This window comes from Prionailurus bengalensis, chromosome B3, assembly GCF_016509475.1.
Source record: "Prionailurus bengalensis isolate Pbe53 chromosome B3, Fcat_Pben_1.1_paternal_pri, whole genome shotgun sequence".
Classification (NCBI taxonomy): Eukaryota; Metazoa; Chordata; class Mammalia; order Carnivora; family Felidae; genus Prionailurus; species Prionailurus bengalensis.
The window spans coordinates 148,277,466-148,349,554 of NC_057355.1; the positions used below are offsets into that span (position 1 = coordinate 148,277,466).

Here is a 72,089-nt window from a genome sequence, read left to right on the forward strand (position 1 = left end):
CAGGAAGGGTATCCCTCATGTCTCATATATTTTCCTCAAGCACAGCTAGTATCCTTATGATACATTTTTGAAAATCCTGTTTCATTATGAGAGTTTTTAGAAATTCTGTTTGAGGCAATTTAGTTTATGTGTTTTAATTATATCCCTCACAATGAGCTTTTATCATTTTTTCTTTTAGTATGAATTCGTCCATCATGTTGTTGTCTATGTCTCTGCCTTCTTAAATGTTTTAGAAAATCCTGTTACCTTTTCTGCTTCTAGAGTAGAATCTTTATTGATAAGTGTTCACATACTGTCCAGCGCCTGACACTTCATGAAGCATTTGTTTTATGTTCCGTGGCACTGTGCTGTCGTGTTTTGGCTGCTCTGTCCCTCAGGAGAGTCCTCTGCAGAGTTTCTCCTTGCCTCCAGTGGGGAGTGTTGGACATTGTGCCCAGTGTTGTGAGTTTTAAGTAGGTGAGTTTGGTCTGCTTGTTAAAAGAGGCTAATTCCTATCTCCCCTAGAGGTGAGGATATGCCTCACTGTAATCAGCTGACTTGGCTCGTGTGGGGGTTTATGGTGGTCTTTGGAGGAAGGGGTGCAGTGGTGGTCTGGTTGCCAGGCACTCTTTCCTAGTAAGCAAGCACTTGATGGGGGCTGGAGTAGGTGGAGCTTGGTGTTAGTGGCTCAGCTTCCACTGGGGATGCTGTGCTGCTGAGTGAAACCTGTCCATCCTGATTGGTGGGAGGAAATATTGGCATCAGCTCCCTCTCTAGTCCCAGGAGTTGGAGTTCCCAGCCTCCCCTGTTCCGGAAGCCATCACACAGAGAGAACACTTGTGGGTCCCAGGCTTCCGTCAGAATTGCTTTCACCCTGTCTGCGTCCAAGCCATTGGCCCATCTGGTGGCACAGGGCTCTTATGTTTTATCTCAGGAGCTCTAGCTGGGTTTGAAAACTCCAAATTGTATGAACATACAGGGACACCACTGATCCTCTGGGAGAGGGTCTTGATGTGCTGTGCCTGGAGCTGGTTTACCCCGGATGGGCAGTTGCATGAACACTAGGGGCTTGGAGTACATGGTGAAGAACAACCAGAAGGCAGTGTCCAGCTAGCTGCTCTCAGAAGAGGCTCCTGTGCTAATGATCAGGGAATTTTAATGGTGCCTGTTAGCTCTCCTGTCCTATGAGAGGCAATACTCCTTCTCCCAAATGCACTCCACGAAGGGAATTGTCTCTGCCCATGCGACCCAGGGGATACTCAGACCACAGTTCCCCTTATGGGCCTCTGCCCTCCTCCACAGGAGCACTGCTGTGCCCACCAGGCTCCACCCCAATGATGGGATCGACTTTTAAATCTTCAGTCTTTGAGCTCCACGTTTACAGGAGGTTGACTTGTCATGATTAACTTCATAGGTTATCTTGACTGCGTCATGGGTGCCCAGATTCACCACGGTTTCTGTGGACGTCTGTGATGTGTTCCAGAAGAGATTGGCATTTCCATCCATGGTTTCTTTCTGCCTGGGCACCACCCATTCCATTAAGTTTGTGAATAGAATCTGATGCAGATGGGGGACGAATTCCCTCATTTTTACTTCCCATGTGCTTGTTTGAACTGGAATATTGGTCTCCTCTGGCCCTTTTTCTGAGAGTTACATCATCATCTCTCCACGTTCTGAGACTAGACACTAGTTCAGAATCAGACAAAAGTTACATCACTGGTTTTCCTGGGTCTTTAGCTTGTGACAGTAGATGATGGGACTTCTCAACATATTTAGTTATGGAAACCAATGACATTTGGGTTGTGTTCCTCAGGGGAGTCTTGACTAATACATGGAGATTGTTTGTCTCTCTTTTAGAGTAATTGAATAAAGCTGTAGCTCATTTAAAGTCCTGAGTAGCAAAGGGCTATGAAGAAAGTGTCAGGTTGGTTGACTGGGACAAGGGCTGGATGAGGATGAGGAGGAGCTGTGGGATCCTGAGGTCCTGGCTGCACAGGGAGTGCATCTGGGAATCCTGTAAATGTGCAGCTGTTGTGCCTCAGGAAATCTGTAATTCACTCATGTTGAGGGACTGGAGTAAGCAAGTGCAAACAACTGTGTCTTTGTGCACATTAGTCTAGTTTCCCTATGACAACCCAGTTGCTAATTCAGAAAGTTAATAGGTAAACACAGAATCATATAACCAGGGAGGCTCCCTGGGGAAACTGCTGTGTGGAGAGGAAGCCCCAGACCCTGACAGGAAACCTGCCTGTAACCTCCATCTGCACCTGCGCCTGGGAACACAAAGGATAATTGTGCATAGTGTGCGCCCCCTGGTGGTGCTGGTCCCCTCCTGCAGGGAGGTTTGTGTCTGGGTTCGCAGTGACGTCCCCTCACTGTGTCTTTCGCACAGTAATATGTGGCCGTGTCCTCGGTCTTCAGGCTGTTCATCTGCAGATACAGCGTGTTCTTGGCGTTGTCTCTGGAGATGGTGAATCGGCCCTTCACGGAGTCTGCGTAGTATGTGCTACCTCCATTATAACTAATTGCTGAGACCCACTGCAGCCCCTTCCCTGGAGCCTGGCGGACCCAGCTCATTCCATAGCTACTGAAGGTGAATCCAGAGGCCACACAGGTGAGTCTCAGGGACCCCCCAGGCTTCACCAGGTCTCCCCCAGACTCCACCAGCTGCACGTCACACTGGACACCTGCAGACACAAGACATGTTGGTCAGGAAACTGTCACACATCCACTGTTTCACTCATATCCATTCACAGACTCAGTGTCCCTCGTTCATCATGAATTACCTTTTAAAAGAGCAACCAGGAACACCCAGCCCAGCACAATCTCCATGGTGAGGTGTGTGTGTTCTGTGCTGATCACAGAATGGGAACACCTGGGACTCCTGGGGCTGGGGCTCGTCTCCCAGCTGCACGGTCGGGCTGGGTTGGTTTTATCGGCACAGAGAAGGCTTCATTTGCATGTCCTCTGACATATATATCAAGCTTCAGACTTAGATTTGATTCTGTAAAAGTGAATGACAGGGTAGGGACGCACTTCAATATTAGTTTGTGTGGATGGCAGTGTGACAATTAGAAGAATTCTTTTTTTTTTCAGTTTTGGATTTTTACCTTTATTAATGGAGGCTTTGGCATAATCTTTAAGAAATATTTACCTCAACAGCATGATTGCACATTATTTTCTCTTACAATATTTTAATTTTTTAATTTTAAATTAGTATTTATTTTTAGTTTTAAAAATTAACATCCAAATTCGTTAGCATATAGTGCAACAATGATTTTAGGAGTAGATTCCTTAGTGCCCCTTACCAGTTTAGCCCATCCCCCTTCCACAACCCCTCCAGTAGCCCTCTGTTTGTTCTCCATATCTATGAGTCTCTTATGCTCTGTCCCCTCCATGTTTTCATGTTATTTTTGTTTGCCTTCCCTTATGTTCATCTGTTTTGTCTCTTAAAGTCCTCATATGAGTGAAGTCATATGAGTTTTGTTTTCTCTGACTGACTCATTTCACTTAGCATAATACCCTGTAGTTCCATCCACATAGTTGCAAATGGCAAGATTTCACTCTTTTTGATTGCCGAGTAATACTCCATTGTATATATTTACCACTTCTTTATCCATTCATCCATCGATGGACATTTGGCTCTTTCCATACTTTGGCTATTTTTTCATGTGTCGGTTGGCCATCTGGATGTCTTCTTTGGAGAAGTGTCTATTCATGTCTTTTGCCCATTTCATCACTGGATTGTGTTTTGGGTGTTGAGTTTGATAAATTCTTATAGATTTTGGATACTAACTCTTTATCTGAGATGTCATTTGCAAATATCTTCTCCCATTCTGTCAGTTGAATTTTAGTTTTGCTGATTGTTGCCTTCACTATGCAGAAACTTTTGATTTTGATGAGGTCCCAGGAGTTCATTTTTGCTTTTTTTTCCCTTGCCTCCTGGGACGTGTTGAGTAGGAAGTTGGTGTGGCCAAGACCAAAGAATTTTTTGCCTGCTTTCTGCTCGAGGATTTTGATGGCCTCCTGACTTAAATTGAGGTCTTTCATCCATTTTGAGTTTATTTTTGTGTATGGTGTAAGAAAGTGGTCCAGGTTCATTCTTCTGCATGTCGCTGTCCAGTTTTCCCAGCACCACTTGCTTAAGACACTGTCTTTATTCCATTGGATAGTCTTCCCTGCTTTGTCAAAGATTAGTTGGCCATACATTTGTGGGTCCATTGCTGAATTTTGTATTCTGTTCCATTGATCTGAGTGTCTGTTCTTGTTTTTTTTTTTTTAATTTTTTTGGCATTTATTTATTAGTTTTCAGAGACAGAGACAGAGCATTAGTGGGGGAGAGTCAGAGAGAGAGGAAGACACAGAATTCCAAGCAGGCTTCAGGCTCTGAGCTGTCAGCACACAGCGTGATGTGGGACTCTAACTCACGAACTGCCAGATCGTGACCTGAATCAAAGTCGGATGCTTAACAGACTGATCCACTCAGATGCCCCTGAGTGTCTGTTCTTGTGCCAGTACCATACTGTCTTGATGATTACAGCTTTGAAGTATGCCTTGAAGTCTGGGATTGTGATGCCTCCTGCTTTGGATTTCTTTTTCAAGATTTCTTTGGCTATTCGGTGGCTTTTCTGGTTCCATACAAATTTTGGGATTATTTTTTCTAGCTCTGTGAAGAATGCTGGTGTCACTTTGATCGGGATTGAATATGTAGATTGCTTTTGGTACTATTGGCATTTTAACAATATTTGTTCTTCCTATTCAGGACTATGGAATCTTTTTCCATATTTTGTCTTCTTCATTTCTTTTATAAGATTTCTATAGATTTCAGTGTAAATATTTTTCACCTCTTTGGTTAGATTTATTCCTGGGTGTTTTATGGTTTTTGGTGCTACTGTAAATGGGATAGATTCCTTGATTTCTCTTTCTGTTGCTTCATTGTTGGTGTAGGAATGCAACTGATTTCTCTGCGTTGATTTTATATCCTGCCACTTGGCTGAATTCATGAATCAATTCTAGCAGTTTTTTGGTGGGGTCTTCTGGGTTTTCCATATAGAGTATCATGTCATCTGTGAAGAGTGAAAGTTTGACCGCCTCCTGGCCGATTTGGATGCCTTTTATTTCTTTGTGTTGTCTGATTGCAGTGGCGAAGACTTCCAATACTATGTTGAATAACAGTGGCGAGAGTGGACATCCCTGTCTTGTTCCTGACCTTAGGGAGAAAGCTCTCAGTTTTTCCCCATTGAAGATGATATTAGCATTGGGTCGTTCATAGATGGCTTTTATGATCTCGAGGTATGGTCCTTCTATCCCTACTTTCTTGAGGGTTTTTATCAAGAAAGGATGTTGTATTTTGTCAAATGCTTTCTCTGCATCTATGGAGAGGATCATCTGGTTCCTGTCCTTTCTTTTACTGATGCGATGAATCACGTTAATTGTTTTACAGATATTGAGCCAGCCCTGCATCCCAGGTATAAATCCCACTTGGTCATGGTGAATAATTTTTTTTTAAACGTTTATTTATTTTTGAGACAGAGAGAGACAGAGCATGAACAGGGGAGGGGCAGAGAGAGAGGGAGAACCAGAATCTGAAACAGCTCCGGGCTCTGAGCAGTCAGCACAGAGCCCGACGCGGGGCTCGAACTCACAGACTGTGAGATCATGACCTGAGCCGAAGTCGGACGCTTAACCGACCAAGCCACACAGGCGCCCCGTGGTGAATAATTTTTTAATGTGTTATTGTTTCTGACTGCGTCATGGATGTCCAGATTCACGACTGTTTCTGTGTATGTCTGTGATGAGTTTCCAGAAGAGATTGGCATTTCCATCCATGGTTTCTTTATGCCTGGGCATCACCCATTCCATCATAGTTCTGAGTAGAATCCGATGCAGAGGGAGGAAGAATTCCCTCATTTTTACTTCCCATGTGCTTGTTTGAACTGGAACATTGGTGTCCTCCTGCCCTTGTTCTTAGAGTTACATCATAGGCTCTGCAGGTTCTGAGACTAGACACTAGTTCAGAATCAGGCGAGAATTATACCACTGGTTTTCCTGGCTCCCCAACTTGTGACAGTAGATCATGGGACTTCTCAACATATTTTGTCATGGAAACCAGTGTGCTTTGGGTTTTGTTGCTTGAGGGAATCCTGACCAATACATGCAGATGATTTATCTCTTGTTTAGAGGAATTGAATAAAGCTGTAGCTCATTTAAAGTCCTGAATGCAAAGTGCCATGAAGGAAGTGTCACGTTGTTTGATTGGGACAAGGGCTGGGTGAAGATAATGGGGAGCTGTGGGAGCTTGTGGTCCTGGCTGCACAGGGAGTGCATCTGGGACTCATGTAAATGTTCAGCTATTGTGCCTCAGGAAATCTGCAATTCACTCATACTGAGTGACAGGAGTAAGCAATGCAAACAACTGTGTCTTTGTGCATGTTAGGGTAATTTTCCTATGACAACACAGTTGCTAATTCAGAGAGTTAATAGATAAACACAGAATCCTGTGACCAGAGAGGCTCCCTGGAGAAACTGCTGTGTGGACAGGAAGCCCCGGACCCTGAGAGGAAACCTGCCTGTAACCTCCATCTGCACCTGCTCCTGGCAACACAAAGCAGAATTGTGCATAGTGTGCGCCCCCTGGCGGTGCTGATCCCCTCCTGCAGGGAGGTTTGTGTCTGGGCTCCCAGCGAGGTCCCCTCACCCTGTCTCTTGCACAGTAATATGTGGCCTTGTCCTCGGCCCGCAGGTTGTTCATCTGCAGATACAGCGTGTTCTTGGCGTTGTCTCTGGAGATGGTGAATCGGCCCTTCATGGAGTCTGCGTAGTATGTGCTACCTCCACTACTAATTTCTGAGACCCACTGCAGCCCCTTTCCTGGAGCCTGGCAAACCCAGCTCATTCCATAGCTACTGAAGGTGAATCCAGAGGCTACACAGGTGAGTCTCAGGGACCCCCCCAGGCTGCACCAGGTCTCCCCCAGACTCCACCAGCTGCACGTCCCACTGGACACCTGCAGACATAAGACATCTTGGTCAGGAAACTGTCACACATCTACTGGTCTCACTCATATCCACTCACATACTCGGCGTCTCTCGTTCACCATGAATTACGTTTTAAAAGAGCAACCAGGAACACCCAGCCAAACACAAACTCCATGGTGAGGTGTCTGTTCTGTCCTGATCAGAGAATGGGAACACCTGGGACTCCCGGGGTTGGGGCTCCTCTCCCTGCTGCAGGGTCTGGGATGGGCTGGTTGTATCACCATAGAGAGCACCCCATTTGCATGTGCTCTGACATATATATGAAGCTCCAGTCTTAGATTTGATTCTTTAAAAGTGAACAACAGGGTTAGGGACGCACTTGTAGTTTAGTTTGTGTAAATGGTGCTGTGACAATTTGAATGATTGTATTCAGTAAGTACAAGTGTATTTGCAGTCCTGTGTGCATTTTTACAGGTCTTTCATCCACATCGATCATTTTCACTCTACAAGTATTTTGCATACTTTTTGAAGTTTAACCCAAAATACTTTATTCTGTGCCATTTTCACTTGTATAATTTTGTTATTTTTTTTGCATGTATTTTCATGCTGGTGTGTAGAATCACAGGTGGTTTATTTTTATTTATTTTCTTTGTTCATTTTGCATCCTGCTCTTTTCCTCATTTCAAAAAACTGGTTCTAATATTTTTTGTGGTATCTCTAGGGTTTTGTTATGTTTGAGATCAATGTCACCTGCAAACAAGTAATTTTCCTTCCTCCTTACTGATTTAAATGTCTTTTATTTTTTTTATTCCCTATTTTTTTCTGGTTACGTCTTGCAGTTGTAGGAGAAGAAAGCTTTTCCCTTCTTTTCTTCTGGGATTTAGCCAGTGTAAGGATTCAATTGACATAAGACATATCTACAGGAGAGAATCAATTTCATTTTGTAAGTGCATGGCCTTCCTAATGATATGACACCGAGAGAAAGGACAAAGCAGGTGGCACTTGTGATTTTCAGACAACAAAACATTGGATTTGGCAAGAGTTAAGTTTGGAGTATTATGTTAGTCACCAAGTAAGTAGGTTTGTTTGCATAGCCTTCTTGTCCCTGTGTTTCTTATTCTGGTGCTAACGATGGTTCTTCCCTCTTGGTACACGGGAGGGAGATTTATATCCTTTGTCAAGGGACAATGGAGAGTCTGAGTGTACTTGGACTATTTCTCAAGTGACTTTCATCCAAATAAGCAGTGTGACAAGATGACATAGTTTGAGGTGGCATATGTATTCTTCACATTACCATGGGGAATGCTTATGTTAGGGGTGACCATCATTGCCTGGCTCCTGATTTGACAGGAAAGCCTTCAGCATTTTACCGTTCAATATGCTGTCAGGTGTGGGCTTTTCATAGTGGCCATGATCAATGGAGGTAGTTTCCTTCAGTTCCTTTTTAATTGGGTTCTTTTTAATGATGAACATGTGTTGAATTTTGTCTAATGTTTTTTTGAATCAATTAATAATGGCTTTGATTCAATCATTCCCTCGGGTAATGGAGGACATCACATTTATGCATCTGTGTATGTTGAAGGATCCTTGCATCATCCCTGGAGTGAATCACCCGGGATTATGTTGTATGATCCTCTCAGTGTTCTGTTGAATTCAGTATGCTCAGATTTTGTGAAGGAATTTTGCATGTATGTTCATTTGAGATAGTGACCTGTATTTTCCCTTCTTCTGGTGTCCCTCTTTGGTTTGGTGTGAGAGCAATGCTGTCCTCACAAAATGCATTTGGGAGTGCTGTTTTTTATAAGTGTTTTGTAACAGTTTCGAGAAATATTGGCATTAATTCCTCTTTAAATACTTAGTAGAAGTTTTAATAAAGCCATGAACTCCTATGCAGATTTCTTGGAGGGTGAGGTTTTAGATAGAGAAATCTTACTAATTTTTCTTTTGTTCATTTTGTATTTTTCCATGAAACAGTCTTGGTGGACTACATTATGGCATAAAATGTGTAATTTCTTCTTGGTGATCTAATTGTTGGCCTATAAATACCTAAGTTTTTCTTTAATGATCCTTTTCATGTCTTTAGTTCAGTTATGTCTCCTCTTTCAATTCTGATTGCATTTGTTTGAGTCTTCCCTATTTCCCCAGGCTACCTATTTGTTTCAAATTTAGTTACTTTTCCAAATACAAATTTTTATGTAATTGATTTGTTTTCTGTATTTGTGATAGTCTCTATTTTCTGTCTGCTTTATCTTTTTATGTTATTTTTATGTTTATCTTTTTATGTCAATAAAAATGCCAATGAGTTTTTTAAGGAATCTGAAAAAGATACTAATTCATATGAAAGCACACAACACATGGAAGCAACAAAACAATCATGACGTCGAAAGAACCTGGAGACATCACACTTCTCTCTTTATAAAGATATTGCAGAGGTACATTAACCACAACAGTGTGCTGCTGGCATCAAATGAGACATTTAGGCCAGTGGAGCTCATTGCGGAGCCCAGAAGTAGAAGTTTGCAGATGCAGTCAGTGAATCCTCCACGAGATTTCCAACAATGCACAGTGGGCGTAGGATAGTGTCTCTTAAACATGGTGTTGACTAGGGGCACCTGTGTGGCTCGTTAAGTTAAGCATCCCACTTCCACTCAGGTCATGATCTCATGGTTGGTGGGTTCCAGCCTCACATCAGGCTCCTGCTGACAGCTCAGGGCCTGGATTCTGTTTCTGCCTCTATCTCTGTGCCTCCCTACTCATGATCTGTGTCTCTCCCTCAAAAACAAAGTAAAAATTAAAAAATAGTACTGATATATACATGCAAAATAATAACATTTGGCCATAATCTTGCTTCATACATATACGTCGACACAAAAAAAATCTCAAAATGGATGAAGGATTAAGAAGAACACTTGAACCTAAATGCCTTCAAAGAAAACATGAAAGATAAACGTGATGACATTCACTTGAGAATGATTGATTTGATATAAAAGCAAAGTCACAGAGAACAAAGCAGGCAAGGGGGACTACACCATACTAGAAAAGGGGCAAGCAAATATTTGCAGAGCTGGAAGGCAGTCTATGGGAGGGTAGACATTACAATAAAAAATATTGAAAAGGAGTTAATATCCAAAATGCAGGAGGGACAATAAGGTGTTCTCATTTCCCTGCCATCAGACCACACCTCAAGCTTCCCCCTTTCCCTAATGGAGACCCACCTCCATTCAAAGTGCTCCTCAGAGGATGAGTCTTAAAGATGTGCCCACTAGTGTCTGGGCCTCACATGCACAAGAGGATGGATTGCCCCCAGTGCAGAGCCTGTGCTCAGGGGGCCTGAGAAAGGAACTGCCCCCACCCATCAGTATCCAGATGCCCTGTCTTGCTGCAGAGGGAGGACCTGACCCTGTGATAGACTCTGTTACCGCAGGATGTTCTTGCTTTACCTCCTCACCGTGTAACACCCCGATCTTGTGAGTAAAGAAAGAATAGAATTTGATTCAGAAGGCAAAGCTACTGATTTGTACAATGTAGGAACCATAAAGTCTTTTGTCATCTATTACACCCCACCCCCCGCCCATCTTTTGTCCCTAACTGGGCTTTTGCTCATGCCTCAATTCCTGGTGATGAAGATGCATTACTGGAATGAACATCTCGACTTTCTTGTCAATGCCATTGCACTCTGATTCACAAGTTCTCTTTTCATGTATGCTTGGGGGAGGCAACTAAGTTGGGCTCAATATTACTCCAAGTTCTTGAAGCCAACTTACATTCTGTGCCTTCACCCAAGGCTGCACTCTTGTTTCGTATGTCCGTGACTTGTCACTCTATTACCAAAGGACTCAGGGAGCCCTTGCAGACTCCCCCACCCTCTTAAAGCACCAGCCAGACAGGGCCATACACCCTCCTGTCTTCTTAATGTCCACGGTTGCAAACTGCTACTGCCAACGAGGACTATGTCACAGTCCTTCAAAATTCCCCACAAAGTGTCTTGTCATTTTTTCACATCCCTCTCACTGGTACAAAAATGCAGTTGCATAAGCTTCTAAGGAAACCTGGCTACTGCTTCCCAAGGACCCCTAACTTCAATGCTTTGCTCTGTCTCTGTGAGCCCCTCACCCCTACCTGATGCTGCCACAGATTTCTTTTCGTGGCTTTCAGAGTCATTAACCTACTTTAAAGTGTTAATATTAGCTCTGTGCACACCCCGAACTCTCATCTGTCTGAATATCAATAACATGTTTCACCTCTCATTCCATGGAAATGGAGTGGCTACAGGTATCCTGCGACAACCTGTGCCTCTCGGATATGTCCTATAACTTTCTTCCCATGAAAATTAGACCTTGGGCCATCAGGCCCCACTGCATGCTTGCACCCCCACAACTGCTGTCTGGATACATTAGGATCCCCACTCACCTCTGTATTCCTCTCTGACAAGTTTGTAATTTCCAGGCCCACCACCTACCAACAGGACACTGACCAACCCGCCCATCATCTTGTGTCATGTTAACAGTTTAAATTGGGTTATTCCACTCCCCTCCCTAAAAAGGGAGACCTGGGGTACTGGGTGGCTCAGTTGGTGGGCGTCCTACTTCAGCTCAGGTCATGATTTCGCTGGTTGTGAGTTTGAGCCCTGCATCGGGCTCTGTGCTGTCAGCTCAGAGCCTGGAGCCTGCTTCAGATTCTGTGTCCCCCTCTCTCTCCGCTCCTCCCCCACTCACACTCTTTCTCTCAAAAATAAATAAACATTAAAAAAATTTGAAAGGGGAGACCCTACTTCATTCCACACGATTGCCCTCAGCTACAGGAATGGTTTCTGGGATATCTGGTGGTCAACCTGAGTTCTATTTAAAAAAAATTTTTTTTAACATTTATTTCTTATTGAAAGACACAGGGCGTGAGCGGGGGGGGGGGGTTAGAGAGAGGGAGAGACCTAGAATCTGAAGTAGGCTCCAGGCTCTGAGCTGTCAGTACAGAGCCCGATGTGGGGCTTGAACTCACAAACTGCGAGATCATGACCTGAGCTGAGGTCCATAGCTTAACCAACTGAGCCACCCAGGTGCCCCACCCTGACTTGTATTTTGTGACAGCTTCTGTATGTGGGGAAACATAGGAACCACTCAGGCCAGTGTCCCTACTAGAAGTACTCCAGGCGTCCTCTCTGCCTGCTGTAAAATCAGTCTAAGCCACTGGGCTCCCAGGTTTTCCCAAGCTTGCACATCTGCAAAGGGAAAGACCGCCACTGTTCACAGGCATTCCAGACGTACGCTGGAGTCTTCAGGGCTGTTGGCACCCTCTGGAAATCCCACAGGTCCTAACCGCCATGAGTACCAGAGGACAGAGGACATTTTTCCAGCCTGCCTATAATTGCTGCCCTATTATACGCAACTGATCTTTCTGCTAAAATTGCTAACAGTCACTCTCCAGCCCAAACCGTGAGGAGACTGCCACTGTGTCTCCAGCGACTGACAGAGCTCACAAGGCTGTCAAATACACAGCCAAGATCAGAGGCCCCTGTCCTTTCCTTCACTTTAGAAGCCTGCCTTTTTCCCTGACTTGGACTATTGTTTATCATGTAAGTTCCTCACAATGGGAAAAGACAGGTGGACAGATAATGATCAGATGGGGTGTACATTGGGGTTGAGTGGGCCTCCTGAGGCCCCTTTCTTCTCTCCTTTGGTCTTGCACCAACCCCATCAGATGGGATAATTAAGAAACTGAGAGACAGCGAGTTCTTCCCAGGCATCCACTAAACCTCTGACTAAATTATTTCCCAGGGCACTACTTGTAAATCTCTCCAAGTTTTGTATAATATCTATCAGCAGGCCCCAGGGAGTCCCTCTAGCCCCTCCCTGCCCACTGGGGCTCTCCAGATGGATTTGACAAATTGGCTTCCTCTTTGGTTAATGGCCGCATGTTTGGTGGATGGACTGATGCTGTCTGACTGGACATGCCAATGCCACAACTGTGGTAAAGAATGTAATGCCTGAGATGGTTCCTGGATTTGCCATTCCATTATGGATTTAGCCAGACCAAGGAACTCACTTCAGCACATAGACAAACTACGTACTTGCAAAGACTTGGGGGTGATAATTAGAATTTCATACCCCACATCATCCTTAATCATCACAGAAGAGGACTATGAGGATATGTGGATTAGGGGAACAGATATGGAACATGAAAAACTAGACACAAAATTCCTTCAGGAAAAATCCGCCTGGAAACTGGCCTGGAACATCCAGAATCATTGTCCTTGGCCCTTAATGAGATTTGGAATGCTCCAAATAGCAGGCAGGGACTGACCCCCTTTGCAACAGTATTTTAGAAAGGAATCCTTAACCCTTTCTTTACTGATTGAGTGAACTTCATGATAACTTATATGACCAAGTTGATGCCATGTATAGCCATGTCCAAGAACTAACTAACTAACTACACTGCCATCAGAATTAGGGAAAGATTCCTCTGGATTCACGCAAGCTGCACAAAATAGTTCCAGAGCGCCATTGTCAAGACCGTGGATGACCATCCCCATGACGACCATTGGTAAGGATTCCCAGAGCCAATTCCCAGGCTCCGGAAGCACATGTCATCACATAGTAGGTCACGGATCAAAAAACTGCATTTCCACCTAGTTTCATTTTCCGGCTCTTTCCTGTCAGGAAAAAAAAAAAAAAAACTTTTTTTTTTTTTTCATTTTTTTTTTCAACGTTTTTATTTATTTTTGGGACAGAGAGAGGCAGATCATGAACGGGGGAGGGGCAGAGAGAGAGGGAGACACAGAATTGGAAACAGGCTCCAGGCTCTGAGCCATCAGCCCAGAGCCCGACGCGGGGCTCGAACTCACACACCACGAGATCGTGACCTGGCTGAAGTCGGACGCTTAACCGACTGCGCCACCCAGGCGCCCCCAAAAAAACCTTTTTAAAATAGAGCCTACCCTTTCTCCCACTATTAAAAGACTGACTACATTTCCTGCTCTCCCTCTGAACCTCTATGACTGTCTATCTTCAGACTGCATCTGCCCCATTCACCTGTGTAGTTATCTCAGCAGGTCAGACACAGACCCCTACACAGGTTTTCCAAGTCCTGTCTACAGTAAATAATCAGTCTGATTGTCAATTGTTTTGACATCAGGATAGCAAGTAAGCCCCCAAAGTAGTGTTATTTCCTGCCAATGCAAGCAGGTGAATGCACCATGTGGATGGACAAATGGAAGGGTGTGGTATCCACAACCAGCACGACAATGTCACTCTGCCTTTCCTTCCACTGCATTGATTGGGACCACAACTTTGATGGAAGCTTCAGGATGGTCCTTTGCTCAGGTGAAGTATTGGGAGAGAATATTTCCCTTTGTATGAAGACAGTCATGGTTATGGGTTCTCTCTCTCGGTGACATAGCAAGGCAATCTGGTGCCAGATGGTCACTAGGTGCTCCAGCATAACCCCCATGGCACAAACACTTTCCAGTTCCCAAAATGTTTCATTGGCACTCAGACTACCTGTGCATCAACTGGCATAGCTCAGCCACTTCCAGGTAAGGCTGCCTAACAACACAAGTCATATGAGAGTAGACTGAAAATCTGGAGTAGCTCAGTCAGGTGACAAAACCCACCTTATAGCTGCTGAAGGACTGCAGGCCTCCCATGTCTCACAAACTTTCAGGAATGCATGATAATTGACCAGTGACAGTGACCCTCAATTGCCCAGACCAGTGGGAACTCATGACAGGCTCTACATGAGCTGGTCAGGCTAACATCTTGGCACTGTTTGGACTGTTAGGAATTCCCAAGGCAGCAGGGTAGAGATGTACAGGTTGAGAGCAGACTGTGGCTGGGACTCCTTGGTCATCGATGCTGAATGGGACATACTGGCTAGCTCAGTCATGACAGAGTCTCCCCTGTGGCCCTTTAGATACCCTCAACTGCCTAGACAGTCTTGGGAATGTGAGCCATCTTATGGACAGCTGGGCATTTACATTTCAGTAGTCAACTGTAAAGTGCCACCTGTTAGGAGGGGGCTTTAATGCCCATCAAGTGGGCAGACTGAAAGGAGAAATGGTGTGTTTAATGTCCCCCCTCCTTCAGTAAATCTTGAATTATGGGGTGCAATTACTCAGTCCTCTATTGCACACAATATTGATGTACATATACTGTCTTAATTGAGGGTGTAATTTGCAGTCCTACAGATTCCTGATATGTAGCTCCCCCCAGGAAAGCCAGGCACAGGGTTTGTTCCCACTGGCCTTGATGGCATGTGAGGGCATCCACATCATTAACCAGACAATGCAGGGTCAAAGGGGCCACCGTTGCTAAAAGAGATTCAGTAAAGATTCTTCCAATAGTGACATCAAAGGGATGTTGAGACCCTTCTACTATCCCTCTCTTTATACCTAGTAAGCTAAGGAGCACCACACTTATATTTGGAGGGGTTCCTGGGAAGCACTGTACCTTGGCTTCAGGGTCAATGAGAGAAATAAAGTGTTGTCTGTGTCTGTGTCCTACAGGGTAATTACAGAAGTGTAGAGGCAGTTGTCCCAGGAGGAAGGACATACTCCACAAACCTCCGGGTCCCTAGGCAGGGGCCTTGGCATCTCCCCACCCACTGGGATCCCAGCTCCCCACTACCAGGGCTGTCATGTCCAGAGAAGTGATGGCACCCACCTGAAGGGTAGGAACAGCATTCTCTTGAAGATCCCAAAGAGTCTGATCAAAGTTTCTGACTTGTGTTTGGTCTGTCCTGAGATTAAGTCACTAGGGACCCCTCTTCTCAGAGCTGTGCATAAAGAGAAGTGTGGGAATCATCTCTAGAGCAAGAGATCTGGGTTGAAGTTCCACCCCTTGAATGGGGCACTGCTGGGACCCTCCTGTGGGCTCCTATCTATGGAGGTGGTGATCCCATCAGCATTTGCAGCAAAGAAGTCTTGGGCTTCTTGAAAATTCTCCTTTTCACATCTGACTATGGCATGCATGCTAATGCCTGCTACACTAAAGCTGGTATTTCCATGAATTGTATTGGCACAAGGCTTAAGATCAGAGTGGTCCTTCAAGAAGAACTCCTTAGATTCTGTTGTCAAGTGCCTCTCCTCCAGGTGGAAATGGACAAGGGCTCATGGGCGCATGACATAAGGCAAAAAAAAAAAAAAAAACCAAACCCAAAAACCCAAAACCCAGACCCATTGAATTGTCCCCATTCTATCTTAGAGTTGGATTGCATCACCTGGGCTTGACCTCTCCCAGTGGGCCTGTGCTGTCGTGCCATAAAAATCCAAGTCTGGAGAATCAGAGCTTCTTTCTTCCTATCTCTGTGGGCTCTGGGGCCCTGGGGAACCTCTTCCTCAGAGCCTTCCCCTTTTTATTTGGTCTGTGTCTCCTGCTTGATGCGTCAGTGTGATTGTGATAGCCTTTTGATACAGTGAAAAGACTGGAAGCTCCGTAGGTTGTCTCTAAGTAAACAGGCCGTTGATACCTTGAGCTTTTCAGTGATTTATGAATCTGGGGCACTTGGACCAATCCAGACAGCTGTAGTATGTCAAGCGCTTAAAGCAACAGCTTGGAGCCAATTGTGAAGACCCACTAGAGCCAATCAATGTCCTTGTCTCCCTCCCTTTGGACAAATGATTCCAGGAAACCTTGCATTTTCATGATGGTGTAGTGCCTGTCACCATTTCTCTCTTTCACACTGGTCCGTGGATATGTTGGTGTAGTGGTCTTGACAGGGAGGACCTGGGATAGAAGTTAGCTCTTCCCAGACAAGTGTGCTGAGGCCTCCCACACTGAGGTGTCCCTGACCACACATGTTAAATAGGGAGCCATTGTCAGCAGCAGTGAGGAATACAGCCAGTAGGGGGAGGTTGCCTTGGTCATGTCCTCTGCCCAGGGAGACATGATGCTCCTGGTAGAGTTGCCTCTGTCACTAGGTAGGCATGGCTAAGCAAACACAACACCAGGATACTGGTTGCAACACAGTGGACCCAGCAGCTGGCGTCTTCTTCGACACTAATCTAGGGATATGGTCTTCGGTGTCCAGCAATATCTCACTTGGAGATGAGTAGGAAATACACACCTCTGGAACCCCAGGATGGTGCCTGATTGTTGGTCTCTGCAGGGAGTCTGACCTTTTATGGCATTGGTAACTTAGGGTGGGGGTTTCTGGCAACACCTGGCATCAGCCCAAAGCAAAGCTACAGACCACCAGCAAGCTCCAGCTCCTTCCCAGAGCAGCTGAGATGTGGGGGTGAGGAACGAGTGAGCCATTCTCAGTGCTAACACATTGTTGGAGGGCACCACCTAGACCCCCAATCCCATCCCTGGGGACAAATGTGTTGGGGACCCCAGCTGTTGTACAAAATTAAGAACATGTAGACTGTATCCTGCTGAAGGAATAGGCAAGAGCCATTGCTCAGGGCGTGGACAGGCGGCTCCCTAGGCATCTGAGCTCTGGCTTTGGATACATGAGATGCATGGGGCCCTCCTGACTCAAGGTGGCGTTTCAGTGCACCCCCAACAAAGGAAATGGAGGCACAGGATTTATGACTCACAGGGCCCAGAAGCAAGGGTACACAAGGACCTTGGGAAGGGCAGGCCTCCTTTCCACAGTCCCAGTGATCAGGACATAGAAAACAGGGTAGCAAGTACCTGATTACTTGAGAATGGATGGGGCTGAAGTCCCTAACTTTTCACAGGCTCACCTCTGTGTGGTTATTCGAGAAGGCTCTCAGAAAACCAAAGTGGGAATCCTAGGCAGATCCTTATCTAAGGTTAAACTCACTGAAAGGTAGGCAAGAGAAAGAGAGCAGGGATTCACATTCATCGGGCTCCAACTGGATGCCAGAGTCATCCATAGGCACTTGTGCCTGCCTTTCTGATTCATTTCATTTGGTGCTCCTTTAAACCTCATGGTCTCAGTCTCCCACATTTGGAAATTTTGTCTCCAGAGAGGCACAGCTTGTGCTAGGTGGAACCTAATGCCAGTCCCCTTCCCTCACAGCCCACAGACACCCCAGTGTGGAACAGGCAGTGTGGGTGGGTGGGAGCCCTCCATTATCCTGAACCCACATTGGGACTGGGGGAAAACAGATTACCTGGAGAATGAGAAAATGTTCAGTGTGCAACTGCACAGTTTTGGAGACAACTCATGAATTTGTTCCTGAAAGAGCTTGTGTGAACGTCTCTTAATTCTGGAAGCATATACCTCAGTTCAAGACCCAGATGCTGACTCAGGTCCTCTTCACATAATCTCGGGCTCAGTTTGGGCTCTTGGAAGCTTAGATATATACGTAGAGGCCACAAGCATGCAGTTTTTAAGTTTTATTTCAGCGTTCTGGTCAGTGAGCCATGAGAGATGTGTGTCAGAGCCTGATGTGCCTGTGGACCCCTGTGTCTCCTGCAGACCCCCAAAACGTGGATGTCAGCTCTTCAGCCTCATTACTGTATTTTCACACATGTGCCAGTTGGATTGTCTATAGTTGTTCAGCAGTCAGGAGGCTAATTATGGATTGTCGTCAGCAACAATCAGTCCCTTAACTTTCTCGGGGTTGATAATTTGACATTTGTGGCGACACCACAAGGAATGCAGCTATTATGGCTTAAATGGGACTGCTCTGAGATATAACAGGGATTCATGAGTTTGCCTGACTGGCCCCATTCTTCTTGGAGGGGTCCACTGTCTGTGCTCCCACCAGTGCCTCATCCAGTGCACCATGGAGGATCCCAGCTTATGTGGCAATGGCAGTTCCTGTTATTGTCACACGACCCTCTGTGACTGCATTTCTCCGGGATACAGTCATAGTTCAGCTGAGCCACACTGTGACTGCAGTAGGTATCCTGACAGATGTTTCCAGGAGCACATGACATACCAGTTTTCACATGACCAATATCGGTTGTGCTATGACATGAATCCAGCCGCAAACACCAGAACCCTGAGATCTCAGACGGATGGAATCCAACATGCTCTTGCAGCTGAGGGAGATGTGTGACATTCCTACACTGCAGCCTTCCACACGGCACGTCTGTATGGGAACAGGTTCAGCATTGAATTCCCCGGGGTCTTCTGCAGTGTCCATGTCGGCTGCTTTTTTGATTTATGGTCTAGCAGACATCTTCACCTTTCCAGAATTTTTGCCAAAGATTTCTTGACAGTGCATAGTGCGGTCAGTGCAGTTCCCATGATAGCAGCAGCCCTCTTCAGTGCACGTGGTTCCATCTTGCATATGGAAGTCATCAGGGCATGACAAGGACACCCCACGGTAGGACTCTGGAAGATCACATATATTTTGGATTGGCCTGCCAAGTGTCCCAGCATCGAAATCGGTGCAGTTTGTATAGCATCTGCCTGTATTACATTTGTCCCCAGGGGTTAAAATACAATCACTCATACAGCATAGATTGCTATAGCACTGCTCTAAGGAGCTGCAGTCACAATGCTTGCCTGGGTCAGCTAAGTAGTTTCCGAAATGATTGTGGGTCAGGCTTTTATTTCAATGCACCATTTAGATGTTGAAGAGGCACTTGCCTAATCTGCCACTGATTATGTAGTGCGTATGAATGAAGGAACACTTACTGAAAGCTTCAGGTATACAAGGGAATTGGGTCCTAATGCAGTTGGACCTTTTCTGGCAAGCATATTCATCAGTGTCAACCCACAAACCAATATATTTTGCAATCTGATGTGTTGCTATGACAGACAAGAGTAAATAATATCTGCCTAAATAACCCATCATGATAGGGCTTTGTGGATGGCATATACTACATACAACTGGACTGAAATTAACTTCATGGGATCCATCTCAAATCGCAACTAAGGATGAATGTGGTTTAAGAATTCGAAAACCCTTGGACTCATAGTATCGAAAAAAAAGGACTCTGATGCAACACATATTTGCCGATGTTAGCTGGATCTCTCTCATTATAAATTATCATGAAACCAATATAGTAACTTACATGAATCCCATGAAACAATGAGTCAATTAAGCTAACTAGTCTTATTAGGATTTGGGCACATTTTGACCCGTGGTTGAACACACTATATATTGTTTTGGAACTGAGAGCGAAATTCCGTGATGGGATGACTACAACTTACTAGAGATCCTGAGGACTGCACTGGCATTTGCTTGAGGAACAGGGGTCCCTATCCTCCTTATATCCCAGGTTATAAGTAGGTCCCGTTGCATTGGTGTCTGCCACTCTCTGAGAAACAATGTGTTCAAATGTTGGGAATCGCTGATGCGTCTGATTTCATAGGCAAGGTCATCCAACTTCATGATACCTTCAAGGCCCTGATAGCACATGTCCATGGTGACCATGGAAAGAGGAATCTCCTCCAGGTAGCCGAGGTAGTAACAGTCTGGAGGCATGGAGGGGTAGTCCATCTGCAAGTCTACCTGATCATCCTGAGTCATCATTAGCAGATGTCTGGACCTAAAGGGTTTCTTTGGCCACATGTGGATAACGGGTCTCTTGTCCCAAAACACAGGATATAGGACAGCCAACCAGTCATCTGAATGCCCTTGGCATTGTGCAGCTCCTTCTTTGTAATTACCACCTCAAGGAGATGTAGCGCCATGAGGGACGACCTTGAGAACCCTGGACAGGAGCCAGCACTGCCCAGAGTGCAAACTGCAAGAGGGACGCCCTCAAGGTGACCTGGCCCTCTGCCAGCCTCATGCCCCTGCTCAGGGACATCTGCCAGTGAGAATGGATAAATGGAGGATCCTCAGCAAAGTGAGGTCTAGGCCATCTGACAGAACAGAGGGCTGTACCGGGTGGCCAGCCCCCTGCACCTGGGATCCACTTGTGGGGTTAGGTAACAGTCCCAGGGTGTGGCATTGTGTGACCCTGCACAACAGTTCAGCTGGGGTGGATGTGGGAGAAGCAGGTGAGCCAGTTCAAGCGTGCTCACATGGACATAGTGGGGACTTGGACCCAGAGACATGGCTCTATTCAACACATTCCATCTTTCCTCCAGCTAGTGAATATGGGATATGAAATTTTAACACCCTGAACTTCTCTACCAATTCCATGTCCTGTGGTACTGCTGGGTCACTTTCTATGGACGACTGCTTTTCCTCATTATGGAGACCAATGCTTCCTACTTCCTTGGGATGTGGAGGTGGACATTGTCAATTTTACCTTTATAGGCGACTAAAAAAATAGCTTTGTCGTTTTTCATGTCTCATTCTGGTTAGACATTAGTTTTCAAGCCATTTGATCCTTTTGGTTTTTGGTTTGAAGCTTCCTCTGAGTTTACTGAGGAAACTTTTCCCAGTATTCTGTCATGATTGGTGAAGTACAAGGTTGTATTTTAGTATTTTTTTTATGCCAGCTGGGGAGAACAGAAAGTACTGCTGACCATGTGTGGGCCCCAGGGGTTTTCCACTCTAATCCCTTTTTGGGGTTCTTTCCTGGCCTCTGGCAGTCTCCTCCCATGCATGTGTGGTTCCCTCCTCAGCTGGAGATGCCAGGGAGTTGAGGTAACTTTGGCAGCTTGCACCATGGAGTCTGCACATGATCAAAAGACGTTATCAACCATGGAACTCCCTTGTTTGATTAAATATGCTCTACTCCTTTAAAACTCCCTGCGTCAGGGAGAAACCTCAGAGTTGGCTTTTGGACAGGAGTCTGCATTCTTACCAGTGGCTGGCCTTGTGCATAAAGCTCAAATTCCTTTCCTACCAAAACGAAAACTTTGAACGTTGACCTTTCCAGCAACAGGCAGCTGAATTTGGGTTTTGATAACAATAAAACAGAGAATGGAGTAGCAGTTGCCAAGTGCTGGCAGCGAGGCGCAATGAGGGTTAGATATCAAGGGGTGTGATTTTCTGTTATGCAAGACGACTAATTTCTAGAGGTCTTCTCCACAACATTACACGTGTAGTTAACAATATTGTACTGTACGGTTAAAATTTAGTGAAGACAGTGGATCTCAGTTTCAGTGAGATCTTACCACAATACACTAGTTCTGCTTCTTACACAAAGTATGCATGGACACACACTCTGTACTGATAAGTGAAAATAATTTTAAAAAATGTACATACTTTGGATCCTAACCCTGGGGATATGCCATTTACAAATATCTTCTTCCATTCCATAGGTTGCCTTTTAGTTTTGTTTATTGTTTCCTTCACTGTGCAGAAGCTTGCTATTTTGAGGTACTCCCAAGAGTTCATATATGTATTGCATTTAATTTTCTTGTAATATTTTAAATTTAAATACAAGTGTGTTAACCTACAGTGTAGTATTGATTTCAGGTGTAGAATTTAGTGATTCATCACGTACATATAACACCCAGTTCTCATCTCAACAAGTGCCCTCCTTAATGCCTATCTCCCTTTTAGCCCAACTTCCGCACTTCCCCTCACTTTGTTCTCTGTATTTAAGAGTCTCTTCCTGTTTCTTCTCTCTCTGTTTTTCTCTTATTTTATTTTCCTTCCCTATGTTGTGTTTCTTATATTCCACATATGAATGAAATCATATGATATTTGGCTTTTTCTTACTGACTTATTTCACTTAGGTTAATACGTTGTTGTTCCACACACATTGTTGTAAATGGCAAGATTTCATTCTTTTTGATGGCTGCGTAATATTCCATTATATATATTTACCACCTCTTCTTTATGTGTTCATCTCCTGATGGATATTTGGGCTCTCCCACAATTTGCTTATTGTTGATAGGGCTGCTGTAAACATTGGGGTCCATGTGCCCCTCCGAATCAGCATTTTGGTATCCTTTGGATAAATACCTAGTAAAACAATTGCTCGATCACAGGATAGTTCTATTTTTAATTTTTTCAGGAATCTCCACACTATTTTCCAGAATGACTGCACCAGTTTGCATTCCCACCATGTTAAATTTAGCCATCCTGACAGGTATGAGGTGTTATCTCATTGTGGTTTTGATTTATGTTCCCTGAAGTGGAGTGACAATGAGCCTCATTACACGTTTCTTTTCGCCATCTGGAAGTCTTCTTTGAAAAATGTCTATTCATGTCTTCCGGCCATTTCTTCACCAGATTATTTGTTTTTTTCAGTGTCGAGTTTGAGAAGTTCTTTATAGATTTTGGATACTAAGCCTTTATCTGATATGCCATTTGCAAATATCTTCTCCTATTTTGTCAGTTGCCTTTTAGTTTTGTTGATTGTGTCTTTGCTGTACAGAAGCTGTTTATCTTGAGGTCCCAATAGTTCATTTTTGCTTTTGTTTCCCTTGCATCTGGGACATGTCCAGTAAGAAGTTGTTCTGACCGTGCTCAAAGAGTTTGGTGCCTGTGTTTTCCTCTAGGATTTTGATGGTTTCCTGTCTCACATTTAGGTCTTTCATCCAATTTTGAATTTGATTTTGTGTATATTGTAAGAAAGTGGTCCAGTTCCATTAGAGTTTCCTGTTGCTGTCCAGTTTTCCCAACACCATTTGTTGAAGGAACTGTCATTTTTCCATTTGATACTGTTTCCTGTTTTGTCGAAGATTAGTTGACCATTTATGGGTTTTCTACTCTGTTCCATTAATCTATGTGTCTCTTTTTGTGCCAGGAGCATACTGTCTTGATGACTACAGCATTGTAATATAGCTTGAAATCCAGAATTGTGATGCCTCCATTTCTTTTCTTTTTTAGGATCGCTTTGGGTGTTCAAGGTCTTTTGTGGTTCCATGATAATTTTAGAATTATTTGTTTTAGCTCTGTGAGGAATGCTTGTATTATTTGACAGGGATATTTGCACTGAATTATTTGCATTGAATGTCTAGATTGCTTTGGGTAGTATCAACATTTTAACAATGTTTTTTTTAATCCATGTGCATGGAATATTTTTCCATTTCTTTGTGTCTTCTTCAATTTGTACCATAAATGTCCAGGTTTTTCAGAGTAAAGCTCTTGTAACTCTTTAGTGAGGGTTATTTCTAGGTATCTTATGGTTTTTGGTGTAATTGTAAATGGGATAAATTCCTTGATTTCTCTTTCTCCTGCTTCATTATTGTTGTATCGAAATGCACAAATTTCTGTATGTTGATTTTGTATGCTGCAGCTTTACTGGTTTATTGTATCAGTTCTAGTGGTTTTTTTTTTTTGGTGGAGTTTTTCAGGTTTTCTGTATGTAGTATAAAATTCAACTCCAAAACTGAATAATCCTATTAAAAAAATGAGCAGAAGGCGTGAATAGACTTTCCAAAATGCAACATACAGATGGCCAATAAACACATGAAAAGATGCTCAACATCACTCATCATCAGGGAAATATAAATCAAAACTACAACGAAATATCAACTCACTCCTGTCAGAATGACTAAACTCAACTACACAAGGAACAACAGGTGTTTGTGAGGATACAGAGAAAGAGGAACACTTTTGCACTGCTTGTGGGAATGGAAACTGGTGCAGCTTGTCTGGAAAACAGCATGGGCGTTCCTCAAAATGCTAAAAATATAACTACCTTATGATTGATCAATTGAACTACTAGGTATTTACCCAAAGGATACAAAAATACTCATTTAAAGGGGATTTTAACTGTATGTTTATAGCAGCCCTATCAAAAACAGCCCAGCTCTGGAAACAGTCCAAGTAAGCATTGACTCATAAATGGATAAAGTATATGTGGTATATCTACACACACACACACACACACACACACACACACACACTCATACTCATACACTGGAATGTTTCTCAGCCCTGAAAGGAATGACATTTGCTATTTGTAATGATATGGATGGAGTTAGAGAGTATTATGCTAACTGAAACAAGTGAGCGAGAGACAAATATATGATTTCATTCATATGTAGAATTTAAGAAACTTCAAATGGGAAAGGGGACAAAGAAGAGAGAAGAGCTACACCAAGAAATAAACTTTTTTCAATGTTTTTAAATTTATGTTGAGATAGAATGGGGGGAGGAGCAGAGGAAGCGGGAAGGAGAATCTCAAGCAGTCTCTTTGCTGTCAGTGCAGAAACCAAAATGGGGCTTGATCTCAGGATCCATGAAATCAAGACATGAACCCAAATCAAGAGTCTTAGGCTTAACCCATGGAACATATAAACCCAACAAAACAGATTCTTACCTATACAAAACAAACTTATGGTTACCAGAGGGAAGGTGGGAGGAGGTTTGGGGAAGTAGGTGATGGGGTTGCAGGGCCGCAGTCATAATGAGCACTGGGTGTTGTATGGAAATGTTGAATCACTATATTTTACACCTGAAAGTAATACTACATTGAATGTTTACTATGTGGAATATGAATAAAATCTCAAATGATGTATTTACAGTGTCTGCAAATGGCCTTGTTGGCATACAGCCCATGAAGAAACATTTATTCCAGAAAATATACCGACAGACAGAAAAGCTAGAATTTTGAGCTAAGGTATGTGCCTTTCCTTCCCCACCCCAGCTCAGCAAATGGAAACTCCAGTGCAAGTAGCTGGGACTATAGGCATGTGCCACTGAGCCTGGCTGCAACCTCCCCTCCAGACTGTTGCAACCAATACCAGGGTTCCTGGTGACCAGCTCCTGTTCAGAGGACTCTTTCCCAGAGGGACAGGATGTCAGTGACCCTAAGCTGTTTGCTGTTGAGGCCAAGCCCCAGCAGGTGCCACTGAGATGTGGGACTCACTCATTGTTTGCAGCCCCACTCCCAGGATGGAAACTCTGCCCTGGGCACAGTCCACTAGGGATGCTGGGAGCCTGGTTGCCCCAGACCTGACTTGTACGGCAGGGGTCTCATGCCACCAGGACAAGCAAGCCTCAAAGAAGTGCAGCTGCCACTCACCCCTAAACTGAGCCCTTATTTTGTCCCCACCTGCAGCTGCAGAGTTTTGCCCAGGGCAGGGGGGAGCTGGAGCAATCCACTAAACCAAGGTGCAGATCTGTTCTGGCACAACTGACTTCATTTACAGATGGGGGTGAGGAAGTTCTGGGCCTCATGTTGTGGGAGAGTCAGGTGCAGGAGACAGATGGTTTCAGTGGAGGATTCCTAACCTACTCCTCCTCACCTGCAGGAGAGAGCCAGAGCCAGGGACAGTTGAGGGAACAGCTCCTGTCAGAACACATGTGAGATTATGGCCTCAACAACTCTCCATTCAGAGGGGTCCGAGTTTGTAGGGTTTAGTCTGTGGAGAGTTGAAACATCTTGGTTACAACATTTAAAATTTCAACATGACTGGGTTTTAGGTCATTTCTATCTGCAGTAAGGGTTTCCTTCATGTCTCCTATGCTTTCCTCAAGCACAGCAAGTATCCTTATGATAGTTTTGAAAAATTCTATTTCCTTGTGAGAGTTTTTAGAAATTCTGTTTGAGGCATATTAGTTATATGTGCTTTAATAATATCCCCGGCAATGACCTTTTATCGTTTTTTCTTTTGGGATGAATTCCTCCATCATGGTGTATGTCTATGTCTCTGCTGTCTTAAGTGTTTTAGAAAATCCTGTTTTGTTTTCTGCTTCTAGAGTAGTGTCTTTATTGAGAAGTGTTCAATTGCTGTTGAGGGCTTGACACTTTAGGAAGCATTTGTTGCATATTCTGTGTGCACTGTGCTGTCGTGTATTGGCTGCTCTGTCCCTCAGCTAAGTCCTCTGCAGAGTTTCTCCTTGTCTACAGTGATGAGTGTTTAGACATTGTCCACAATGTTGTGAGTTTTAACCAGGTGAGTTTGTTCTGCCTGTTAAAAGAGGCTAATTCCTATTTCCCCTAGAGGTGAAGCTATGCCTTACTATATGGTCAGTAGACTTGGTGCCTTTGTGGGTATATGTCGTCTTTTGAGGGAGGGGCGCGGTGCTGATCTGGTTTCCAGGCCCTCTTTCTCTAGTAAGGAAGCACCTGAGGAAGGCAAGGGGGGTATAGCTTGGTGTCAGTGGCTCAGCTTCTACTGGGAGGTTCTGTGCTGCTCACTGAATTCTGTCCATGCTGATTGGTGGGAGGAAATATTGGCATCAGCTCCCTGTCTAGTCCCTTGAGTTGGAGTTCCCAGCCTCCCCTGTTCAGGAAGCCCTCCCACAGAGAGAACAATCTGTACCTGTGGGTCCCAGGCTTCCATCAGAACCCTGCTTTCACCCTGTCTGTGTCCAAACCATTGGCCCACCTGGTGGCACAGGGCTCTTAAGTTTTATCTCAGGAGCTCTAGCTGGGTTTGAAAACTCCAAATTATATGAACGCAATATGACTGGGACCCCACTGATCCTCTAGGAGAGGGTCTCACTGTGCTGTGGCTGGAGCTGTTTATCCCAGGAGGGCAGTTGCATGAACACTAGGGGCTTGGAGTTCATGGTGAGGAAGAACATGAAGGCAGCATTCAGTTAGCTGCTCTCAGCAGAGGCTCCTATGCTAATGACCATGGCAGTGCAATGGTGCCTGTCAGCTCTCCTGCCCCACGAGAGGCAATACACCCTTTATGAAATGCACCCCGAGAAGGGAACTGTCTCTCCCCAAGTCGCCCAGGGGATTCTCAGACCACAATGCCCCCTATGCGACTCTGCCTTCCTTCTCCACAGAAGCACAGCTATGCCCACCAGGCTCCATGCCAGTCATGGCATGGACTTCTAAATCTTCAGTCTTTGAACTGCACATTTACAGGAGGTTGACTTGTCATGATTACCTTTATGTGTCATCTTGACTGCATCATGGGTGCCCAGACTCCCCACTGTTTCTGTGGATGTCTGTGAAGTATTCCAGAAGAGACTGGCATTTCTATCCATGTTTTCTGTCTGCCTGGGCATCACCCATTCCATTAAGGTTCTGAATAGAAACTGATGCAGAAGGAGGAGGAATTCCCTCAGTTTTATTTCCCATGTGCCTGTTTGAATTGGAACATTGGTCTCCTCTGGCCCTTGTTCTGAGAGTTACATCATCAGCTCTTCACGTTCTGAGACTAGAAAGTAGTTCAGAATCAGATGAAAATTACACCACTGGTTTTCCAGGGTCTCCAGCATGTGAGAGTGGAATGTGGGGCTTATCAATGTATTTAGTCATGGAAACCAATGTGCTTTGGTTTCTGTTCCTCGGGAGAATCCTGACTAATACATGGAGATGAATTATCTCTTCTTTAGAGGAATTGAATAAAGCTGTAGCTCATTTAAATTCCTGAGTAGCAAGTGCCAGGAGGGAAGTGTCACGTTGTTTGGGACAAGTGCTGGGTGAAGATAATGGGGGTCTGGGGGCTCCTGTAGGCCTGGCTGCACAGTGAGTGCATCTGGGACTTCTGTTGGGATGCCTGGGTGGCTCAGTCAGTTAATCAGCTGACTTTGGCTCAGGTCATGATCTCGCGGTCCGTGAGTTCGAGCCCCGCATCGGGCTCTGTGCTGACAGCAGAGCCTGGATCCTGTTTCAGATTCTGTGTCTCCCTCTATCTGACCCCGTTCATGCTCTGTTTCTCTCTGTCTCCAAAATAAATAAACGTTAAAAAAATACTTTATAAAAAAAGGTTCAGCTGTTGTGCATCAGGAAATCTGAAATTCACTCATACTGAGGGACAGGAGTAAGGAATGCAAACAACTGTGTCTATGTGCATGTTAGGGTAGTTTTCCTATGACAACACAGTTGCTAATTCAGAGAGTTAATAGATAAACACAGAATCCTGTGACCAGAGAGGCTCCCTGGAGAAACTGCTGTGTGGAGAGGAAGCCCCAGACCCTGACAGGAAACCTGCCTGTAACCTCCATCTGCACCTGCTCCTGGGAACACAAACCAGAATTGTGCATAGTGTGCGCCCCCTGGTGGTGCTGATCCCCTCCTGCAGGGAGGTTTGTGTGTGGGCTCCCAGTGAGGTCCCCTCACCGTGTCTCTTGCACAGTAATATGTGGCCGTGTCCTCGGTCTTCAGGCTGTTCATCTGCAGATACAGCGTGTTCTTGGCGTTGTCTCTGGAGATGGTGAATCGGCCCTTCACGGAGTCTGCGTAGTATGTGCTACCTCCACTACCACTAATTGCTGCGACCCACTGCAGCCCCTTCCCTGGAGCCTGGCGGACCCAGTGCATGTCGTAGCTACTGAAGGTGAATCCAGAGGCCACACAGGTGAGTCTCAGGGACCCCCCAGGCTTCACCAGGTCTCCCCCAGACTCCACCAGCTGCACGTCACACTGGACACCTGTAGACACAAGACATCTTGGTCAGGAATCTGTCACACATCCACTCTTTCTCAGTCATGTCCACTCACATACTCAGTGTCTCTCGTTCACCATGAATTACCTTTTAAAAGAGCAACAAGGAAAACCCAGCCCAGCACAAACTCCATGGTGAGGTGTCTATGTTCTGTGCTGATCACAGAATGGGAACACCTGGGACTCCTGGGGCTGGGGCTCCTCTCCCAGCTGCAGGGTTGGAGCTGGACTGGTTTAATCAGCACAGGGAGGGCCCTATTTGCATATCCTCTGACTATATATCAAGCTCCAGACTTAGATTTGTTTCAAATTTAAAACCAGTGTTTGAGAGGCACTTCTAGATCACTTCTTGCAGAAGGGACTGTGACAGTAGAAATAATTCTAATCTGTGAACACAGTTATGTTTTCATCTGTGTTTGTCATTTTACATGTCTTTCTCCCAGCAGGTCATGTTTGGTATGCTATTTTACTTTTTAGTGAAATTTAATCATAAATACTTTATTTTGTGCCATATAATTTTAATGTGTGTTTAGTTTTGTGTTACAGATAGAGAGAAGGAGAGAGAGATCAGAGAGAGAGAAGGGGACAGAGAATCCCAAGCAGGCTCTGCACAATCATTGCAGACCCTGCCTCAGAATTAAACTCAGGAACCATGAGATCATGACCTGAGCCAAAATCAACAGTAGGCACTTAACGGATTGAGCCACACAGGTGCTCCATTTTGTGCCATTTTCAATCTGTGATTTTGTTATTTTTTTTCATATACTATGTTTTTGGTGTATGGAAATACAACATACTTTTGTATGTTGATTTGTATCCTGAACTTTTCCTGAGTTTATTAGTTCTAATACTTTTTTTGTGGAGTTTCTAAGGTTTCACTATATGTAAGTTCATGTGATTCTCAAACAAATAATTTTCTTCTTACTGATTTACATGTCTTTATTTCATTTTCTTACCTAATTTTTATGGGTACATCTGCAACTTGTAGGAGCAGCAAGCTTTTTCCTTCTTTGCTTCTGTGTTCTTTGTCTGGTCTAAGGATTCAATTGACATAAGACAGATCTACAGAAGAGAATAAATTTCATTTTGCATGTGCACAAGCTTCCTAATAATATGACACCCAGAGAATGAAGAAAGTAGGTGGCACTTGTGCCTTTTAGAATAAAAAACAATGGATTTGCGAAGAGTTAACAAGACAGAGATTTGGGTTTGGGCAAGTCAATTAGTGAGGAACTAACCAGGCTTGTTTGCACAGCCTTCTTGGTGCTACGTTCCCATTTCTGGTGCTAAGGATGGTTCTTCCATTCTGGTAGAGGGAAGGAAGTTTCCCAGGAGAGATTGATTTCCTGCTCTCAGGGGGACAAAGAAGGGTCACAGTTTCCTTAGACTAGCTGTTACTCAAGTGACTTTCCTCCAAATAAGCAATGTGACAAGATGACATACATTGGGTGCCATATTTTACTGGTCTTCATGTTACCATGTGGAATACCTATGTAGGGAATGAGCATCCTTGCCCGGCTCCTAACGTGACAGGAAAAGCTTCAGTTTTTCACTGTTAAATATGCTGTCAGGTGTGGGCTTTTCATCTATGGCCACGATTTTGTGGAGGTTATTTCTTTCTTTCCCTCAGTTGCTGAGATTTTTTAATAATGACAATTTGTTGAATTTTGTCTAGTTTTATATGTATCAATAGATGATGATATAGATGATCAACAGATGTGACTGCATTGTCACATATGACCCTTTCATTGTGCTGTTGCATTCACTATGCTAGGAGTTTTGCATGTATGTCCATCTGAGATATTGGCCTTTAGTTTCTCTTCTTACGGTGTCTTTCGATTTTGCAGCATAGTAAGGTTGGTCTTGTAGATGAATTGGGGCATATTCCTTTCTTTTCAGTTTTTGGTAAGAGTCTGAGAGGTATTGCCATTAAGTCTCTTTTATATTTTGATATAATTCATAGATAAAGCCCTGTATTACTAAGCTGACTTTTTTCTTTTGGGGCGGTGTATGATTAGATTATAGATTGAATTTTATTTGTTTTCATTCTGTTAATTTTCTATTTCTTCAAGTACAGTCTTGTGGATTGTTTGTCTCTGGAAATTGCCTAGTTGCCCTTTGTTATCTAATAATGGGTCTATAATTATCTAGGCATTTTCTGTTATTGTTTTTCACTTCTTTGGTATCAGTTATGTCCCCTCCTTAATTCTGATTGTATCTGTTTGAGTTTTACCTATTTTCCTAGTAGAGATGCTTTTTCAATTGCATTTAGCTTTCCAGATATCCATTTCAATTTGTTAATTTTTTGTATTATTACACTCTTTATTCCTTTTATCTGTTCTAATAATTTCTAATATTAGTTGAGTTAATAAAAATGCCAATGAATGTATCTGGGAAATTCTTATTTATATGGTACCACAGAGCACACAGAAGTGAGAAAACAATCCTGAGAAAGAAGAACAAACCTGGAGACAGCACACATCCTTCTTTCTAAGTATATTGCAGAGGTACATTGTCTATAACACTGTGCTGCTGGCACAGAGTCAGACACACAGACCAGTGGAGCAGATTACAGAGACCAGAGTGAAATGTGTCTGGATGCAGTCAGCAAATCCTCCATGAGATTTCATAGAATTAAAATTAGGGAAAAAATGGCCTCTTTCACAAATGGTTTTGAATTCCAGTGAGTAAAATAATGACATTTGGTGCTTATCTTATACCATACAGATATGTAGACCCCCATTCAGCCCCTTCCCTGGAGTCTGGCAGACCCACCTCATCAATTAGCTACTGAAGGTGAATCTAGAGACTGCACAGGAGAGTCTCAGGGACCCCCTCCCCTGCCAGGCTTCTCAGGTCTCCCCCAGACTCCACCAGCTGTACGTCACACAAGACATCTACAGATACAAGTCAGGAAACTGTCACACATCCACTGTTTCTCTCACTCATATCCACTAACATAGTCAGTGTTTCTTGTTCACCATGAATTACTGTTTAAAATAGAACCAAGGAAAACCAAAGTGAACCCAAACTCCATGGTGAGATGTCTGTGTTCTGTTCTGATCACTGAATGTGAACACTTAGGGGCTGGGGCTCTTCTCCCAGCTACAGTTTCAGGGATGGAGGGTTTAATCAGCATACAGATGTCCTTTGACAATATAGCAAATTTTGCAATAGAATCCTCAAGAAGCCAGTGGCCCTTGGCAGGTGTAAGGGATGGGGCAGTGTTTGGTGTCACAATATCTTCAGGACATTGTGATTTATTAATTTGTGATTTTGCTGCAGTGATTATAAGTACCCATGATAATCCTTATTTTCACATATGCACCCAAACACTTGAGGTAAGAATCAGTATACCACCATTGTACAGGTTAACAGATACACTGCAGCAGAGACAGAGTGTGTGAATGTCCAAGATCACGTATGAGGTGAGAGTAGTCCCAGTATCTGAACGTGTGCTCCCCATCAGGGGACCCACCGGCCTCCTGAACCACATGCAGGACAAGGCTGGACATCCCAGTGAGGTTTGCAGGTTCCTGACCTTCTAGAAGTCCCAGGAGAGTGATGGATGGAAGCCAGGTCTATTGTGTCACAAATTGGAGAGAGTGAGAAGCCTCGACAGAGACTCACAGAGCTGATGGAGATGCCAGGGGTTTTCTACAAACACAAGGGGTCATTTACACATGAACTCTATGTGGACATCAATGGAAACCCTCCATATGGAGCCTCTGGGTGGCTCAGTTGGTTAAGTGTCCGATTTTGACTCAGGTCATGGTCTCACAGTTTATGAGTCTGAGCCTTGTGTCGTGCTCTGTGCTGACAGCTCAGAGCCTGGAGACTGCTTCATATTCTGATACTGTGTCTCCTCTCTCTCTCTCTTCCCCTTGCCCGCTCGTAGTCTGTCTCTCTTTCTCATAAAAATAAATAAACATTAAAAAAAGAAAGCCTCAATAACGTTAAAATGGTTGAATTTTATTGAAATATGTTGAAGGCAAAAACACCTGAGATCAGGAAGGATGATGTTAATTAAAAATATTTCTTCATCTATGAAATGGAGATCATTATTCTTCTAAACTCTTGTTAATGTGAGAATGATCAAAGATGTATTTATCCCAGTGTCTGACCCTGGGAAAATTTGTGTATTCCCATTATCATGGTTTATTTAAACAGGGAGGACACTTGTGTGTTTCCACAGCTTTTACAAACTCTTTGCTGTGTTCATGTCAGAATAAGTGTGCAGAGCCTGGATCTGAAAGCCCTTGAGAGGAGACCAGTCCTCAACCAATCTCTCGTCCTGGATCATGAGCTCCCTGGTCTCTGAGTTCCCCCTGGTGGTTGTGATTGCCCCCGGTGGTCCCCGTGCTCCTGTTGTTTCACAGACCCCTGCAGAGATACAGTGACTCCTTTATTCCCCTCCCCATTTATGCAACATGCAAGGGTGAGACCCTTCCATCCTGAGCACTGCAGACCCTTCTGTTCACAGGATGTCTCCTCCTACATATTTTCCATCTTTGAACCCTTCACTCTGCTTCTTGCCTATAAATATACAGTTATATTTCCTTTAATCATTGGTGAGCAACAATCTTGAATAGTTATCCTTATCAGCTGGCAAGAGTCAGAAGAACTTTTCATTTGATATCGAGAGAACAAAAGAAAGATTTTTGGGCTCAGAAATTCTACTTTCATGAAGCTGGGATAAATGTGCTCAGCTTCAAACATGTACCACCTTTAAGAAAAAAGGAAGTGTCAATCCCAGAGACAAGTTGGAGTCTGAGATTCAGAGCATTCTGTCTTTGAACCTAACGGGTTTCCCCAGATTGATAATCAAATTGTTTCTTGTTGGTGATGCACTTCTCAATTACACTGTATTTCTTCTGGCATAGGAATGTCAGTACCTGTTATGTTATGGTTACCATGCAGAAGCATTCAGAAGAACAACAATGGTTTTCTATAAATGCAGGTCGGCTGATGGAGAGTGTTTCACCCCCGGATGGAAGGTACCACAGTCTCACCCTACCCAAGCTACATGGTTAGATTTGGGGGTTTAGAGGTAGTGAAATTTAGGTACGTTTTGGACTTGACTTAATATTTAATGATTTGACATGTTGGAGGATTTGGGGGTGTGGTAATGTGAGTGTCATGTGGGATGGAGGTGAACTTTCCCTGACATCAGTGTGGACTGTGGTCATCTATGTCATTCTTGAACCTGTGTAGAATAACTTATGTGGCCAAAGGGACTTGTCACATGAGATTAATTTTGAGACATTGATATTACTGCCATGTGTATGAGTCTGGGGATGGAGTTCAGGACACAGATGGGCAGTCACCAAATGTCCGTCTCGGAACCGAAGATGAGTGGGTCCTGAAGACAGCACATCTGTGGGAGGGAATACCTTGAGAATTGTGGGATGAAACCCCTCATCACCAGGCACAGACACTTTCTTGCATGAAGTCCATGTCTCCCTCTGGGTCTGAGTGTCTAACCGAACCCAGGTGGATATGCATGGATGTCCCCCAAATGCTCTGAGGTGAAGAGAAACAGTAAGGAAAGAAACATGAAGAAAGACAGATAACAACAAGGAAAGACACATAAAGGAGTCATTGCCATTGAGAGAGGACTTCTGGGCCTGACATGCATCCTGTTTTCTGCAGCCTTGATTGGAGGATGTTGGACACTAGCCAGTGGAGGTCGGGGGCAGCCCTACAAACTGGGCTCTGGGATGTAAGACCAGAACCATAGCCACCCTCAAGCTGACTGTATTGTGGACAAGTGACATGACTCTGGAGGTCCCTCACCTGAGGGTAAAGAGATGTTCTGGCCACCCTGTGGCCCCTCCACCCTCTGAGGTCACTCCCTCCAGATGTTATACATTCACAGCCTCTATTGTATGTGAAATGTACCCTCTCTCAGTAAGGCGATGGTCCACTGCTGGTTCTGGGAGGATCCATCCTTGTGACCTTGCCTCTGGTATAAACCTCTTCTCTGTCTTCTAAGAATGAAAGCAAAGTTCCCCTTAACATGCAGCTAAAATCCAATATTGTGCCCTCACTTGGATCCAATTATTTTTTGGTGTAAATCACTAGTGAAATTGTCATCTGTTTGGAAATTCCCTTCAGAAGCAAGTACTGGAATACATGGGTGGTGTCAGGTGGTGTAGACCAGTGGAACAGCACATGGTAAACATGCATCCTCAAGGCTGAACTTGTTCCCTAGTGAGGAATGGGAAGTACAAGGAATGCCAGCTGACACTAGTCTGTGCTTTCTGAGTACCCAGCAGACCTGGGTGAATGAGCCTGGTCCAGGAGCAAGGACATCTACACACAGGCAATACATAGATGCCAGCTGTCTAGACAGACTGCCCATGAGATGTGGTCACAGAGGAGCTGGGAAGGGCAGCTGGGGTTTGAACTCCAACTCACGTGGCACCAACATTGGGAATCATGAGTATGTTTGTTAATTAATGTCCACTACCAGTTAGGGATAAAATGGGTAAATGCAAGTAGTTAGACTCACTGCCCTAGATCCCATTGGTTATGACCATTTGTAACAAAATTTGTCCCCTTCCTTTTTTCCCCTGTTTTTTAATGTCTGAAGATTTTATTTATTTACATCTTTGTTAGTTAACATGTAGTGTAGTTTTAGTTTTGGGAATGAAATTTAGTGATTCATCACATACATTAACACCCAGTGCGCATCACAACAAGTGACCTACATAATCTCCATCACCTGTTTAGCTATTTGAATCGGAATTTTTGTGTCCTTTGTGTAAATACCTTGTAGAGAAATTGGTGGGACATAAGGTAATTCTATTTTAACTTTTTAAACTCTTCTCCAGTGTGGTCACACCACTTTGCATTCCCACCAAGAGTATAGGAAGGTTCCTCTGTCTCCACATCCTTGCCAATATCTGTTGTTTCCTGAATTGTTCATTTTAGCCATTCTGACAGGTGTGAGGTGGTATCTTATCATGATTTTGAATTGTTTTTCCCCAATGATGAGTGATGTTGAGCATCTTTTCATGTGTCTCTTAGCCATCCAGATGTTTTCTTTGGAAAAGTGTCTGCTCATGTCTTTTGACCATTCACTGGATATTTGTTCTTCTGTGTTTGTTAAGTTCTTATAGATTTTGGATACTAACTTTTACCACATATGTCATTTTCAAATATCTTCACTCCTCTGTCAGTTGCCACTTAATGTTGTTGATTGTTTCCTTCACTGTGCAGAAGCTTTTTATCTGGATGAGGTCCCAATAGTTCATTTTTTGCTTTTGTTTTCCTTGCCTCTAGAGGCATGTCTATTAAGAAGTTGCCGAGGTCGGGGTCAAAGAGGTTTCTGCCTGTTTTCTCTTATAGATGTTGATGCTTTTTGGTCTTACATTTAGGTTTTTCATCCATTTTGAATATATTTTTGTGTTTGCTGTAGGAAAGTGTTCCAGGTTCAACCTTCCTCATGTTACTATCCAGTTTTCCCAGCACCATTTGCTGAACAGACTGTTCAGCAAATCTGGTTCTCTATTCTGTCCCATTCATGTATGTGTCTATTTTTGTGCCAGTACCATGCTTTCTTGATGATTACAGCTTCGTAATACAGCTTGAAGTCTAGAATTGTGATGCCTCCAGCTTTGGATTTCTTTTTCAACATTGCTCTGCCTATTCGGTGTTTTCTGGTTTTATACAAATGTTAAAATTCTTTGTTCTTTTTCTGTGAAGAATGTTGGTGTTATTTTGGTAAGGATCACATTGAATGTGTAGATTGCTTTGGGTAGTATTGATATTTTAACAATATTTGTTTCCCAACCCATGACCATAGAATGCTCTTCCTTTGTGTCTTGTGTAATTTGCTTCATATGCTTTCTATAGTTTTTAGCATACAGATTTCTAACATCTTTGGTTAGGTTTATTCCTAGGTATGCTATGATTTTTGGTGCAATTGTAAATGGGACTGATTCCTTAATGCCTCTCTTTTCTGCTTCATTTTTGGTGTATGTATATAGTGCCAATAACTTGATGTTGTCTTTGTATCCTACAACTTTTCTGAGTTTTGTCTCCATCCTAGAAGTCTTTTGGTGGAATCTTTTGGATTTTCCACATAGAGTATCATGTAATCTGCAAAGAGTGAAAGTTTGACTTATTCCTTTCAAATGTCTATGCCTTTTTTTTCCATTGTTTGATTGCAGAGGCTAAGCCTTCTAGTACTACGTTGAACAAAAGTAGTGACAGTGGATATCCCTGTCATGTTCCTGACCATATGTGGAGAGCACTCAGTGTTTCCCCATTGAGGATGATGTTAACAGTGCGTGTTTTGTATATGGCCTTCATGTTGTTGAAGAATTTTCCATCTATCTTTACTTGCTTGATGGTTTTTATCAAGAAAAGATAGTGTAGTTTATCAAATGCTTCTCTGCATTTATTGAAAGGGTCATTTGGGTCTTATCCTATTATTGATATGGTGTATAACTTTGATTGATTGTTAATATTGATCCATCCTTGCACCCCAGGAATAAATCCGACTTCATCCTGGTAAATGATTCTTTTAATGTACTGTTGGATTCAATTTCTAAGTATGTTGTTGATAATTTTTGCATCCGTGTTCACCTGGGCAATTGGTCTGTAATTCTCCTTTTCTAATTCTTCCTGTTGAAATTTTGGTAGTTTACATGTTTCTGGGAATTTATTCATTTCTTCCAGATGGCCTAATTGGTTGGTATATAGTTTTTCATAATATTCCCTTATAATTGATTGTATTTCTGGTGTTGGTTGTGATCTGTCCCATGAAATTCATGATTTTGTCTCTTTGGGTCCTTTTTCTTTTCTGTTTGAATAATCTGGTCCAGGAAGTTCAATTTTATTCATTCTTTCAGAAAGCAGCCTAAAAGTTTTGTTGATCTGTTCTACTGTTTTTGTTTCTTTCTGTGCCATTTATAGGTACTCTATGATTGTTTACCCTCCTCGTCTGACTTTAGGCTTCCTTTGCTCTTCCTTTTCTAGCTTCTTTAGGTGTAAAGTGGTTGTGTGTTTAAAATTTTATTTTTATTGTGTTAGGCCTGTACTGCTATATACTTCCATCCTAAATCTGCTTTTGCTGCATCCCACAGATTTGGACTGTCAACGCTAACATTTTCATTTGCTTCCATGTATTTTTATTTCTCCTTTAGTTTCCTGGTTAACCGCTTTATTCTTCAGTACGATGGTCTTTTACTCCAACTATTAGTGGTGTTTCCAAATTTTTCCCTGTGGTTGACTCCAAGTTTCATAGTGTTCTGATCTGAAAATATGCATGCCATAGTCTCAATCTTTGTACTTGTAGGGGCTGATTTATGACCCAGTGTGTGATCTATTCTGGAGAATGTTCCATGTGCACTCGACAAGAATGTATTCTGCTGCTTTAAGATGGAATGTTTTGAATATATCTGTTAAGTCCATCTGCACCTGTGTCATTCAAAGCCATTGTTTCCTTCTTGATTTTCTTCTTACACGATCTGTTCAGTGTTGTAAGTGGGGTGTCCCCTACTTACAAGTGAAAGTCCCCTACTACTAGTGTATTATTATCAATGAGATTTTTTATGTCATTAATTGCTTTACATATTTCAGTGCCCCAATTTGTGGTCATAAATATTTACAGTTGTTAGTGCTTCTTGTTGGATAGACCATTTTATGATATAATGCCCTTCTTCATCTCTTTTTGCAGTCTTTGTATTTTAAATCTAGGTTGCCTGATATGAATATGGTACTACAGCTTTCTTTTTATGTCCAGTAGCATGATAAACTGTTCTGCAACCCCTCACTTTCAATCAACAGGTATCTCTAGGTCTCAAAGGAGGCTTTTACAGGCAGAATATACATGGATCTTGTATTGGGTTTTTTTTTACGTTTATTTATTTTTGGGACAGAGAGAGGCAGAGCATGAACGGGGGAGGGGCAGAGAGAGAGGGAGACACAGAATCGGAAACAGGCTCCAGGCTCTGAGCCATCAGTCCAGAGCCCGACGCGGGGCTCGAACTCACGGACCGTGAGATCGTGACCTGGCTGAAGTCGGACGCTTAACCCACTGCGCCACCCAGGCAGAATATACATGGATCTTGTTTTTTTAATCCATTCTGATACCCTGTGTCTTTTGACTGGACTTTTTAGTTCGTTTACATTCACAGTGATTACTGAAAGATATGATATTAGTGTAATTGTTATCACAATGTTTCTGTAATGTAATTTTTTTTCTGGAGATTTTCTCTGTTCCTTTCTAGTGTTTGTTGCTTTTGGTCTTTCTTTCCCACTCAAAGAGTCCCCTTTAGTATTTCTTGCAGGGTTGGATTACGGGTCACAGGCTCCTTTAGATTTTGTTTGTCTGGGAAGCTCTTTATCTCTCCTTCTTCTCAATGACAAACTTCCTGGATAAAGTATTCTTGCCTGCCTATTTTTTTCCCATTCAGCACATTGAATGTATGATGACACTCCCTTCTCTCTTGGTAAGTTTCTGTGAAGGGAACTAACCTTATTTGCCTTCCCTTCTTAGGGACTTCTTTTCTCTTGCTGCTTTTAGGATTTTTCCTTTATCTCTATATTATGTCAATTTTCTATGATTTATCTTGGTAATGGCCTGCTTTTGTTGATTTTGATAGGAGTTCTCTGTGCCTTCTGGATTTGGATGTTCATTTCCTTCCTTGGGTTAGGGCAACTTTCAGCTACAATTTGCACAAATAAACCTTCCGTCCCTTTTTCCCTCTCTTCTTTTGGGACTCCTATGAAAGGAATTTTACTACACTGTACAGAGTGGCTGAGTTCTCTAAGTCTACATCCATAACCCAAGAAGTTAGTTTACCCTCTCTTTTCTGATTCCTTATTTTCCATAATTTTATCTTCTATATCGCTTAGTCATTCCTCTGCTGCTTCCACCCATTATTATGTGCAGTAAGCATCATGTCTCTTTCATAGCATTTTTAAATTTCACCGTTGACCAGTTTTTATGTCTTTTATCTCTGTGGTATGCATATCCTTGATGTCTTCTATGCTGTTCTCAAGCCCATCCATTATCCTTACTATTGTTGTTTTAAGTTCTGTTTTAGGCCTATTCCTTATATCTGTTTTGATTAGATCCCTGGATATGATCCTTTCTTGTTCTCTCTTTGGGGATGGATTCCTCCATATTCTCATATTGTCTAGGTCTCTGTCTTCTTCTGTGTTTTAGAAAACCTGTTATGTTTTCAGCTTCTGAGAGTAATGGCTACATTAAGAAGAGTTCATATGCTGTACAGAGACTGGCACTTCAGGAAGGGTTTGTGGTGAGTGCTGTGTGCACTGTGTTCTTGCGTTTGGTGTCTTGGGAAGTGGGCATCACCCAATCCATTAAGGTTATGAATAGAATAAAAATAAAAGTGAAGCAAATTCTCTCATTTTTACTTCTTGTGTGCCTGCTTGAGCTGTAACATTGACTTCTCTTGCCCTTGGAGTGAAAGTTAAACCATCAGGTCCCCATGTTCTCAGACTTGACACTAGTTTGGAATCAGATGAGAATTACACCACTGACTTTACTGGGTATCCAGCATGTGATAGTATATCATGGGACTTCTCAGCTTATTTAGTCATGTAAGCCAATGTGCTATGTGTTCTGTTCCTCAGGATTATCCTGACTAATACACGTAGATGCTTTTTCTCTTGTAGTTTCAAGTATTTGAAGAAAACTGTAACACATATAAAGTTCTGAGAAGCAAAGTGACATCAATGAAGTGTCATGGTGTTTGACTGGGACAAGAGCAGGGTGAGGATAAGAGGAGCTTTGGGATCCTGTGGTCCTAGATGCAAAGTGAGCGCACCTGGGACTCCTGTAAATGTTCCGTTGATGTGCATCAGGATACGTGTAAACCATTGATATTTAGTACAAGGGTAAGCAATTGTAAGAGACTCTATCTCTTGTTCATGTAATTATAGTTTTCCTGGTAAAACAAACTTTGTAAACCAGACCCAAGTAGGTAAGCACAGAATCATGTGTCCAGAGAGGCTTCCTGGGGGAAACTGCTGTATGGAGAGGAAGCCCCAGGCCATGGCACAAAACCTTCCAGCAACGCCTACCTGCACCTGCTCCTGGGAACACAAACAGAATGGTGCATAGTGTGCACCCCCTGGTGGTCCTGATCTTCTTCTACAGGGCGGTTTGTGTCTGGGCTCACACTGACAACCCCTCACTGTGTCCTTGCACAGTAATACATGGCTGTGTCTGCAGACCTCAGACTGCTCAGCTCCATGTAGGCTGTGTTTGTGGATGTGTCTGCTGTCAAGGTGAGTCTGCCCTGGAACTTCTGTGCATAGCTTGTAGAACCATCTTCAGGGTCAATTCTTCCCATCCACTCAAGCCCTTGTGCAGGAGCCTGTCGCACCCAGTGCATATAGTAATCAGTGAAGCTGTATCCAGATGCTTTGCAGAAGATCTTCACTGATGCCCCAGGCTTCCTCACTTCAGCCCCAGACTGCACCAGCAAAACCTGTGAGTGCACACCTGTAGAGAGGGGACAAGAGTGGATGAAATCAATGTTGACTGGTCCTGGTCCTCTCCTGTGTCCAGGGACTTGGCTGACCCTTACCTGTAGCCACTGCCACCAGGTAGAGGATTCTCCAGCTCCAGTCCATTGTGAGGTGGTGTGTCTCAGGGTCTCCGGTAGACGATGGCGTTTTCCGGTGATGCTCTCAGGGCACAGACACACCCGTACTTAACCTAGTGCTCTTAGGACTATTTGCATAGTCATGAGACAGAGTATTTCATACACAGGACCAGAACCATCTGGAGACGGTCCCAGAGACCGTGTACATTGGGACTCAGAGAGCACCAGTCTAATCCTTGTTTGAGGGCATGGGTCCTTGGCCAGGTTCCTGAACTGTGTGCAGACTGAGCTCCTGCCACTGAGTGGTAAGACCTTACAGGAAATTCTCCCCATTGTGGACCAGTGTTGAATGAGGCAGAGACCACCTGAACCTGTTGTTGGCTCTGATATCTGAACGTCTTATTCCTGGATAAGCGTGACTCCAAACTGCTGCACAAATTGGGGTAATAAATGCATCCTGGTTTCCATCTCTTAGATGAAGATATCTAAAAGCCCTGGGCTAGCAGCGTCTTCAAGTGTCTTCTCACTGCCTGAGTTCATTAAATGCTCTGATGGAACAGGATATTTAAACACCCTTTAGCATCCCTCATCTACTCATATTTTAGATTGCTTTCAGGAAAAGGAAACACTGGCTTCTGACAGGAAAGCCTTCCTCACCCCTTGTGCACCTACTCACCTGGGGTATCAGCCTGGTGCTGGGTAGTACTGAAAGGCCCCTGCCGTCTAGGCCCGGCCCTGCAGGGAGGTTCCTGTCAAGACTCACAGGACATTTATTCCAGTGTCTCTACTCCAGCATTACATGGTGGAGGGGAGCAGAATATGCCACCCCAAATATGCCACTGGAATGAAACATGCTTGAGAAACAGCCAGTGCAGAGACGCACTGACCATCCTTTGTTCCCTAAACAGAATATAAATCTCCTATGTGAAATACACCCTTTTTGTACCAGGAGGGGAGAACTGTCCTTAGCACCAGAAAAAGGAATTTGGGCCCCAGAATGCTGTGCAGAGAAACCTTAGTTCTTCACTATTGTAGTAACACTAAGCACATTGAAGCTCTCAGTTTTTCCCCATTGAGGATGATATTAGTGTTGGGTCATTCATATATGGCTTTTATGATCTCGAGGTGTGCTCCTTCTATCCCTACTTTCTTGAGGGTTTTTATCAAGAAAGGATGCCGTATTTTGTCGAATGCTTTCTCCGCATCTATGGAGAGGATCATGTGGTTCTTGTCATTTCTTTTATTGATGTGATGAATCACGTTGTTTTGCAGATATTGAACCAGCCCTGCATCCCAGGTATAAATCCCACTTGGTCGTGGTGAATAATTTTTAATGTATTGTAGGATCTGGTAGGCTAATATCTTGTTGAGGATTTTTGCATCCATGTTCATCAGGGAAATTGGTCTATAGTTCTCCTTTGTAGTGTGGTCTCTGTCTGCTTTTGGAATCAAGGTAATTCTGGCTTCAGAAAGAGTCTGGAAGTTTTCCTTCCATTTCTATATTTTGGAACAGCTTCAAGAGCAGAGGTGTTAACTCTTCCTTAAATGTTTGGTAGAATCCCCTGGAAAGCCATCTGGCCCTAGACTCTTGTTTGTGACAGATTTTTGACTACTAATACTATTTCCTTACTGGTTATGGGTCTGTTCAAATTTTTATAGTTCTTCCTGTTTCAGTTTGGTAGTGTGTATGTTTCTAGGAATTTTCCCATTTCTTCCAGATTGCCCATTTTATTGGCATATAATTGCTCATAATATTCTCTTACTATTGTTTTTATTTCTGTTGGGTTGGTTGTGTCTTTCCTCTGTCATTCTTGATTTTACTTATTTGCATCCTTTCCTTTTTCTTTTTGATCAAACTGGCTAGTGGTTTATCAATTTTGTTCATTCTTTCAAAGAACCTGCTTCCGGTTTCATTGATTTGGTCTACTGTTTTTTTGGTTTCGATAGCATTAATTTCTTTTGTAATCTTTATTATTTCCTGTCTTCTGCTGGTTTTGGGTTCTATTTGCTGTTCTTTTTCCAGCTCCTTAAGGTGTAAGGTTAGGTTGTGTATCAGATCTTTCTTCCTTCTTTACGAAGGCCTGGAATGCTATATACTTTCATCTTATGACCACCTTTGCTGTGTCCCAGAGGTTTTGGGTTGTGGTGTTATCATTTTAATTGACTTCCATATACTTTTTAACTTCCTCTTAACTGCTTGGTTAGCCCATTCATTCTTTAGTAGGATGTTCTTTAGTCTCCAAGTACTTTTTACCTTTCGAAATTTTTTCTTGTGGTTGATTTTGAGTTTCACAGCATTGTGGTCTGAAAATATGCACAGTATGATCTCAATCTTTTTGTACTTACTTAGGGCTGATTTGTGTCCCAGTATATGGTCTATTCTGGAGAACGTTCCATGTTCACTGGAGAAGAATGCATATTCTGCTGCTTTAGGATGAAATGATCTGAATATATCTGTTAAGTCCATCTGGTCCAGTGTGTCATTCAAAGCCATTCTTTCCTTGTCGATTTTTTGTTGAGATGATCTGTCCATTGCTGTGAGTGGGGTGTTGAAGTCTCCTAATATTATGGTATTACTATCGGTGAGTTTCTTTATGTTTGTGATTAATTGATTTATATATTTGTGTGCTCTCCCATTTGGCGCATAAATGTTTACAATTTTTAGGTCTTCTTAGTCTATAGACCCCTTGATCATGATATAATGCCCTTCTGCATCTCTTGATACAGTATTTTTAAGTCTAGATTGTCTGATATAAGTATGGGTACTCGGGCTTTCTTTTGTTGACCATTAGCATGATAGATGGTTCTCCTTCCCTTTATGTTCAATCTGAAGGTGTCTTTAGGTCTAAAGTGGGTCTCTTGTGAACAGCATATAGATGGATCTTGTTTTCTTATCCATTCCGTTACCCTATGTCTTTTGATTGGGGCATTGAGTCCACTGAGGTTTAGAGTGAGTACTGAAAGATATGAGTTTATTGTCATGATGATGCTTGTAGAGCTGGAGTTTCTGATGGTGTTTTCTGGTCCTTTCTAATCTTTCTTGCTTTTGATACACACACACACACACACACACACATATATATATATATATATATATATATATATATATATATATATATATACATATACATATTCCATCTTTTGTCCCCTCAGAGAGTCCCCCTTAAAATTTTTTGCAGGGCTGTTTTAGTGGTCAAAAACTCTCTTAATTTTTGTTTGTCTGGGAAACTTTTATCTCTCCTTCTATTTTGAATGACAGCCTTCTTGGATAAAGAATTCTTGTCTGCATACTTTTCTGATTCAGCACACTGAATAGACTCTGCCACTCCTTTCTGGCCTGCCAAGATTCTGTGGATAGGTCTGCTGCAAACCTGATCTGTCTTCCCTTGTATGTTAGGGACTTTTTTTCCTTGCTGCTTTCATGATTCTCTCCTTGCCTGAGTATTTTGTGAATTTGACTATGGTATGCCTTGTTGCTGGCCAGTTTTTGTTGAATCTAATGGGGGTCCTCTGTGCTTCCTGGATTTTGATGTCTGTGTCTTACCCCGGGTTAGGAAAGTTTTCCGCTATGATTGGCTCACATAACCCTTCTACCCCTATTTCTCTTTCTTCCTCCTCTGGGACCCCTATGATTCTGATGTTCCTTTTTAATGAGTCACTGATTTCTCTAATTCTTAAATCATGCTCTTTTGCCTTAATCTCCCTCTTTTTTTCTGCTTCATTATTTCCTATAAGTTTATATCACTGATTCTCTGTTCTGCCTCATCCATCCTTACCACAGCTGCATCCATCCGTGATTGCAGTTCAGGTTTAGCATTTTTAATTTCATTCTGGCTATTTTTTTTTACTTCTTTTATCTCTTCAGAAAGGGATTCTAAACTATTTTTGACTCCAGCTAGTATTCTTATTATCGTGATTCTAAATTCTGGTTCAGACATCTTGCTTGTACCTGTGTTGGTTAAATCCCTGGCTGTCGTTTCTTCATGGTCTTTCTTTTGGGGTGAATTCCTCCATTTTGTCATTTTGAAGAGAGAAAAGGAATTAGTGAAGTATAAATATTGAAATAAAACAATAAAATTACAAAAATATTAAAATTAAAAATTAAACATACACACACACAAATCTAATAGTTAATGCTACATCCTAGGTGTCTTTTTTTAGGGTGTTGAAAGTGGTTTGACAGATTAGGGGGAAAAAAGGGGGCAAATTAAATCATTTGAGAATTTGAAAAAATGAATACACTGAAGTAGAGTAAAATGGGTAGATGGGAGTAAAATAGAATTTGAAAATAATATACACAAAAGTAAAGAATATAGTAGAAAAGATTAAAGAAAAATATTTTTAATAAAAATTAAAAATAAATATGAATTTTTTGTTCTGTATTTAAGAAAAAAGTAAAGAAATGAAAAAGAGAATAAAGATAAAGGAAAAAAAGAAATCATTTGATAATTTGAAAAAGTGAATATACTGTAGTAGACTAAAGTAAAATGATGGAAATAAAATGGAATTTGAAAAAATTTACGTAAAACTAAAAAAACATAGTAATGACAATTAAATTAGATTATTTTGTAAATATGAAATTTATTGTCAAATAGGTTTCTATACAACACCCAAAGCTCATCCCAACAGGTGCCCTCCTCAATACCCATCACCCACCCTGCTCTGCCTCCCACCCCCATCAACCCTCAGTTTATTCAGTTTTTAAGAGTCTGTGATGGTTTGACTCCCTCCCTCTCTAACTTTTTTTTTCTTCCCCTTCCCCATGGTCTTCTCTCAAGTTTCTCAGGATCCAAATAAGAGTGAAAACATACGGTATCTGTCTTTCTCCATATGACTAATTTCACTCAGCACAACACTCTCCAGATCCATCCATGTTGCTACAAAAGGCCACATTTCATTCTTTCTCAATGTCAGGTAGTATTCCATTTTGAATAGATACCACAATTTCTTTATCGATTTTTAGTTGATGGACATTTAGACCCTTTGAATAATTTGGCTATTGTTCAAAGTGCTGCTATAAACATTGGGGTACAAGTGCCCCTATGCATCAGCACTCCTGTATCCTTTGGGTAAATTCCTAGCAGTGCTATTGCTGGGTCATAGGGTAGACTTATTTTTAATTTTTTAGGAACATCCACGCTATTTTCCAGAATGGCTGCACCAGTTTGCATTCCCACCAACAGTGCAAGAGGGCTCCCGTTTCTTCACATCCTCTCCAGCATGTATAGTCTCCTGATTTGTTCATTTTAGCCACTCTGACTGGCGTGAGGTGGTATCTCAGTGTGGTTTTCATTTGTATTTCCCTGATGAGGAGCGACGTTGAGCATCTTCTCATGTGCCTGTTGGCCAATTGGATGTCTTCTTTAGAGAAGTGTCTATTCATGTCTTCTGCCCATTTTGTCACTGTATTATTTGTTTATCAGGTGTGGAGTTTGATGAGTTCTTTATAGATTTTGGATACTAGCCCTTTGTCTGATATGTCATTTGCAAATATCTTTTCCCATTCCGTTGGCTGCCTTTTAATTTGGCTGATTGTTTCCTTTGCAGTGCAGCTTTTTATCTTCATGAAGTCCCAATAGTTCATTTTTGTTCTTAATTCCCTTGCCTCTGGAGATGTGTCAAGTAAGAATTTGCTGTGGCCGAAGTCAGAGAGGTTATTTCCTGCTCTCTCCTCTAGGGTTTTGGTGGTTTCCTGTCTCACATTCAGGTCCTTTATATGTTTTGAGTTTATTTTTGTGAATGGTGTAAGAAACTGGTCTAGATTAATTCTTCTGCATGTTGCTGTCCAGTTCTCCCAGCACCATTTGTTAAAGAGACTGTCTTTTTTCCATTGGATATTCTTTCCTGCTTTGTCAAAGATGAGTTGGCCATACATTTGTGGGTCCAATTCTGGAGTCTCTATTCTATTCCATTGGTCTATGTGTCTGTTTTTGTGCCAATACCATGCTGTCTTGATGATGACAGCTTTGTAGTAGAGGCTAAAGTCTGGGATTGTGATGCCTCCCGCTTTGGTCTTCTTCTTCAATATTTGGCTATTCTGGGTCTTTTGTGGTTCCATACAAGTTTTAGGATTGCTTGCTCTAGCTTCGAGAAGAATGCTGGTGCAATTTTGATTGGGATTGCAATTTCGATTGTGTAGATTGATTTGGGTAGTATTGACATTTTAACAATATTTTTCTTCCAATCCATGCGCATGGAATGTTTCTTCATTTCTTTGCATCTTCTTTAGTTTCCTTCATAAGCTTTCTATGGTTTTCAGCATACAGATCTTTTATATCTTTGGTTAGGTTTATTCTTAGGTATTTTATGAATCTTGGTGCAATTGTGAATGGGATCAGTTTCTTCATTGGTCTTTCTGTTGCTTCATTTTTAGTGTATAAGAATGTAACTGATTTCTGTACATTGCTTTTGTATCTTGCGACTTTTCTGATTTCATGTATCAGTTCTAGCTGACTTTTGGTGGAGTCTATTGGGTTTTCCATGTGTAGTATCATGTCATCTGCAAAAAGTGAAAGCTGACTTCATCTTTGCCAATTTTGATACCTTTGATTTCCTTTTGTTGTCTGATTGCTGATGCTAGAACTTCCAACACTATGTTAAACAACAGCAGTCAGAGTGAACATTCCTGTCATGTTCCTGATCTCAGGTGGAAATATCTCAATTTTTCCCCATTGAGGATGATATTAGCTGTGGGGTTTCCATAAATGGCTTTTATGATGTTTAAGTGTGTTCCTTCTATCCCGAGTGTCTTGAGGGTTTTTATTAAGAAAGGATGCTGAATTTTGTCAAATGCTTTCTCTGCATCAATTGACAAGATCATATGGTTCTTATCTTTTCTTTTATCAATGTGATGTATCACACTGATTGATTTGCGAATGTTGAACCAGGCCTGCAGCCCAGGAATGAACCCGTTGATCATGGTGAATAATTCTTTTTATATGCTGTTGAATTCGATTTGCTAGTATCTTATTGAGAATATTTGCATCCATATTCATCAGGGATATTGGGCTGTAGTTGTCTTTGTTGTAGGGTCTTTGTCGGGTTTAGGAATGAAAGTAATACTGGCTTCATAGAATGAGTCTGGAAGTTTTCCTTCCCTTTCTATTTTTTGGAACAGCTTGAGAACTAGAGGTATTATCTCTGATTTAAATGTCTGGTAGAATTCCCCAGGGAAGCCATCTGGTCCTGGACTCTTGTTTTTTGGGAGATTTTTAATGACTGATTCAATTTCTTAACTGGTTATGGGTCTGTTCAAATTTTCTATTTCTTCCTGTTTGAGTTTTGGCCGTGTGTGGGTGCTTAGGAATTTGTCCATTTCTTCCAAGTTGTCCAGTTTGTTGGCATATAATTTTTCATAGTATTCCCTGATAATTGCTTGTATTTCTAAGGGTTTGGTTGTAACAATTCCATTTTCATTCATGATTTTATCTATTTGGGTCATCTTCCTTTTCTTTTTGAGAAGGCTGGCTAGTGGTTTATCAATTTTGTTTATTTTTCCAAAAAAACAACTCTTGGTTTCATTGATCTGCTCTTCAGTTTTTTAGATCCTATATTGTTTATTTCCACTCTGATCTTTATTATTTCTCTTCTTCTGCTGGGTTTAGGGTGTCTTTGCTGTTCTGCTTCTATTTCCTTTATGTGTGCTGTTAGATTTTGTATTTGGGATTTTTTTCTTGTTTCTTGAGATAGGCTTGGATTACAATGTATTTTCCTCTCAGGACTGCCTTTGCTGCATCCTAAAGCATTTGGATTGTTGTATTTTCTTTTTTGTTAATGTTTATTTATTTTTGAAAGAGACAGAGACAGAATGCGTTTGGGTTAGGGGCAGAGAGAGAGGGAGGCACAGAATCTAAAGCAGGCTCCAGACTCTGAGCTGTCAGCACAGACCCAGACGTGGGGCTTGGACTCACAAGCTGGGAAATTGTGACCTGAGCTGAAGTTGGAATCTCAACCGACTGAGCCACCTAGTTCCCCCTGGAGTGTTGTATTTTCATTTTCATTTGTTTCCACATAATTTTTAATTTATTCTCCAGTTGCCTGGGTGACCCATTCTTTCTTTAGTAGGGTGTTCTTTAACCTCCATGCTTTTGGAAGTGTTCCAGGATTTTTCCTGTGGTTGATTTCAAGTTTCATAGCATTTTGGTCTGAAACTGTGCATGGTATGATGTGAGTTCTTTTGTTGTTATGAAGGGATGTTTTCTGACCCAGTATGTGGTCTATCTTGGAGAATGTTCCATGTGCACTCGAGAAGAAAGTATATTCTGTTGCTTTGGGATGCAGAGTTCTAAATATATCTGTTAAGTCCATCGGATCCAATGTATCATTCAGGGCCCTTGTTTCTTTATTGATCCTGTGTCTAGGTGATCTATCCATTGTTGTATGTGGGGTGTTAAAGTCCCTTGCAATGATCACATTCTTATCAATAAGGTTGCTTATGTTTGTAATTATTTTATATATTTGGGTGCTACCATATTCAGTGCGTAGACATTTATAATTGTTAGGTTTTCCTGATGGATAGACCCTGTAATTATTATATAATGCCCTTCTTCACCTCTTGTTACAGCCTTTAATTTAACATCTAGTTTGTCTGATATAGGTATGGCTACTCCAGCTTTCTTTTGACTTCCAGTAGCATGATAGCTATCCATCCCCTCACTTTCAATCTGAAGGTGTCCTCAGGTCTAAAATGAGTCTCTTGTAGACAGCAAATAGATGGGTCTTGTTTTTTTATCCATTCTGATACCCTATGTCTTTTGGTTGGAGCATATAGTCCATTTACATTCAGTCTTATTATGGAAAGTTATGGGTTTAGAGTCATTGTGATATCTGTAGGTTTCATGCTTGTAGTGATGTCTCTGGTACTTTGTGGTCCTTGCAACATTTCACTTACAGAATCCCCGTTAGGTTTTCTTGTAGGGCTGGTTTAGTGGTGATGAATTCCTTCCATTTTTGTTTGTTTGGGAAGACCTTTATCTTTCTTATTCTGAATGACGGACTTGCTGGATAAAGGATTCTTGGATGCATTTTTCTGTTCCTCACATGGAAGAATTCCTGCCATTCCTCTCTGGCCTGCCAAGTTTCAGTAGATAGGTCTGCCATTACTCTTATGGATCTTACTTTGTAAGTTAGAGCATGTTTATCTCTAGCTGCTCAGAATTTTCTCTTTATCCTTGTATTTTGCCAGTTTCATTATGATATTTCATGTGGAAGATCGATTCAAGTTACATCTGAAAGGAGTTCTCTGTGCCTCTTGGATTTCAATGCCTTTTTCCTTCCCCAGATCAGGGAAGTTCTCAGCTATTATTTGTTCAAATACACCTTCAGCCCCTTTCTCTCTCTCTTCCTCTTCTGGAATTCCTATGATACAGATATTGTTCCATTTGATTGCATCACTTAGTTCTCTAATTCTCCCCTCATACTCCTGGATTTTTTTACCTCTCTTTTTCGCAGCTTCCTCTTTTTCCATAATTTATCCTCTAATTCACCTATTCTCTCCCCTGCCTCTTCAGTCCATGCTACGGCCACCTCCATTTTATTTTGCACCTCATTTATAGTATTTTTAGCTCCTCATGACTATTTCTTAGTCCCTTGATCTCTGTAGTAGTAGATTCTCTGCTTTCTTCTGTGCTTTTTTCAAGCCCAGTGATTACTTTTATGACTATTATTCTAAATTTTTGTTGTGTTATATTGCTTAAATCGTTTTTGATCAATTCGTTGGGTGTCGCTACTTCCTGGAGTTTCTTTTGAGGCGAGTTCTTCCGTTTCATGATTTTTGGTAGTCCCTGTGGTGGCTCCAAACTGCAGGGCACTTCCCCTGTGCTGTCTGGTGTAATTTGTGTTGGTGGGCGGGGCTGCAGTCAGACCCAATGTCTGCCCCCAGCCCACCGCTGGGGCCACAGTCACACTGGTGTGTACCTTATCTTACCCTCTCCCAGGGGCAAGATTCACTGTGGAGTGGTGTGGCCCCTGTCTGTGCTGCTTGCACACTTCCAGGCTTGGGGTGCTGCTTCGATCGGATCTGGCATATTAACCAGGGTGGATCCGCAAGGTGCACAGTGGCGGGTAAAAGAATGGGTAAAAAGAAGTGTGGCCTGTATGTACAGTGGAATTCTATGATTCGTCCATAAGAAAGAATGAAAATTTGCCCTTTGCGACAACATGGGTGGAAACTGAGGGCATCAGGATAAGTGAAGTAAGTCAGACATGTGGGAAATCAAATAGGTATGTCCTGGTGTAGGACATTACAGGGAACACATCGCAAAGCAGAACACTGCTTTCTGGCTTTGCTGAAAACAGCAGGCAATGCTTTGCTTGTGTGGTTAATGTGTATCTAGGAGTTAATAACTTCCCTTATCTCGTTAACGTATATCTAGGGAGCACTCATCACCATTATCTTGTTAATATAGACCTAGGGGGCACTCACTTTGCTTATCGATTTAATGTAAATCTAGGGGACACTCAGTTCCCTTATGTAGTTAATGTAATTCTAGTGGGAACACTAAAGTTCACTTATTTAGTTAATATTGATCTAGTGCAACTAGTGAATATAAATCTAGGGGGCACTGCGCTGATTTAGTTGAAATACATTTAGGGGAACTCACTGTGATTATCTAGTTAATGTAAATCTAGGGGGCACTCAGTTCCCTCATGTAGTTAATGTAAATCTAGGATCATTCACGTATCCAGTAAATTTTTATGTAGTGGGCACTCATTGAACTCACCTAGTTAATGTGAATTTATGGGGCACTCGTTTCACTTATCTCGTTAATGTAAATCTAGGGGGCACTCATTTCCTTGTCTTGTTAATGAAAATATATGGGACACATTAGGGAAGCACACTTTGCTTATCTAATTAATGTATATCTGGGGCGCATTCAATTTGCTTATCGAGTTAATGTCAGCATAGGGGGAACTCACTTTAATTATCCGGTTAATGTATGTTTAGGGGGCACTCACTTTGCTTATCTAGTAAATGCAAATCTCGTGGGCAAGCTACACTTCCCATATCTAGTTAATGTCAATCTAGGGGACACACTCACTTTGCTTATGTAGTGAATGTAAATCTAGGGGGCAAGCTACACTTCGCCTAGATAGTTAATGTAAATCTAGGGAAACCTCACTTTGCTTATCCAGTATATGTATATCTATGGGCACTCTCTCCCTTATCTAGTTAATATAATTCTAGGGGCACTCACCTCACTTACCTCCTTCATGTATACATAGGGGGCACTCACTTCCCTTATGGAGTTAATGTATATGTAGGTGGCACTCACTTCACTCTTGTAGTTAATATAAATCTAGGGGGCAGGTTAAACTTTGCTTATCTAGTTATGTAAATCTAGGGGTCACTAACTTCACTTATCTAGTTATTCATCTAGGGGGCACTCACTTTGCTTCTCTTGTTAACATAAATCTAGAGGGCAGTCACTTTGCCAGTCTAGTTAATGGGTATCTAGGGGGTACTCCACTTTGCTTATTTGGTTAATGTATATCTAGGGGGCACTCACTTAGTTTATGGAGTTAACGTATATGTAGGGGGCAAGCTACACTTCACTTACCTAAGTAATATAAATCTAAGGGGCACTCACCTTGCTTATCCAGTTAATGTAAATTTAGGGGACACTCACTTAGCTTATGTAGTTAATGTAAATCTAGTGTGCACGCTACACTTTACTTATTTAGTCAATATAAATCTAATGGGCACCTGCTTAGCTTATCTGATTTGTGTATATCTGAGGGGGCACTCACTTTATCTAGTTAGTAAATCTAGGGGGCACACTACAGTTCACTTATCTAGTTAATATTACTCTAGGGGGCACTCACTTTGCTTAGCTCATTAATGTCAGTTTAGGGGGCCATCACTTCTCTGATCTAGTTAATGTGTATCTAGGGGGACCTCTGTGCACACACAATGAACTTTGGTTTCTTTCCCCTGTTCATCCAGGTCATGTGAACTTAGTTCTTGGTCCACAAGAACATTTGGTGGAGAATTTCTTCCTCCCCTTCACCTTTCTAGGCTCTAGGTTCAGCCACATTCTGCTTGTCAGCTCAGACCCAGCACTATACTTGAAGCCCACATCGCTGTGTGCTGGTGTGTAGACTCCCATCAATTAGTGGGTGTGGCCTGTGGGTGCTAGATCCTCCACAGGACCCATTCTTACTTCATCCTGAAGGTAAACTCACGTTTCCAGCACATGTATGGTGTTAACTGAACAGGTCTGCATCTGTAACACGTGTGTCCAAACAGACAGAAGGGCTGATGTTACTGCACAGTTCACTTAGCATCCTTCTGTAGTTTACTGAGCAGGTGGCCAGGGCACCTGTTTGGCCCTCCTTCCCAAACATTCCTGGACGCATTCTTGCTGGGAACATGCAGTGTGGCTGTACGGGAATTTCAGGAGGTGCTGGGAAAGTATGATTACCTGTTTGCCCTGGAACGTGGAGAATATGTGTACACATGGCAGTCTAATACTTTGTGTAACCATGTATCTTTGAGACAAAGTGCATGCATGGGGACACATTGGTACAACTTACAAGACTACCTGCACCAACAAAAGGATTCTAGGTATGAACTGAAGTGAAAATCCTGTTATGTGCTTCATGTGTTTTACATCTATTGGTGAATTATGGGATAAATTCTTATTCCAAAGTAATTTCTGAAACAGTTACTATTTAGTTCTGAAAATTTCCTGATCAATTACTATTAAAAAGTTGTGTATTTTTAATTCAGAAGAAAATAAACAGACTTTAATATCACTATTATGATTTAAAATATATTCTAGACAACTGTAAAAATAGCAAAAAATATTTAGAAAAGGGGTCCCTAACTTTTCACAGGCTCAACTCTGCAGGACTTCTAGAAGGTTCTTGGGAGAACCAAAGTGGAAATCCTAGGCAGACCCTCATCAAAGGATGAACTCACTGAAAAATAGAGAAAAGAAGGAGAAAAGGGGTTCATATTCAACGGGCTCCCTCGGAATGCCAGAGACATCCATAGGCACTTGTGCCTACCTTTCTGATTGATTGCACTGGGGGCTACTTTCAGCCTCATAGTCTCAGTCTCCCACATTTGTAAATTTGCTCTCCAGGGAGGCACAGCTTGCACTGGCTGGGATCGAATCCATGTCCCTTTCCCTGACAGCCCACAGACACCCCAGTGTGGGACAGGCAGTATGGGCGGGTGGTAGCCCTCCATCACCCTGAACCCATATTGGGACCAGGAAATGAGAGGTCACCTGAAGAATGAGACAAAGCTCAGTGTGCAAGAGCACAGTTTTCGGGAAAATTCATGAATTTGTCCCTAAAGGAGCTTGTGGCAACTTCTCTTATTTCTGGAACCAGAAACCTCAGCCCAAGACACAGCTGCTGACTCAGGTCTTCTGCACAGAGTCTTAGGGACCGTTTGGGCTCTTACAGGCTTACCAAAATACATAGAGGCCACAAGCATGCCGTTTTCAAGGTTTATTTCAGAGTTCTGCTCAGTGACGCATCAGAGACCTGGTGTCAGGTCCATGATGTGCCTGTGGACCCCTGTGTCTCCCACAGACCCCTGGAAACGTGGATGTTAGCTGTGCCGCCTCATTACTGTATTTTCACAGATGAGCCACGTGGCTTGTCTATAGTTGTTTAGGGGTCTGGAGGCTGAATTATGCATTGTCTTGATCAACAGTGTCTTCCGTAACTTTCTGTCTGTTGATAGTTCTGACATTTCCGGCAACACCAAAGAGGAATGCAGCAATTAAGGCATAGATTCTAGCAAAGATCACTCTGAGATATACCACGGATTCACGACTTTGCCTGACTGACCGCATTCTTCTTGGAGGGGGTCCACTGTCTGTGCTCCCACCAGTGCCTCGTTCAGTGCACCGCGGAGGATCCCAGCCTACGTGGCAATGGCAGTTCCTGTTATTGTTGCATATCCCTCTGTGACTGCATTTCTCTGGGATACAGTCATAGTTCAGCTGAGCCACACTGCCATTGCAGTAGGTATCCTGACAGAACTTTCCAGGAGCACAGGGGGTACCGGTTCTCACATGACCAATATCGGTTGTTCCTGTGCTATGATGCGAATCCAGCCCAAAACACCAGAACCCTGAGATCTCAGACTGATGAAATCCAACATGCTCTTGCAGCTGAGGGAGATGGGTGACATTACTACACTGCAGCCTTCCACACTGCATGTCTGTGGGGGAACAGGGTTTAGATTTGAATACCCCTGGGTCTCTTCTGCAGTGTCCATATCAGCTGCCTTTTTGATTTATGGTATAGCAGACATTTTCAGCCTTCACAGCATTTCTGCCAAAGATTTCTTGGCAGTGCATAGTGCGGTCAGTGCAGTTTCCATGATATCAGTAGCCCTCTTCAGTGCACGGGGTTCCATCTTGCATATAGAAGTCATCAGGGCACTCCACGGACACCCCATGGCAGTATTCTGGAAGATCACATATATTTTGGATTGGCCTGCAGAGTGTCCCAGCATCGGAATAGGTGCAGTTTGTACAGCATCTGCCTGTATTACATTTGCTGCCAGGGGTTAGGATACAATCACTCGTACAGCAGGGATTGTTGTAGCACTGCTTGAAGGAGCCACAGTCACACTGCTCACCTGGCTCCACTACATAGTTTCCACAACGATCGTGAGTCAGGCTTTTATTGAAATAGGAAAGTCCTGAGTCAAATATGCACTCACAAAAATTATTCACCACTACATGCTGCATATGAACGAAGGAACAGTTACTGAAAGAATCTGTCATACTAGGGTATTGATTCATAATGCAGGTAGACCTCCTCTGGCATGCACAAAACTTATTGTCATAAAAAATACCAATGGATTTTGCAATTTTTTGGGCTACTAACACAGACAACAATAAAAAATGTCTGCCTAGAGAAGCAAGTGAGATGATGGATTTTGATCTGCATACCGCATACGTGGCTGGCTGAAACTGAAGTTCATGTGGTGCATCTTTGTTCATAAGTAAAGCTGTATGTGGTTTAAAAGCAACAAACAAGTGTCTTTGAAAGTAGATATGAATCGGACTCCCTGGCACCTGAAAATTGTTCAAGACAACTGGATCTTCCAGATTATAAATGATCATGGAGGAAATATAGTGCCTTACATCAATACCTTGAAGCATTGAGTCAGTCAAGCTAACAAGCCTTACGAGGAATTGGGCACATTTTGACACGTTGTTGAACACACTATACATTGTTTTGGAACTGAGAACAAGTCCTTTCAAAATTCCATGACGGGATGAATACAACTTACTAGAGATCCTGGGGGCTGCACTGATATTTGCTTGAGAGAACAGGGGTATCCTATCCCCCTTATATCCCAGGTTATAAGTAGGTCCCGTTGCATTGGTGTCTGCCACTCTCTGAGAAACAACGTGTTCAAACCGTTGGGAATCGCTGAGGGGTCTGATTTCATAGGCAAGGTCATCCAACTTCATGATACCTTCAAGGCCCCATAGCACGTGTCCATGGTTACCATGGAAAGAGGAATCTCCTCCAGGTAGCCGAGGTAGTAACAGTCTGGAGGGATGAAGGGGTAGTCCATCTGCAAGGCTTCCTGATCATCCTGAGTCATCATCAGCAAATGTCTGGACCAAAAGAGTTTCTTGTGCCTCATGTGGATAACATGGCTCTTGACCCCAAAACGCAGGCTATAGGACAGCCAGCCAGGCATCTGAACGCCCTTGCCGTGGTGCCACTCCTTCTTGGGAATTACCACCTCAGAAGAGATGTAGCGCCATGAGGGACAACCTTGAGAACCTTGGACAGGAGCCAGCACTGCCCAGAGTGCAAACAGCAAGAGGGGTGCCCTTAGGGTGACCTGGCCCTCTGCCAGCCTCATGCCCCTGCTCAGGGACATCTGCCAGTGAGAATGGATAAATGGAGGATCCTCAGCAAAGCCAGGTCTAGACCATCAGACAGAACAGAGGGCTGGACCGGGTGGCCAGCACCCTACACCTCAGGGCCACCTGTGGGGTTAGGTAACAGTCACAGGGTGTGGCATTGGGTGACCCTGCTCATCCGTTCACCTGGGGTGGATGTGGGAGAGTCAGGTGGGCCATGGTCAACAGTGCTCACATGGACATGTGTAGGGTCTTGGACCCAGAAACACGGCCCTATTCAACACATTCCATCTTTTCTCCTTCTACTCGGATACGGGATATGCAATTATAACACACTGAACTTCTCTACCAATTCCACGTCCTGTGGTGCTGCTGGGTCACTTTCTCTGGATGACTGCTTTTCCTCATTATGGAGACCAATGCTTCCTACTTCCATGGGATATGGAGGTAGACTGTCAATTTTACCTTTGTACGTATTGAAAAACCTCGCTTTGTAATTTTACATGTCTTACTCTGGTTGGCTTTTATTTGCAAGCCATTTGATCCTTTTTGTTGTTGCTTTGAAGCTTCCTCTGAGTTTACTGAGGAAACATTTCCCAGTATTCTGTGTCATGATTGGTGAAGTACAAGGTTGTATTTTAGTTTTTTCTTATGCCATCTGGGGAGAACAGAAGGTATTGCTGAACATGTGTGAGCCCCAGGGGATTTCCCCTCTAATCCCTTATTGTGGTTCTTTCCTGGCCTCTAGCAGTCTTCTCCCATGCCTGTGAGGTTCTCTCCTCAGGTGGAGATAGATGCAGGGGAGTTGAGGTTACGTTGGCAGCTTGCACCATGGAGGCTGCACATGATCAAAAATGGTATCGACCATGGAACTCCCTTGTTTAAGTACCGTCTAGTCCTTTAAAATCCCCTAGGTTGGGCAGAAACCTTCAGAGTTGACTTTTGGAGAAGAGTCTGCCTTTTCTCCAGGTGGCTAGCCTCCTAAATAAATATGAACTTCTTAAAACTTCCAGACTCATTCTATGAAGCCAGTATTACTTTGATTCCTAAACCAGACAGAGACCCAGCAAAAAAAGAGAACTACAGGCCAATATCCCTGATGAATATGGATGCAAAAATTCTCAATAAGATACTAGCAAATCGAATTCAACGGCATATAAAAAGAATTATTCACCATGATCAAGTGGGATTCATTCCTGGGATGCAGGGCTGGTTCAACATTCGCAAATCAATCAACGTGATACATCACATTAACAAAAAAAGAGAGAAGAACCATATGATCCTGTCAATCGATGCAGAAAAGGCCTTCGACAAAATCCAGCACCCTTTCTTAATAAAAACCCTTGAGAAAGTCGGGATAGAAGGAACATACTTAAAGATCATAAAAGCCATTTATGAAAAGCCCACAGCTAACATCATCCTCAACGGGGAAAAATGAAAGCTTTTTCCCTGAGATCAGGAACACGACAAGGATGCCCACTCTCACCGCTGCTGTTTAACATAGTGCTGGAAGTTCTAGCATCAGCAATCAGACAACAAAAGGAAATCAAAGGCATCAAAATTGGCAAAGATGAAGTCAAGCTTTCGCTTTTTGCAGATGACATGATATTATACATGGAAAATCCGATAGACTCCACCAAAAGTCTGCTAGAACTGATACAGGAATTCAGCAAAGTTGCAGGATACAAAATCAATGTACAGAAATCAGTTGCATTCTTATACACTAACAATGAAGCAACAGAAAGACAAATAAAGAAACTGATCCCATTCACAATTGCACCAAGAAGCATAAAATACCTAGGAATAAATCTAACCAAAGATGTAAAGGATCTGTATGCTGAAAACTATAGAAAGCTTCTGAAGGAAATTGAAGAAGATTTAAAGAAATGGAAAGACATTCCCTGCTCATGGATTGGAAAAATAAATATTGTCAAAATGTCAATACTACCCAAAGCTATCTACACATTCAATGCAATCCCAATCAAAATTGCACCAGCATTCTTCTCGAAACTAGAACAAGCAATCCTAAAATTCATATGGAACCACAAAAGGCCCCGAATAGCCAAAGGAATTTTGAAGAAGAAGACCAAAGCAGGAGGCATCACAATCCCAGACTTTAGCCTCTACTACAAAGCTGTCATCATCAAGACAGCATGGTATTGGCACCAAAACAGACACATAGACCAATGGAATAGAATAGAAACCCCAGAACTAGACCCACAAACGTATGGCCAACTCATCTTTGACAAAGCAGGAAAGAACATCCAATGGAAAAAAGACAGCCTCTTTAACAAATGGTGCTGGGAGAACTGGACAGCAACATGCAGAAGGTTGAAACTAGACCACTTTCTCACACCATTCACAAAAATAAACTCAAAATGGATAAAGGACCTAAATGTGAGACAGGAAACCATCAAAACCTTAGAGGAGAAAGCAGGAAAAGACCTCTCTGACCTCAGCCGTAGCAATCTCTTACTCGACACATCCCCAAAGGCAAGGGAATTAAAAGCAAAAGTGAATTACTGGGACCTTATGAAGATAAAAAGCTTCTGCACAGCAAAGGAAACAACCAACAAAACTAAAAGGCAACCAACGGAATGGGAAAAGATATTCGCAAATGACATATCGGACAAAGGGCTAGTATCCAAAATCTATAAAGAGCTCACCAAACTCCACACCCGAAAAACAAATAACCCAGTGAAGAAATGGGCAGAAAACATGAATAGACACTTCTCTAAAGAAGACATCCGGATGGCCAACAGGCACATGAAAAGATGTTCAGCGTCGCTCCTTATCAGGGAAATACAAATCAAAACCACACTCAGGTATCACCTCACGCCAGTCAGAGTGGCCAAAATGAATAAATCAGGAGACTATAGATGCTGGAGAGGATGTGGAGAAACGGGAACCCTCTTGCACTGTTGGTGGGAATGCAAATTGGTGCAGCCGCTCTGGAAAGCAGTGTGGAGGTTCCTCAGAAAATTAAAAATAGACCTACCCTATGACCCAGCAATAGCACTGCTAGGAATTTATCCAAGGGATACAGGAGCACTGATGCATAGGGCCACTTGTACCCCAATGTTCATAGCAGCACTCTCAACAATAGCCAAATTATGGAAAGAGCCTAAATGTCCATCAACTGATGAATGGATAAAGAAATTGTGGTTTATATACACAATGGAATATTACATGGCAATGAGAAAAAATGAAATATGGCCTTTTGTAGCAACGTGGATGGAACTGGAGAGTGTGATGCTAAGTGAAATAAGCCATACAGAGAAAGACAGATACCATATGGTCTCACTCTTATGTGGATCCTGAGAAACTTAACAGGAACCCATGGGGGAGGGGAAGGAAAAAAAAAAAAAAGAGGTTAGAATGGGAGAGAGCCAAAGCATAAGAGACTGTTAAAAACTGAGATCAAACTGAGGGTTGATGGGGGGTGGGAGGGAGGAGAGGGTGGGTGATGGGTATTGAGGAGGGCACCTTTTGGGATGAGCACTGGGTGTTGTATGGAAACCAATTTGTCAATAAATTTCAGAAAAAAAAAAGAAAAAAAAAAGAATTTGAAAAAAAAATAAATAAATATGAACTTCTTTTCCCACCAAAACTAATACTTTGAACATTGAACTTTCCAGAAATACTCAGCTGAATTTAGGATTTGATAACAATAAAATGGAGAGGGGAATGGCAGTTGCCAGGGGCTGGCGGGAGGGGCAATGAGGAGTAGATCTCAAGGGCTATGATTTTCTGTTATGCAAGATGATTAAGTTCTAGAGGGGTCTCCACAACATTACCCCTGTAATTAACAGTACTGTACTGTATGGTTCAAGTTTTGTGAAGAGTGTTGGTGTCATGTTCAGTGAGATCCTAACACAAAACAAAAGTGGAAGACACGAATTTTGCTTCTCAGATGACAGTATGCTGAACGGCATGGACACACTCTCTACTGATAATGTGAAAATAATTGAAAAACATTTGCATAGTTTGAATAGTAACCCTGAGGATATGTCATTTACAAATATCTTCTTCCATTCCATAGGTTGCCTTTTAGTTTTGTTGATTGTTTCCCTCACTGTGCAGACACGTGCTATTTTGAGGTAGTCCCAATAGTTCCTATATGTATGTATTTAATTTTCTTCTTTTATTTTTAATTTAATTTCAAGTCTTCAGTCTTTGAGCTCCACGTTTACAGGAAGCTGACTTGTCATGATTAACTTTATGGGTTATCTTGACTGAGTCATGGGTGCCCAGATTCACCACTGTTTCTGTGGATGTCTGTGATGTGTTTCCAAAAGAGACTGGCATTTCCTTCCATGGTTCCTGTCTGGGCATCACCCATTCCATTAAGTTTCTGAATAGAATCTGATGCAGAGGGAGGAAGAATTCCCTCATTTTTACTTCCGATGTGCTTGTTTGAACTGGAACAGTGGTCCCCTCTGGCCCTTGTTATGAGAGTTATAACATCAGATCTCTACGTTCTGAGACTAGACCCTAGTTCAGAATCAGACATATTACACCACTGGTTTTCCTGGGTCTCCAGCTTGTGACAGTAGATCATGGGACTTCCCAACCTCTTTAGTCATGGAAACCAATGTGCTTTGGGTTCATTCCTCAGGAGAATCCAGACTAATACATGGAGATGATTTATCTCTTCTTTAGAGGAATTGAATAAAGCTGTAGCTCATTTAACGTCCTGCGTAGCAAGTGCCAGGAGGGAGTGTCATGTTGTTTGATTGGGACAAGCGCTGGGTGAAGTTAATGGGGAGCTGTGGGATCCTGTGGTCCTGGCTGCACAGGGAGTGCATCTGGGACTCCTCTAATGGCTCAGATGTTGTGCCTCAGAAAATCTGTAATTCAGTCATGTTGAGGGACAGGAGTAAGCAATGCAAACAACTGTGTCTTTTGTGCATGTTAGTGCAGTTTTCCTATGAAAACAGGTATCTAATTCAGAGAGTTAATAGGTAAGCACAGAATCCTGTGTCCAGAGAGGCTCCCTGGGGAAACTGCTGTGTGGACAGGAACCCCCAGACCCTGACAGGAAACCTGCCTGTAACCTCCATCTGCACCTGCTCCTGGCAACACAAAGCAGAATTGTGCATAGTGTGCGCCCCCTGGTGGTGCTGATCCCCTCCTGCAGGGAGATTTGTGTGTGGGCTCCCAGCGAGGTCCCCTCACCCTGTCTCTTGCACAGTAATTTGTGGCCCTGTCTTCCGCCCTCAGGTTCATCTGCAGATACAGCGTGTTCTTGGCATTGTCTCTGGAGATGGTGAATCGACCCTTCACGGAATCTGTAGTATGTGCCACTTCCATCAGTATTAATCCGTCAGACCCACTGCAGCCCCTTCGCTGGAGCCTGGCGGACCCAGTTCGTGCTGGAACTACTGAAGGTGAATCCAGAGGCTACACTGGTGAGTCTCAGGGACCCCCCAGGCTTCACCAGGTCTCCCCCAGACTCCACCACCTGCATGTCACACTGGACACCTGCAGATGCAAGACATCTTGGTCAGGAAACTGTCACACATCCACTGGTTCTCACTCACGTCCACTCACATACTCAGTGTCTCTCGTTCACCGTGAATTACCTTTTAAAAAAGCAACAAGGAAAACCAAGCCAACCACATACTCCATGGTGAGGTGTCTGTGTTCTGTCCTGATCACAGAATGGGAACACCTGGGACCCCTGGAGCTGGGGCTCCTCTCCCAGCTGCACGGTCGGGCTGGGCTGGTTTTGTCAGCACAGAGAGGGCCCTATTTGCATGTCCTCTTACATATGTATCACACTGCAGACTTAGATTTGATTCTTTAAAAGTGAATGGTAGGTTTAGGGATGAACTTCTACATTAGTTTGTGTGGATGGTGCTGTGACAATATGAATAATTCTAATCAGTGAGCACAGGTATATTTGCGGAACTTGTGCATTTTTCCATGTTTTTCATCAACAAAAGTCATTTTCGCTCTACAATTATTTTACATAATTTATAAAGTTTAATCCCAAGTACTTTATTCTGTGCCATTTTCAGTTGTATAATCTTGTTATTTGTTTTGCATATATTTCCATGCTGGTGTGTAGAATCATACGTGGTTTATTTTTATTTATTTTCTTTGTTCATTGTGCTCATTGTGCATCCTGCGCTTTTCCTCATTTTAAAAAACTGGTTCTAATATTTTTTGTGGTATCTCTAGGGTTTTGTTATGTTTAAGATCATGTCGTCTGCACACAAATAATTTTCCTTCCTCCTTACTGATTTAAATGTCTTTTATTTTTTTATTGCCAAAGTTTGTGGGTACTTCTTCCAGTTGTAGGAGAAGAATGCCTTTCCCTTCTTTTCTTCTGGGTTTTCACCCGGTGTAAGGATTCAATTGACATAAGACTGATCTAAAGGGGAGAATAAATTTCATTTTGCAAGTGCCTGGGCTTCCTAATAATATGGCACCCAGAGAATGAACAAAGCAGGTGGCACTTGTGCCTTTCAGACAAAAAAAAACATTGGATTTGGCAAGAGTCAAGGCAAAGGTGTGGTTTTGGGGTATTTAATTAGTCAACAAATAACTAGGTTTGTTTTCACAACTTTCTTGTCCCTGAGTTCCTTATTCTGGTGCTAAGGATGGTTCTCCCCTCCTGGTACAGGGAAGGGGAGTTTCCCAAAGGTGATTTATATCCTGCTGTCAAGGGACACAGGAGGGTCTGAGTGTCCTTGGACTGGCTGTTTCTCCCGTGACTTTCATCCAAATAAGGACTGTGACACGATGACATGGTTTGAGGCGGCATAGTTATTCTTCACGTTATCATGTGGAATACTTCTATTGGGGATGACCATCATTGCCTGGCTCCTGATGTGGCAGGAATGGTATTAGTATTTTATGTTCAATATGCTGTCAGGTGTGGGCTTTCATAGTGGCCATGATCATGTGGAAGTAATTTCCTTCTCCTTTTTAATTGAGTTATTTTTAAATGATGAAGATGTGTTTTTTGTTCATGAAAAAACTGTGTCTAATTATTTTATGAATAAATTAAGGATGGCTTTGATTCAATCTTTCCCTCTGTTAATGGAGGACATCACATTTTTGCATTTGTGTATGTTGAAGGATACTTGCATCTCAGGGATGAATCACAGTGGATTATCATGTACGATCCTTTCAGTGTGCTGTTGAATTCAGTAGGCTCGGATTTCATCAAGGACTTTTGCATGTATGTTGATCTGAGACTTTGCCTGTAGTTTCCCTTCTTGTGGTGTGTTTCTCTGGCTTTGTTGTGAGAGTAAAGGTGTCCTCATAAAGTGCATCTGGGAGTGGTCTTTTTCATCAGCAATTTGTAATAGTTTGAGAAGTATTGGCATTAATTATTCTTTAAATATTGTAGAATTTTAATAAAGCCTTGGTTTTTTTTGGAGGGTGAAGGTTTTACATTAAGGATATCTTCTTACTAATTTGTGTTTTGTTCCTCTTGTATTTTGCATGAAAGAGTATTGGTGGATTATATAATGCTAGAAAATGTGTAATTTGTTCTTGGTGATCTAATTGTTGACCTATAAATATCTAAGTTTTTCCTTTATGATCCTTTTCACGTGTTTAGTTCATTTAAGTCTCCTTTTTCAGTTCTGATCGCATTTGTTTGAATCTTACCAATTTCCCTAGGCTACCTAAATTTTTTAAATTTCACTTATCTTTCCAAATTCAAATTTTAATGAAGTTTATTTGTTTTCTGTATTTGTGACAGTCTTTTTTCTCTGCTGTATCTTTTTATGTTAATTCTATATTTATCTTTTTATCTCAATGAAAATCCCAATGCCTTTTTTTTAAAGGAATCTGAAAAATATACTAATTCATATGTAACCACAAAACACATGGAAGTAAAAAACAAAATCATGAAGAGGAGAGAACCTGGAAGAAGGAGAACACTTCTTCCTTCTAAATATATTGCCGAGATACATTAACTCCAACAGTGTACTGCTGGCATGAAATGAGTCATATAGACCAGTGGAGCTCATTACGGAGCCAAGATGTAGAATTGTGCAGATGCAGTCAGCAAATCCTCCATGAGATTTCCAACAATGCACAGTGGGGAAAGGATTGTGTCTCTTAAACATGGTGTTGACTAGGGGCGCCTGGGTGGCTTAGTCAGCTAAGCATCAACTTCCAGTCATGTATTGTTGTCATGATTTGTGGGTTTGAGCCCCACATCAGGCTCTGTGCTGACAGCTCAGAGCCTGGATTCTGTGTCTGCCTCTATCCCTGAGCCTCCCCTGATCATGATCTGTCTCTCTCCCTCAAAAATAAAAGAAACATTAAAAATGGTGTTGATATACACATGCAAAATAATGACATTTGGCCGTAATCTTGCATCATACATATACGTCAACACAAAAAAATCTCAAAATGGATTAAAGATTAAGCAGAACACCTGACCCAAAATGCCTTTGAAGAAAACACACAGGATAAACATCATGCCATTCTCTTGACAATGATTTATTTGATACAAAAGCAAAATCACAGGGAACCATGGCAGACAAGGGGGACTGCATCAAACTAGAAAGGGGGCAAATCAAACAGCATGGAGAGAAGGCAGTCTATGAAATGGGAGACATTACATTAAAAATATTGAGGGGCGCCTGGGTGGCGCAGTCGGTTAAGCATCCGACTTCAGCCAGGTCACGATCTCGCGGTCCAAGAGTTCGAGCCCCGCGTCAGGCTCTGGGCTGATGGCTCAGAGCCTGGAGCCTGTTTCCGATTCTGTGTCTCCCTCTCTCTCTGCCCCTCCCCCGTTCATGCTCTGTATCTCTCTGTCCCAAAAATAAATAAAAACGTTAAAAAAAATTAAAAAAAAATATTGAAACGGAGTTAATATCTAAAATACAGGAGGGACTCCTTAACATCAATAGCAAAAATCACAATTATAATCATAACAGTAAGCACATCACCTGATTAAAATTTGGGTCAAGCATGTAAATATACATTTTGCTATTAAGGTTGAAAAAATGTCCATCCAGCATATGAATGGTGTTCATCATCACTAATCATCAGAGAATTCCACCCCCGATCCACTGAGATATCACCTCACAACTGATAGCAAGGCTAGTATAAAATAAGGCAAACACAACGAGAACATCTCAAGTGTTGCTGAGGATGTGGAGAACAGGCAATCCTAGAATTCACTTGATGGGAGTGCAACATCGTGTAGCCACTATGGAAAACTGTGGTGAAATAACCCACTAAACTGAGTTCCTAATCTGCTCCCATACAGTTGACTTCATGTCCAGCTGAGTGTGAGGAAGGTCTGGGCCTCATGTTCTGTGGAGACGAGGTGCAGAGACAGGTGGATCCAGTGGATGATTCCTTAACTACTTAAGTAGGATGGACCCCTGGCTGACCGTTTTGTAAGACTTGACTCAGTGTGCCTCCCCACTGGTTGTCTCTGGCTTCCTGAACTGGATGGAGAACAAAAGGAGTGAAGGGTAGAAACTACCCTTTTCTCTCACAGGAACGTGTATATACTGAGAATCCTTGAGAGAAAGTCGCGGAGTTGATGAAGATGGTGTGGGGTTTCGACAACCACAAGGGTCTTTACTCATGGTCTCTCTTCATGGGCATCAAAGGAAAACCTTAAGGAAAGTAAAAGGAGAGAGGACCTGCTCAAATATATTAAATTTAGATCACTTGAATGAGTCAGTCTCCTCTGTTTGAAAATCACTTACATGTATCTTAAATGGTGGCCCGTGTACTTGTGAGGCACAGGTCTGTATATGAGTTGATTTATCCCCGAGCTTGGTCTCTGTCAAGGTCGGCACTATTATATGACTGTTCACTCTAAATGTTAGAAGACATCTGTGTTTGTAAATGGTTTAGGAAACAGTGTGTACTGTTTACTGGTCAGGATGAAGCTTGCAGGGCATGATGAGAATGATGCTTCACAGGAAACCTGACCCTGAAACACTGGTTCCAGATATGAATTCTGAGATCTTGGGTGCCCCCTGGAGACCTGTGAAACCCCAGGTTACCTATGTGGCTCCTGGTGTCCTGTGTGTTCCTGATGACCTGAGTGCCCCCAGGTGAACTGAGTGGCAACTAGTGACCTCAATGCCCCATGGAGACCTGAGCATCCCCCTGAGGTCTGAGTGCTCCATGCAGAACTAAGCAACCCTGGTGTCCTCAGCTCCCCCTGGTAACCTGAGCACCCCAGGAGATCTCAGTTACCCGTGTTGTCCTCAATGCCCCCTCATGACTTTTAGATAACCTAAGGGCAAATTGCAATTTTTGGGCCCATGCTCAGCTCTCAGAAGTCCTTTGTGGTGTTTGAGACAGCTCTGTGACTAGGCCTATCCTGTCCTGTTCACCCTTATAGGTGGTTCTGATTGTGTGGCTGTTAATCCTGGGGGAACCTCCAAGGTGTGGCCAGCACCTGCTTTATCGCTCTTCCCTCTTGCCTAACAAACTGCCTAACTGATGGACATGTGGCTCTTGTGGTCTGGACCCTAGTATGTGATATAGAATATATGATAGTATGTGAACCATCCACTGCATCCACTCTGCTGGGGTTGGTGGATCCAATTCCACCAGAAATTACTGGTTGAGATGGAGAACCCCAAGATGCTGCTAGTGAGGTGCAGAGTGTGCAAGACACTCACCAGTTGGGCACAACCCCTGCAGCTACACCTGGGACAGGACCCCTGGGGACAAGGAGACTCAGCCTGGGGCAGTCACCAGCAGTCACAACCATTCCCATCATCCCACATCTGACATCTGAAACCCTCACCTTTGGGACCTCTCACCAGGCACAAGGAAGGTCCTACAGTCTCTTCTGTTTCTTGAATACAGTTCTGCCTTCCTTAGGGACTTCAGCTCTCTCTGAGGAGAGAGCTGTGGGCACCCACACCCTGAGATTGGAGTTAACTCTAGATCTTGAGAAGTTTGCCTGTGTGGGAGGGAGCATGTCCTTACAAGTGGACAAAAATTGAGTCAGGCTCCCCTTGTCCTTCCAGGTCCACCTGTGGGCATCTCTTTGTGGATCCACAGGCTTGTTGGTCCTCGGTCAAGGCAACCCTTGGTCTATGAATTGTGTTGGAGGCAGGTCAAGTGATGGCCTCACCTTTCTGATCAGATAGTGAACAAATGAGTGGATCACAATTCACTATACTCTATCTGTCCAAAAGATATTTTAAGGGATCCATATTTTCTCCAGAAACCTTTCCAAATCAAGTCTTTAAATACATTCAATTTTAACAGTCATTCCTCACATAACTGCATAGGAAAAATCAGTTTCCACACTGATGTATTAACCTCACCTGACAACTACCTGCAGAGCTTGAGCACACCTGGAGACTTCTGATATTGATGGTTCTCTGCTGATGGGGTTTGCTTCCTCAGTCATCTGCAAAGCTTGGAAGCAGTGCCGACATCTTTAAGTGCACAGACATCAAGACATGGACACCTTTCTGTCACCTGCAGATATGATTCCCATGCATGGCTGGTGTCTTCATCTCCTGAGAAATCCCCATCCAACACAAGGGGCTGTTAACTCAGGGAGGAGGCACAGATTTCACAGAAAAGTTGGGGACTGTTCACTGGTATGGCACAGAGACCATCAGTATCTGAGGTAAAAAGTTAATGGCACTAAAACAACCACATTAATGAAAATGGGTTGGCTGACCTGGACATCATTGGAATCTAAAAATCTGGAGCCTAAAGAAATTGTAGAAAATGTGTTCATAGTCCTGAAGGCATGTGCCAAGAGGATAAATGCTGAGTTAGCTGAATAGACTTCAAATAGAGATCAGAATGCTAGATAGTAGATAGATGATAAGTGGATAGGTGATGGATGATAAAGGGTAGATAGATGATAGATAATAGATACTTTTATGTTATATTAAAGTCATTATAGAGGAGTCACATCATTATGAATGTATTATAATGAAATTACCCACTATTGGCAATATTTTTTAAAAGACCATAATTTCATACGGAAAAGAATATTTGACACCAACTTTAGATATACAAAAGAAATAATTATGACTTCAATATTTTCTGAATACAGCTTCCACATGGGGTAGCACATGCCTGCTTGTAGATTCCTCCTCCCTCTCGGGCTTTGGCTTCCATTCCCATTTGTTCCCAGGGTCTCCCTTCCCAGGATGTCCTGAGCTCTGGGATGTGCAGGGACAAGAGCTCTGTCCTGGATCTGGACCATCGTCCCTCTGGCCTAACATTTACAGCTCCTTCCAGGCCCTTGCTCAACCACCAGGCTTCTGCCCACCAGGCTCCATCCCTGCATCCACCACCTGCCAGCCTACTTTATTTCCTGTGGATTTAACAACAGTTTGTTAGGTTGGCAGGTCTCCTAATAATACTTCACATTGAGGAATGAACTGTATAGATAAAACATGACAGACTCTCTCCACAATAGCCTCGAGTTCATTCCCATGATGTTATTATTTTGCACCCCACTCCAGCCCCTTGACCCCACAGTCTTGCATTAGAAACGGTCACTTTCATGAACTGAACTAAATCTGTCCCCCCTACAAAACTGGTCCATCCTATCTATCTACTCTATATGGTCATGAGATAACCACCAAGCTAAGGAGGAACACAATACAGAGTGTGAAGACATAATTATTTATAGAAATAATTTTATAAAATTTTATCTAATAATCAAAGTAATGAGATATTTACAGAAGTAACTTAAATATGGTAAATGACCATGTTTATTATAAGATTCTATGAGTTTAGATGAACATAATCAAGTTACAGGACAACTGAGTAACCACAGGTCAAAGAAATGTATCATTCTCAGGTCTATCCAAACCCTTTCCTTTCCACACCAACCAGTTTCCTATCTCTCCCTTTCTTTCTGGGCCTCGCGTGTTCTCTGTCTCAAAAATAAATAAACATTACAATTAAAGATACGTACTGGTCAGTGAGATTTAATGGAGAACCCAGAAATAATCCCCTTCATCTTTGGTCAACTGAATTTTGACAAGAGCAGACAACATGACATTGGGGAAACAATGGTCTTTTCAATAAAGGGTGCTAGACAGCTGGCTATCCATGTGCAGAGGAATGAAATTGCGTCCATACCTCACATCATATACAAACATCAAATCAAAATGGACCAACAATTTAAATGTAAAATTATGACCTCTGGAAGCAATATATCGAGATAAATCTTCATGACCACTGGGTTTAGCAATGCTGTTAGAGATGACACCAAAGCACAAGCAAGGAAAGAAAAAGTAGATAAATTTAGTTTTCTCAACATTAGAAACCTTTGTACACCAGAAGATGCTATCCCGAAACTGAAAAGACAAAGCCGAATGGAAGACAATATTTGCACAGTATTTGTCTGGTAAGAGCCTGTTATGCAGAATGTATAAAGAGTTTTTACAACTCACCAACAAAAAGACAACCCAGTTTTTAATATGGACAAAGGATTTGGATATATATTTCCCCAGTGCAATCATACAAATGTTGAATACCACTTGAAAAGATATTAAACATCAATAGTCCTTATGGAAATGAAGATTTAAACCACAGTGAGATACCCTTTTACACGCACTAAAAATGCTCTAATCAATACAACTACAAAATAACAAATGTTGGTAAAGATGTTGAGAAATTGGAACCCTTCAACCTTGCTTGTGGAAATGTAAAATGGTGGAGACTATGTGTAAAATAGTTTGGCAATTCCCCCCCCCCCCCAAAAAAAAGATAAAAACATAGAATTACCATTCGGCCCAACAATACTACTCCTAGATGCATATGTCGAAGAATTGAAAACAGCTGTTTAAACAAAGTGCATGTGCACATACATAGCAGCACTGTTCACAATAGCCAAATTGTAGAAACTATGCAAATGCCTATCGGTGTGTGAATGGATAAACAACCTGGGGCAGACCCTTAAACAGGAATATTATTCTGTCATACAAAGAAATAAAGTAAAATGTTGTGGCTGTAGAGAATACTGGTTTCTCAGAAAGCTATCACAGAACTCCACATCTGCACTTACATCTGGAAATTTAAAGCAAAGCCTTGAGCAGGTATTCATAGTCCTGTATTCATAGCAGCTTCTTCACAACAGCCAAAAGATGGAAACACCACAAGTAACTATTCACAGATGAGTAAATAAACAAAATGTAGTATATACACAATGGAATATGATTCAGCCTTAAAAAGGAAGAGAGTTCTGACACACACTAGCACACCGACTGAACTTGGCAGTCATTATGCTGAGTGAAATGAGCCAGTGACAGAAGGAAAATACAGTATGGTTCCACTTAAGTGAGGTGTCCAGAAAAATCATACTCAGAGACACCAAGTAGAATGTGGCTGTAGGGTCCGAGGGGAAAGGGGAATTGGGATTTAGGGTTTAATAGATACAGAGTTTCCCTAGGGGAACATGACAACGTTCTGGAGATGGATGTACAACAGTGTGAATGCAGTTAATACCAGACAACTGTATGCCTAAAGTGACTTACGTGGTAAATGTTATGTTACGTACATTCAATCAGAATTTAAAAATGAAGGACTGATACTGGTCACAACATGGGTGAATGTAGAAAACATCCTCAGTGACAGAAGCCATCCAGAAAAGGCCACTCAGGAACCATCTTGCTCTTTTTTTTTTTTTTT

At 42.6% G+C, this 72,089-nt stretch overlaps 2 protein-coding genes and 3 gene segments (V, D, J or C); all 5 read right to left on the reverse strand.

The window, feature by feature from the left end:
• Positions 1 to 2,104: 2,104 nt before the first annotated feature.
• LOC122469634 lies at positions 2,105 to 2,879 on the reverse strand. The segment is given in 2 exon segments: positions 2,105 to 2,666; positions 2,766 to 2,879. Coding segments are annotated over 2 exon segments (591 nt in total).
• Positions 2,880 to 6,442: 3,563 nt separating this feature from the next.
• LOC122468140 (immunoglobulin delta heavy chain-like) lies at positions 6,443 to 8,429 on the reverse strand. The gene is given in 3 exon segments (XM_043554565.1): positions 6,443 to 6,931; positions 6,933 to 6,985; positions 8,327 to 8,429. Coding segments are annotated over 3 exon segments (645 nt in total).
• A 7,810-nt stretch (positions 8,430 to 16,239) lies between these two features.
• On the reverse strand, positions 16,240 to 29,246 carry LOC122469636. The segment is given in 3 exon segments: positions 16,240 to 16,251; positions 28,700 to 29,010; positions 29,112 to 29,246. Coding segments are annotated over 3 exon segments (363 nt in total).
• An 11,950-nt stretch (positions 29,247 to 41,196) lies between these two features.
• On the reverse strand, positions 41,197 to 41,676 carry LOC122469638. The segment is given in 2 exon segments: positions 41,197 to 41,510; positions 41,596 to 41,676. Coding segments are annotated over 2 exon segments (360 nt in total).
• Positions 41,677 to 55,063: 13,387 nt separating this feature from the next.
• Positions 55,064 to 57,914, reverse strand: LOC122469633 (disintegrin and metalloproteinase domain-containing protein 21-like). The gene is given in 2 exon segments (XM_043557148.1): positions 55,064 to 57,079; positions 57,082 to 57,914. Coding segments are annotated over 2 exon segments (2,223 nt in total). The 5' UTR covers positions 57,485 to 57,914; the 3' UTR covers positions 55,064 to 55,259.
• Positions 57,915 to 72,089: the final 14,175 nt, after the last annotated feature.